This window comes from Brassica napus, chromosome A8 (genome assembly GCF_020379485.1).
Source record: "Brassica napus cultivar Da-Ae chromosome A8, Da-Ae, whole genome shotgun sequence".
NCBI lineage: Eukaryota > Viridiplantae > Streptophyta > Magnoliopsida > Brassicales > Brassicaceae > Brassica > Brassica napus.
This window is the reverse complement of record NC_063441.1, coordinates 4240940-4308406: the sequence shown is the minus strand read 5'-3', so window position 1 is coordinate 4308406 and position 67467 is coordinate 4240940. Positions and strand designations below refer to the sequence as shown.

Here is a 67467-nt window from a genome sequence, read left to right as displayed (position 1 = left end):
ATCAACAAGAAAGCTTTCTACAAGGCTGTACCCACCAGATCTTCCTCATCACACGCCTCTCGCATCTCAGTGTTTGATGTAGAAAAGCTGAAGGTTGTTCCAGAGAAGGAGCATGGTGATAAGGGTGAGAGCAGGCTGTTATCTGATGAAGATCCATGCACTGATCTTACTAAAATCAGAGGGAATTCAAGGGTGAAACAGAAAGTCCAGAAGAAAAGGGTCAAGGGAGATCCTACAATGACTTTGACACCTCTCAAGTGTGATGAGAACTCCATTGAGTATGAGGTAAAGTGCAAGGGTACCTCCAAACCGTTCTCTAAAGTCAGAGCTATTCTCACACATGAGCTGAAGGAGAAAGGGGATGCTGCTGTGAAAGGGTTGCTGAGCAGAGTTTTGAAGCTGAACATGTCTGATTGTGGAGCTTGTTTTGGAACAAGCCCTCCTGCTCAACCCGACTGATCCCAGTCACCAAGTCAAGCTAGAGACTTAAACCAAGCGCTTGGTGGGAGGCAACCCACTGGTGAGTGTCATTAACATTAGGATTTTCTTTTTACTTATTTTTGTTTTTAGTTTGTTGAGTCTCAGGTCATAAATCAGAAAATCCGAGACCCTTGACTGGAGCAAGCAGTTGGCTGCTCTCATTCCAGAGCATCCTTTACCGGAGCAACCGCGTCTTGCTCTGTCAGGCTGCTCCGCGCCAGGTAAGTATCTCGAAAAAAAAAAAAAAAAAAATTATTCTTGTTTTCTCCTTCTCTCTGATTTATTTTCACACCAGGGACGTTGTGAAGTAAGTCTGGGGGAGGGTTTTCGTCGTTTACTAACTCGTTTCTTTCTTTTGTTTTTCTTTTGGGTCAATTTGAGTCAGTTTTTATTGAGTCAGTCAAAACTTTGTGGGAATTAGGACCTTATTTTGTGTTGATCACTGACCACCTCGTGCTTTAGTTATCTTATTCAGTGACCTTAGCAGTGGCGAAAGACACACATGTGGACCTGGAACACCCTGACATATCTCACTTGATTCTCCAGAAGTTCTCAGCCGATCAGGTTACACTGGGTAGACTTAACTCCACCTTACTTGAACCTAATCTTGACTGAAATTCTTCTTGTTATGGGCATTAGATCAGGGAAACGAGAACACACTCAGGACTTCTTATCCTTTTTATCCATCTTGCTGATCCTGAGTGGCTAGCTCATCTTTAGCTAGTTCCCACCCTGCACCTTAACCTTTATTCCTCCTTCATGCATTTGTTTTTCAGTGTCATATGTGCAGATATGTGCAAAAAGGTCGGAGAGGAAAGGATCAACGCAGCCTCCTACTCGTTACTGCTGCAGAAATTATGTCAGAAAGGAGAACAAGCAGATTAATGGAGCAACCGCTCCATAACAAATGAACTGCGCAAGAGCAGGGGTGGAGAACCAGAATGGTCGCGAAATCAGAACCACCAGTGGCACTCAGAACGATCATGTATTACCTCCTTCTTCGTCACATCACCATATCAGTCTTCAAAAAAAAAAAAAAAAAAAAAAAAAAAAACGAGAATAATGTGATGGAGAAGGGGAAGAAAGAAAAGAAACATGGAGCCACTGGAAAGGTCGAGCAAGAAGTTGGTACCAAGTATTGAAGAGTGTGTAGAGGAAAGTGGAAAGCAGAACAATCAGTTGCCTGTTCCGTCATCAGAACAGTCGCACCAGATAGAGCAAAAACGAGTAGAGGCTGTGGACATCAATGGATCTATCCTCTCTTGCCATTTTGTGTGATATCCTGCATCCTCTTCAATGAAATGGTAGCCCCTAAACACTCTTAACTCCACCATTAAATAGCCTGTTCCACACCTAGACCGTCTACCCTGAATGATGCCTGTGATGAGAAGCTCACGCTACTCTTAAATGAATGTAGGGAGTTCTGTCTCGATAGTGTTGCTTTTTCAGGTTTGAGATGAAGAGTATGGAGCCGATTTTTGAACAGCAGTCAGTGGGGTTCCGGTAAGGGTGTGTTGTCCTAGTTTTACTGCTTGTATGGTTCAGAGATTCGTGGTTAAAGTATGGTTGCTGAGAATAGGAGAGTTCCCACACTTTCAAACCTTTCTCCCTGTTCTTGATACTTGACATTGTTTGAGGACAAACAAGGATCTAAGTCTGGGGGAATTGATATATGGTATTTTATACATCTTGTATATATGCTATTAAATTGGTTTTCAAGTCTTTATCGAGTCTTCCTAGTCCTTTTCGAGTCATTACAGGTCTGGAGTTGCATTGGATGGGAGATGAACCAGCTGGAACAAAAGAGGCAGAAAACAGTGCAATTTGGTGATTTTCACGCAGAACAGTCTTGATGACTGTTCTGGATAGCGGAGCAACCCGAGTGACTGTTCCGAGGGAGTGTTCCAGCGGCAGAGATTTTTAAGGAAACAACAACCTATTTCGGGATTTGCCCTAATCTCTCTATTTTCTCTCCCAGCCGCCTGTGGTTTGGATATATCTTCTTTTTCTATTTTTCCTTATCATACTACGCTATTCTAGACAGAAAAAAAACCATTGGAGACTTGTGTGCTTTTGGATTGTAAAGGGAGAAGGCTCCATCTCTCTCACCATAGAGAAGATTATCCTGAACCCTCTTTCTATCTCTTTTATTTACATGAAGTATTATTCAGAATTGATTTCTGTGTTCTCTCTTGTTATGACTGAGTAGTCGATCTAGCTAGCCTAGGGTGTTAGGGTGTTAGATCGTGAGCTAAACATAGATAAGTATCCATTGATTGTCTTCATTCATAACTGCTCTTATTGCTTGCATTAAACTGGCCAGTTATTGTTAGATCCTAGGTTTAACCTATTCATTAACCGTGTAATAGGTTGCTAGATCTGTTATGAATGAGCATAGCATCCCTAATCAGCGAAAGTAGATATTAGGGTGTTTTGTGAACCGATTGGACTTGATCTTAATGTTCATCATCACGCCTTGATCCAAACGAGAGCTTAGGTATTGAGGATGATCGTTGAAAGGTGAAACACCACGACAGTGGGTTGATCTAGTGTTGTGTTCCTAGTTCTAGACTAGTCCATTAATCAAACTTGAATAATTGTTTGGCTCATGATTGTAAGCGCCCGTTAAACCCTAGGTTAGTTTCTCATTAATCTGAAACTTAAAACCAATCTGTTACTTGCTTTTTACGTTACCACAAACTTTAAAACCCCCATATTGTTTTAGCTTGATTCTGATCCCATAAAGATAAAGTGTAAGATTTGGTCTCTGTGGATTCGATCCTAAAGTGCTACATCGACATACCATTCGATTGTGGTAGTGTGCACATTAGGTTATTTGGTGTGCGTATACACGTAATATCAGGGATCAATGTAAATATTACTAAACAATTTTTTGTTCCTTCCTTTCCAAATGTACCATAATATCCATGTAAATTGATGATCGTCCATGTTTAGGAGAACTCTCCAAAAAAGATGATCCATCTTTGTGAAGATAGAACTGGTGGGAAAATTACCCGGGTTTGATGGTATCTTTGAGAGCATCCAAACTTGACGCGCTGGAGAACATTCAAAAAACACATGATTTGTTGACTCCTCTGAATCTCTGCATCTATCACAAGATATGCCCCCTTGTATCCCTCGCGCTTTCAGGTTTCTTTTAACATCTATACACCCTGAAACCATTTTCCATAAGAAATGTTTTATTTTCGGTGGACACCGCACCAATGTTCACGTCCTGGGAATCCACCAAATCCCGAATCGCATGCAAGTTCCATGTTCGCGAGGCTGAATTAATAAGAGAATCCACTGTAAGGTCCGGGGTAATTGTTTTGTTGGTTTTTGTTTTCTGGTCTCGGGCGAGTGGTTGGAAGCCAGGGGTCTTTCCATACGGATATAGATGAACCTGTTCCCACTCTTTTAATTAGTCATTTGCTAACCACAGATCTAGCAGGTCCAATACTCCTCCAACCACATTACGGGGAATATGAACGGCTCGGTTCCAGGGGTGAAGCATTCATGTAGTACCGTCCTTTGAAAACTCGAGAAAATAAGGTATTTGGCTTCTCTATCAGGCGCCATATTTTTTTTTCAAGCATAGCCGTATTAAAATCCGGAAGATCTTTAAAGCCCAGACCTCTTTCATCTTTGTTTATACATAATTTGTCCCACGATTTCTAGTGCATGCCTTTTGTGCTTTCCCCTGGGCTCCACCAAAATTGAGCTACTGCATTCGTCAATGATCACATCATTCCCTCCTTTAGTGAAAAACTTAAAAGTTGCCTTTGGTAATACATAAAATGATTTGGTAAAGCTATAACCACTGACTTAGACCATCTCCAATGGCTTACTCTATTTTTTACTCTAAAATAGGGTAACTCTATAATAGAGTTTGAATTTGCTCCAATGGTACTCTATTTTAGAGTAAAAAATAGAGTGATGAATAAAAAAAAAACAAATTACTCTATATTTGGAGTAAACTTATTTTTCACTCTATTATAGAGTGAGAAATATAGTACCATTGGAGCATTTTTTACTCTAAACTCTATTTTACAGTGAAAAATAGAGTGGAGTTGGAGATGCTCTTAATGATCACATCATTCCCTCCTTTAGTGAAAAACTTAAAAGTCCAAACGTTAATCATGTTATTGAAAAGATCCTATACAAAACCAAAAACTTGTATCTTGGATCCACCCAGACTCTCAGGTAGTCCCAGATAGGATCTCATTCCTCCTAAATTTTGTATTCCCAGAATATCCCTCAACTCTTGTCTACTAGCTTCCTCGATCTTATATCCAAATTGTATTGAAGATTTTTGAAAATTTATTAGTTGACCCCGATACCGCCTCATGTTCCTTTAATATCCTAAGAATGGCTTGACACTTTTCTTTTTATACCTTACAAAAGAAGAGGATGTCATCTACAAAGAGTAGATGAGAAATTGATGGGCAAGCTCTGACTACCTTCATTCCCGTCAATTGTTTCCCTCTCTCAGCCTTTTTAATATTTGCTATCAAAGCCTCAATGCACATAATAAATAAATAAGGAGATAAAAGATCCCCTTGATGTAAACCCCTCTGTGGAATTATGAGACTTTGTGGTTGACCATTTAGCAGAACCTGATATTGAACTGATGATATGCACTCCATCATTAATTTGATCCAGTGAGTATTGAACCCCATCCTATGTAGGAGAGCCTGAATAAAGACCCATTCAACTCTGTTGTAAGCTTTTCTCATGTCTGTTTTGATTGCCATATACTTGTCTTGACAAGACTTATTAGTTATCAAGCCATGAAATATTTACTGAGCTATAAGAATATTATCCGATATCAGCCTTCCCGCCATAAAAGCCGATTGTGTTTCCGAAATAAGTTTTGGAAGGCAGCTTTTTAATCTCTCGCATAAGACTTTCGAAATAATCTTGTACCCCAAATTACATAGAATTATCGGTCGTAATTCTGTCATCCTTGTAGGTCTTTCCATTTTTGGAATCATACAAATATTGGTAATGTTAACCTTGAGTCCATATCTCCTGTAACAAGAAAATTATTAACCATCTCAACCAAATCTTTTTTAATAATATGCCAAGAGTGTTAAAAGAAAAGAGTTGTCTTCTGGAGCTTTTTCTGGATGCATCATCAACAAAGCTTGTTGTATCTCCTCCTCCATTGTTATCCTTAACAATCGTTGATTTGTCTGGAAGGTAATAGATGGTTTACCTCAGCCAGAAAAATACCAAATTCTGATGGGGAGGTGATGCTAAATAAATCCTCGAGATAGGCCTTCGACACATTTTTCTTCTATTATTCAATTACCAACTTCATCATGAAGCCCCACAATCCTATTACGAACCTGTCGTTGCCTGTTTAAGGCATGATAAAATTTGGTATTAAGATCTCCAGATGAATACCACATATTTATATTTTTCTGATGCCAGTAATACTCTTCATCCTTATATGCATCATGTAGTTTCCTAGAAACCTCCATAATTTCCTCTTGAGACCTATTGTTATCCATTTGTACCTCTTCAAGAGCTCGTTGAAGATCATTATTTTTTTCCTTTCCGTATGGTGGATTGTTACTAAAACGACTATAAATGACTATAAATTACTAAAACTATTAAAAGTCTCACATTCAAATGTTTTTTAGAATAAAGCTTTGAACAAATATTGACATCTTAATTTTTTAATAATTTAAAATTATTAAAGCTATTAATTCCACAATGAAAATTTTGTTATGAGTAATTTAATTTCTTTTGCTATAAAAATATAAATGATCAAAAACCTATATGAATAGAAAACATCATTTAATAGACACTAATATTAAAAATTTACTATATATGTATAAATTAATATTATTTGAATTCAATGATATATCTTATCAGATAGAAAAAATATTATTTGGATTAATAAAATTTATTTATAAGTTTTCACATTAGATACTGACTTTTTAATTATTCAATATATATTGATTAATATATTGTTTATAATGTACCTTAACCTAGTTATGTTGTAAAAGTAAAAATATGTAGCAATTTTTATTAGAGATGTGAAATAGGTAAACCCGCTTCATTTAAACCCGTCTCATTTAAAACTCACGTCTATACACACTCTGTTCCCATTTAAATTCATTTAATTCTAAGATTTAGTATGGTTTTCCTTTTAGACCCATACCCTATTTATTGTATGCATAATATCCATACTACAGGATGGAACGCACACACACTTTGGAGAAAGTTGACTGTGAAAAACAAAATGAAAATTTTGAAAGAAGTGCATGTACCGAAATAAAACACACAAAACTCTTTTTAACTCAACTGGTTAATTCTCCACCAAATAAATAAGTCAAAATGTTATATTCCAAGTCCCTGGACTATTAGAAAATATACAATATAATCAGCCTGTTTTTTGTTTCACGTTAATTAGGCAAACACAAAGAACTCGAGGTAGGTACGCTCGTTTAGGTTACACTGTAAATGGATTCCATTTGATATATTTTTAGCACGTGAAAAGCAACGAGAGATTTGAATTAGTAACCACAAGGACTTAATAAATAACTAAAAATTACGATACCAATTATTACAAGCACTATAAATACGTAGCCTTGCATGACTCACAAATCAACAAACATCACTTATTTCTTCTTCTTCTTCGGCATATTCTGGTCTTTTCATATAGTGATAATGTCCCAAACCGATATGAAATTCTGTAGTAGCTATTTTCTGGTCGATCCTACCAAAGCAAGTGTTCTTGATCTCCTTCTCCTTTTGTTTTTCCCCAACCTGACCAACACAGGATTCATAGATTCTCCACCGGACACGCTCAAAAGCGTCCGGAGAACTTTCGCAACTCGATGGATCATTGTGTTAGCCGTTTTGATTCAAAAGATATTAATGCTCTTAAGAAAACCCTTTGCATCCATAGGTCGTTTTCTCACCTATTGGCCTAATCTTCTTACGGCAAATGGAGGCTTCTTCAAGTTGATACTTCATGTTTTGACAGGTAACAAATCTAACAATAACATACTTCTATTAACTATCTCCACTTGTCACTACAAACAAATTCTTGAACTTGGAGAAGGTTTTAGTTGTTTCCTTCCTTTACATAATCACATAAGTATCCCGAAAATTTTAACATCTCAAGGTGTATATATCATGTAGTCCTATATTTTAACACTCCCCTTGGACTTTTGGACTTAGACCAACGACACTTATCATACCTTAAAACGGACTTGTAACAGAACGAGCATTACTGTACATGCAAGACACACATATTAAAATAAAGTAATGAATGATATATTGCATCAAGAGTTCTGAACTGTTTAATAAGATAAAATGAATTCAACGAGTAATTTATGAAGAACATTATAGAATTTTTAATTAGGACAAATTGTCCACCTATTCTTGTGGATGATGTAGGTAAATACTTTTACCGGAATAACCAAAAACTTTTGTTACAGGAAAGTTGGTAAAGCCTGAGGAATCGTCGGCGACATATGTGTCATTTGTAGGATGCACAGATCGAAGAGTAGAGATTGACAAGAACATAAGTGTTGGTACCATCGAGTACAAGTCGATGTTGTCAATAATGGCTTCTAAGGTCTCTTATGAGAACAAATCTTTCATCACTTCCGTAGTAGAGAACACTTGGAAGGTCAAATTCAGCTTCTTCTCTTTTTTCTTTTTTTTTTCTTTTTTTTTTGGCAAAGACACGCCTCACTAACTTCATCTTCTTCTTTCTTCTTTTGATCGTTTCCTCTCTCGATTAATTATATCGTATGAGTCTAATGATACAAACAATTCTGTTTATTGCTTGTAAGAATCAGAAGTTAAATGATCTAATTAATTAACCCTTTAATTGATAACTATTTTGTCTTGTATATCTTTGGCGCGTTCCAAATTGCCAATAATAATTATAATAATAGATATATTAGATGACTAGATCTCCATAAGTAGTAATACTGATTTTGTGACTTTTTATATATATATAAAATAATTTTTTTAATTCTCACACTCTCAGTCTGACTATATCTATCCTGTGATGCAGATGGACTTCGTGAGTTACTACGACTTTTACAACGGTAAATTAAACTATACGCTTTGTTCTTTCGGGAATGTTTTTATTTGCCCACTTTAAAGTTTAGAGCATAAAGGATTCGAAAGATCAAAATACAGAGACTCATAAATAGATCCCCAAAAGTCATAAAAGCATTTAAAAGAGGAATATATAAAACATAACGTGGAAATTATATAGATGTGTATACGATGGACGTAAAGCATACAGTTGATAGTAAGAAAAAAGTGGGAAAGTTTTCGCAATAAGTTAAATTATTTCAGTTCCTTCATTTTAGACTACAAAAACGGGTATGCGAGTGAGCTCATGATGATATAGAGAAACTCGGTCTTTGACTAAAACAAGGGAACCTACTGATTTACTTAAAGGAGTCGTCTGCGAATCTATTATTGAAGCGTATTTTCATGCATGTAAAAGTAGAAAATTTTCAAGTATGTATACGGTCTTATATGTTAATGATCGAACTTTAAATTTCAATCTAAATTTGGCAATATATTCCAGAAAGTTTAGCATTTAAACTTAAAAACCATAAATATAATTTTATGCAAATAGGACTAAACATCACTTTTGTAATTCATTCAAAGTTTAGGCATAAAATATTACTAGATTAGAGAGTTTATGTGGATGGCTTTTTCCAAAACTTATGAAATATTTCAGTTTTTAGCTCAGATAATTAACCTTTAGTAAAACTTAAATGTTAATTATATATATGTACATTTTATCGAAACAAGAACGGAATATGACACTCGTATACGAATACAAATTATTATATTATATTCATGCTCAGTGAGATATTACAATGCAGGATACTTTTGTTATACAATAAGTTGATATATGTTTTGTAAATTTTATGACTGCATAGAATACAAGTAGAAGGTTACACATTATTTAAAATTATGTACTGATTACAATGTTCGGTGCATCTGTAATTCTGTATGCTTATTTCCCAACTAAATTTATGGTTTTTGCACTTTTTGATCAACAGTTTTAATCATATATTATATATATTTATGACCACAAATATGATGAGAAGAAGATATAGATTTTATATATGTTTTGATTAAATATATTTTATATATGTTAGAAGCAGAGATTCGTGAAACAGAAAGTGCATGATGGTATTAGTAGATTGATATATTGAAAAATAGTATATCATGTCTACGTACTAAACCAAAAATATTTACTTAACCAACGAAACATCATTAAAAACAATGGAGACCTTTTTTTAACTAGATGGAGATCTTATTTTAACGTTCTTGCATTCCAAAGTTCTTGTTTAAGAAACACCACAAGAGTTTAACTCCCGACATGGTTGTAGTCTAGTGGTTGAATTACATCGGCTGAATGATCTTGTTTTGTGGATCAAGATTCGTAATTAGCTTGGCGTTTGATACATAAAAACACCTTCATTGAAGTATGTCAGAAAGTTGTCAAAATATGAAAAACTAACAAAAATTATAATTATTGTAGTGGGTATTTCAAAATCATGAATTTTTTTACCAAAAATACTTTAACAAAAGAATCTCACAAATTTTGAGATCATAAATAAAATATTATTGTTTTATATATCCATGCTTAACTTTTTATTAAGAAGTTCATAACTTCCTATTGGAAGTGCTCTAATCAATTTCGGTTACAAGAAAAACTATAACATCAATTATTATTCTTAATTACAACATCAAATTTTTATCTTCAAAAATTCTTAAGAGAAAATTGGATTTATTTTTCGTGTTGCAGTAAAAATATTCTTTACATAATAATTTATATATTTGAACCTTTATATAATTTGAAACACATCGAAATAAAATATGAATTTGCTAATTTTTTTATTTTTTATTTATGTGACAGCGTTCCAAAATAGAAACCTGACGCAAGCCTTCGTGTTCAAGGCATCGAGTACAAATCCAAATCTTATCGTCGTTAGCTTCAGAGGAACCGAGCCTTTCGACGTTGATGATTGGTGCACTGATCTAGACATCTCTTGGTACGTATATATGTTCTATATATACCTGCATTTCTATATCAATATAATTACTCGATATATCAGTGTTTTACAAATTTTTATTATTAATTAGGTACGAGTTGAAAAACGTTGGCAAAGTTCATGCAGGGTTCTCTAAAGCTCTAGGCCTCCAAAAAAACGGATGGCCCAAAGAAATTATACCTCTAGGACACCAATATGCGTACTACACAATTAGACAGAAGCTTAGGGACATGTTTGCAAAAAACAAGAACCTTAAGTTTATTCTAACGGGTCACAGCCTTGGTGGGGCACTAGCCGCTCTTTTTCCGGCAGTACTGGCGATTCACGGTGAGGATGAGTTGCTAGATAAACTAGAGGGAGTCTACACATTTGGACAGCCACGCATAGGGGATGAGGTGTTTGGGGAGTTTATGAAGGAAGTGGTGAGAAAGCATGGAATAGAGTATGAGAGGTTTGTTTATAACAACGATATTGTGCCTAGAATACCCTTTGATGACAAGGTTTTATTCTCGTTCAAGCACTACGGATCTTGCAATTACTTCAATAGTCTCTACAAAGGAAAGGTAAAATAAAGCATCACGTGTCCAATTATTTGTTGTCTTTCTAATTTTTTTAAAAGATGACAAAGAACAATAAAGAGAGGGAGTTTTGTTGGAAGTATGAAAGAATGACCTTTAATTTGGGCATTAAAGATGATTATCATTTTTTCACGTGAAATTGACATGATAGATGATAACCTGTATGGTGACCCATAAAGGGTATATAATCTATATTTTCAATTTATTTGCTATTTTTAATCTTGACCCATAAGCATTTCTAAACCCTAAATATAAATTATAGTATTTCCTTACTTTTAAACGAGTTAGCAAAGTTCTTTAGTTTACTGTTTAAAGCATTTTTATCGTCTTAAAGGTAAGGGAAGATGCACCAAATGAAAATTACTTCAACTTGTTGTGGCTAATACCGAAGCTGTTAAATGGTGCGTGGGAGTTCATAAGGAGTTTCATAATACGGTTTTGGAAAGGCAAAGACTACAAAGAGAATTGGATTATGAGGTCTATTAGGGTTTTCGGAATAATATTCCCTGGTGCCTCTAATCATCTGCCGTATGATTACGTCAACTCCACGCGCTTGGGAGGCTTGTCTCGATCATTTGCTGCTACTACTCCAGAGGATATACTTGCCCTTATTGCTTAAAAGTTAAAACTCAAAGCCACTTTAAATTTTTAGTAATCGTATCTACTTTATGCGCTCTTGTTGGGTTGAATAAATTATACTGGAGCATTTATTTTCTGTTATATGAAATAATCGTATCTCTACTTTATGTGCTCAATAAATTGTACTGGAGCATTTATTTTCTGTATATGTTTTGTGTATGTGTGAGTCTGTGACTTTTATCGTGTTATAGTAATGTTGGTAAAATTAATTCCACACAAATGGTTGTCTTACTTCTTTTTTTTGGATAAAATGTGAATCCGAGTTTACTTTAAAAGTGCTTAAAAGCAGAAAATAATATTTGACTAAAAAATTGAAAAACCAAGATGGAACAAAGTTTGGTAGACTATTAGCAGGGTTATGCATAGGTAAACCACTGGAAGAGAAAACCTTGACACCGGCTATGGGGTAGCTAACCAAGCAAGAAGATATCCCGAGTAGTCTATCGAGCTTCTTGAAGAGAATAAGTGGCGGACTCGAGGAGCCGTTATGGAGCCAGTTATTCTTTTCAGTCCAAATTATGAAGAGGACGGTTTGAGCAGCGGGCGAGCCAAGAGTTAATGAGAGGCCATGTTCAGGAGTAATCATCCAGTGAACTAGCTGATCGCAATCCAGTAGAGAAGTCCTTGTTTGTCCAAGTCGGAGAAAGGGCATGCCCTAGAGCTGAGCAGAGATGGCACAATGCCAGAACATGTGATCTAGTCTCAAGAGTATTAGAAACAAAGACATCAAGAAGAGTCAATATATAGCCAAGTTTCAGTGGGCAAGCCTACTCCTAATTGGTAGAAGATCCAGATGAGAAACCCATAAATGAAAAGCATGCTTCAGAACGACATACCTCAACCAATAGGCCTTCTTACAACTAACTATAGGTGAAACAGGCATGAGGTACTTCCAAATCTTCTTACACTAAGAAAACAGCAGATGCCCACAGACGTACACGTCGAGGATCTGTCGAGAATGACAATTATCAAAGGACTCTCGACAAAAAACGTATGGTCGCCTTCATTTTATTAGGAAAATATATTGTCAGTGGAAATTTGATGGATTTATGATGACAGTTTTTCGGACGAATTTTCTACTATATTGTTAACATTCATCTCTTATAAATTCTTATCTCCGCTAGTGAAGAAACCCTCAAGCTCCCCGTTAACTTTCACCAAAAACGAGGCTGTGGAGATACATCTTTGAATCCAGAAAATAAAGATGTAGGGAATGCCCATGGCTTTCAAGGTGACAATGAGGAAGTGCCATCTGACTGTATCAAATGTTTTGGTGATATCAATTTTTAGCGCACTTTAAGGAGCAATTGTATATTTGTGATAGTCTTTTACTAATTTTGTTGCCAACAGAACGTTTTCCAAAAGTAATCGGTCCTTGATGAAGGCGCTTTGGTTAGGCAGCATAGCTTCGGTAAGAATCGTTTTCACTCTGTTCACAAGAATTTTTGAGATAACCTTATAGATTGTGCTGCAACACGAAATGGGTCTATAATCCTTTATCTCTTGAGGGTCATCTTTTTTCGGGATCAAGGTTAGAACTATACCATTCACTCCAGTCAGCATGAAACCATTTTGAAAGAAGGATTGAACCGCGTTGACAAAATCGAGACCTACTACTGACCAAGATGCAATGAAGAACTCTTTAGTGTACCTGTGAGGACCCGGAGTCTTACCCGATGGTATTGAGAGGAGAATCTTGTGAATGTCCTCGGCTGAGACCAGACTTGTCAAGGTTTCAGCCATGGGAATTGAGCATCTATAGGAGATAATGTTTTCAAGATCAGACTGAGACAACCTATGTCCCTACTGCTCCACCTGCAGAAACTTGGTGAAGTAAGCCACTGCCTCTTTCTTTATTTCTATAGGATCAGATTTCTCAACCCCATTCGGATATCTAATTTTCCTCATAGTGTTTCTTTTTTCTCTTTTAATTTGTACTGTTCGATGGAAAAAGGCTGTGTTATGATCCCCGTATTTGAACCAAGTGATTCATGATTTTTGCCGATAGAACTGCTCCTCCATTTCTACATAGTGCTGCCACTGAGTGTTAGCGTTAGCTTCAGCCAAAAACGTGTCAGGGCAAGGATCCAGTAAAGCATGTCCCTGCCTGTCACATAGGACCTTGATAGACTATGGATTTGACCCGTTTTCATCCATAGTTTATAGGTGTTTTTACTAATAACTATTATATTATAGAGTCTATTTATTATATTTATAAGATCAGGAGTATTTTGGAGATAAGTGCTGATTTTGGAACATTTTGGAGATATTTGGAGCAAGCATCCAAGATGACCATCGGTCGACATTGGAGAGAAATAATCGATCAATACTCACATCTGTGTATCGATCGACAGTGAAGAACGCAGAAAGCCCGTTCGGTCACAGCTGACTTGAAGCCCAAGTCTTCACATTTTTACAAGATTGCCCCTGACGAGTTTTACCCTAATTATATAAGCTTTGCCGCCATGTTAGAGGCAAAGTGTGCTTTTCTAATTTTACTATTTTCATAGCAAAGGTTTTTAGGATTTTGATAGATTGGAGAGAAGATCCAAAGTTATAATTTGTGATTGGAACTCCATTGATATCTATTTACTATTCTAATGAAGTTTTTATACTTAACTGTTGTTATGAATTGCTTAGCCATGTCTAACTAGTTCCATTGTTAGATTTTAGGGTTTAAATAGGTTAGGAGGGATTAGCCCCAACTATAGATTGCTGAGTTGTGATAATCATCTTTAGGATTGTTCATTAATGCATGTGTCTAGATTAGCTACCTAGAACCTACCCTTGGATTGATTGATAAAAGCGAGAGCTTTATTCTCATCATGAAAACATTCTAATAGAACTATGTTTCTTGCTATGAGCAAGGCGAGAGCTGATCTAGTGAGCTTAGTAAGCTGTTATTCAACCCGTGCATAAAGCTTGACTAGAGCGCATCGATCGATATCACACTTAAATAATTGATCTCGATCGGCGGAGCAAAAGGTGTATCGATCGATATCCCTATAGGATTATTGATCGACACTTTCTATTGACAAAATACGACAATTGAGATCAATAGATCTAGTTAATAGACAAGTCCAAACATTGCGAACGCTGATGGACTTGTAGACTAAGTAGTTGAGCTTTACATTATCATGCATGCAATTCATTAGGCATCTGTAGGATTATAATCCAAAGTTTCCTGAATAAAAACACTAAGTCTAACTATTTCCTTTTTAAGCATCAAAACCTCAAACCAGCTATTGAACAAATACTTGTTCAATATAAAAACTGCAATTTATATTTAAAAACTCTAAAACCAATCTTGCTTAACAAATCATATTAGATTTCCTAGGTTCCCTAGCTCCCTGTGAATTCGATCCTTAAGTACTACAACTCGACCTCTTATTTGAGAGAGTATAAATCACTCTTTAGGGTAATTTGAGTGGTATCAGACCTCATATGCAACTTTGGTTTGTCTGGTAATGTATCTGTATTTCCTTTCGTTCAGAGCACGAAGAAGCGGAGTTTAATCTTCATGTGGAAAACGCAAAGACCTGATCAAGAATGATAAACCGGTTCCGTTGTATTCCAATACTATTCAGCCACCTTACGGAATTCTGGATGCTGAGTGAGATAATTAAACAACTGAAAGTGCAGATTCTTTCTCTTTGTGCTCCTGTCAATCCTTACTGTGCATCTAGTATGATCAGTGATGTGCTCAAATTACCCCAAGAGCAATCTCTCAAATAAAAGGTCGATTGCAGTACTTAAGGATCATATCAACATAGACTCGACATCTCACACAATATACTTGAGTTTCAGATCAAGCTAGGTTAAGTAATAGAAAGCAATAAATAAAGAAAGTGAATAATAGAGAGTTTGTTTGTGATGGAAGGAGGGTACTGCAATCGATCTTTTATTTGAGAGATTGCTCTAGAAACAAGCAATGAGAAAAATCATGTGAATGATACAATAAATAACCTTGAAATTCTATATTTTAGATATTCATTCAAAACCCTAAAAAATCTCTAACCTAAACATGAAATCTATTTAGACATTATAGTTGTCACAAATATCATAGATGAATAAATATAAAGCAGAATTCAGTAAAAGAACCAAAGGAGTTCCTAGAGGACTCCGAAATAGTTCCTCTTTTCTCTCATAACCTAAGAGACAGCCTAAAAAAATAAAATAGTTAAACAATGGCTTAGAAAATACATAAATATGATTTTAAGTCGGCTAGGGACATTCTGGTAATTTGCTGCGACTTCTGAGCCTATGTCGGTCTTGAAATAGTCTCGGCCCGTTATGGCATCAGTGTCGATCGACACTAGTCTTGAAGGATTGACTAGTGTCTAAAAGTAGTAAAATCCATATATCAACTCCCCAGACTTATCATTTTGCTTGTTCTCAAGCAAAACATAAAATAGTTTGTGAAAGAGGTTTGAAAACAGCAGGGACTCACACAATTTTTTTAATCTACTACCTTCACCACTGCAATGTTGCAAGCCACAACGAATTAGTACCAACTTCAAGGGAACTTCCATGTACGACACCTTTGCTTAGCAACCAAACCATCCAACCCACTGCTCAACTGATACAGCCTGACATACCTCTCTACTGACCTCATTTCTTCATATAAAAAATTATGTAAGTAAACTAAAAATAAAAACCTAGACAAAATCCTACACCTAGTCTAATGATGATCATAGTCCCCGACAACAACACCAAATTTTATATTCCCAAATTACCCCAAAGCAACTTTCTCAAATAAGAGATCGATTGCAGTACTTGGATCGTATCCACAGAGACTCGATATCTCACACAATAGGCTTGAGTTTCAGATCAAGCTAGGTTAAGTAATAGAAACCAATAAACAACAAGAAAGTACATAATAGAGGGTTTGTTTGTGATGTAAGGAGGGTGCTAGACCTAGGATTTCATTTAGCCTATCAGAACTACAATCTATAGATGCTAAGGGTTGATCCTAGAACTCAAATTAATATAAGCAAGTAAAACAGCTCTTGCATGCACTTACTAATCAGAGGCCTAGAATTATGTGATTCCAGTTCTCGCATGTGAATTTATGAATGAGTGTCGATCGATTATCGATCAATAATCCTTCCGAACAATCATGATGAACCAATTCTATTTGCTCACTAAGTTATCTAAACCATATTTCACGTGCGTCTAACAACCTAGCTCAGAAGGATTAGATTCACGTAAAGACCATGCTGTCGCATGCACCTAAATATCATATGATCATGTTTCTATATAATTACTCTAGAAACAAGCAATAAGAACAATCATGTGAAGGATACAATAAATCACCCTAGCAATTCTATATTTCAGAAGTTCATTCAAAACCCTAGAAAATCCCTAAACGTAACAGGGAATCTATTTAGACATGATAGTTATCACATAAATATTAGATGGATAAATATCAAATAGAAATCAATAGAAAAAACAAATGAGTTCCAAGATGACTCTGAAACAGTCTTCTCTTCTCTCCTAACCTAAGAGAAAACCTAAAATAATAGAATATAAAACACATCCTAAACAATAGCTTAGATACACACATAAATAGGGTTTTAGGTCGGTCATGGGCATTCTAGTAATTTGTGGTGAATTCTGGCCTAAGTCGGTCTTGAAATAGACTCAGCCCATTCTGGCATTAGTATCGAGCGACACCAAGGGATCAGTGTCGATCGACACTCCTTCATATCTTAGAATGCTTCCTCTCGCGAGGCAGACATACCAACATTGAGCAAACGAGCATATCTTTGTATCTTCACATGTACCACTCTTCCTCTGTGCAGTTTTGCACCCCAAAAGGCTTCAGAATCACCTAAATTCTCCAGAACGTACCTGAACCTGAAAATACTCTAAAACAGACTCCAAACACATATATAATAGACTCTACCATGGTCTAAAAGTGGTAAAATCCATATATCAACTTCTCTAGACTTATCCTTTTGTTTTTCGTCAAGCAAAACTTAAAATAATATGTGAAAGAGGTCTGAAAACAGCATGGTCTCACATAATTTTTTTAATCTACTACCTTTACCTCTGCAATGTTGCAAGCCACATTGAATTAGTACCAATTTCAAGGGAACTTCCATGTACTAGACCTTATCTTAGCAACCAAACCATCCAGCACATTGCTCAGCTGATGCAGCCTGACATACCCCTCTACTGACCTCATTTCTGCATATAAATATATAGGCTAACTCTTGGGATTATCGATCAAATGACACATGGAGTCTTACCCCAGTAGGTTTCTGAGTAAAAAAGTAGTCTTATTCTGGGTTCTTTTATCCATATATCTCCCTTCTCTTAACCCTTTTATTTTCTTATTTTCTTTTTCTCGATTTTTTTTTGGCAAAGTGTAGGCAATTAGTGGGCTCATCAGTAATGTACCTACCCCTCGCTTCCAACGATGTGTGACCATTCCTTTCAATTAAAATAGTGGGGTCATCAGTAATGTACATACCTTTCTGCATCTCAGGACATCATCTCAATATTTTCCTATTCTTTCTTTTTGGATGCCGAAGAGAGGAGATAAGGAAACACAAAAACATATAGACTTTAACCTTTTAGAGCTTAAAGAGGAATCTTATCCAATGTATAACAAGCTCCAAAACAAGCAAGTTGAATTGATTAAGGTTGGAAGTCAGTTTCGGTTCCTTTAGACTTTTTCAGCTAGCATGGATTTTATTGGCAGGTGATCCACTTTAACATTTTCATTGAGTACACCATGCAGTCAATAACTTCAAAGAATGGTGCTAGAGAGCGATCACATAATGAGTAAAATTGAAAAAAGTTCATCATCCCATTCGTGACTCTATAAAACTCAACAAATACACGTAAAAAAATCAAAACAAAACACAATATCAGTAATACCTACTCCAGACTTAAACAACACTGTCTGAGTGTTATACAGTCTAAGATTGGTGGGAAAATAAATCATAAGAAAAAAATTAACAAGGAAAATCGGTATACATGCTCATTGGATGTGAGTGTCGATCGACACAGTTAAGTGACGATCGATCGATTCTCATGATGGTTCATCGTTCGACATTGATCAGGTGTCGTTCGATGCTGAGTGCAGGTTTGTCTTCCTCGGTTCTTTGTTTCCGATGAACAGTATCGATCAGCGCTGCTACAATGTTGTCACTGTTCATCATCTTGTTTCTTACTTGAAATAAATAAACATGAAAATAAATATAAAATAAAAATCAAATCAAATTTAAAACTTACCTAATAGTCGGTTGCCTCCCACTTCACGCTTATTTTTAGTTAGCTTGGATTTTTGAGATCTGATTTAGTCCATATGAGAATGAGAAAACTTGCTCCAAAACAAGGCTCAATGTGTACTTTCTTAAGCTTCGCCACACTGTGTGAAAGCCTCCATAGATTTTTTTTCTTTTGTCTATTGTGCACTTTGTATTTGACACCATCCGAAAAGTGAGGAATCAATGACAACTGAGGACCGCCTTTGGTCCTTTTTCTCTTCTTCCAAATTTTCCTCTTCTTTCCCCCAAACTTGTCTGATTTCGCATTGGTGCCTCCATGAAAAATATTTTAACACACTCCAAACTCCACGTGCTCTGATACGCGATGGGTGTCGATCGATGATATCTGGTTGGTGTCGTTTGATACTGTAACTGATGGGCCTTGTTCGGTGTTGCTTTTAAATCTCAACCCTCTCTGAAAAGCTACTTCATATATATGATCATCAAATACCCAATTGTAGGAACCCAAATGCACACTTCTATATGGTGGGTTAGGAAATTCAACTTCAAAAACAGCGCAGGGAACCACAAACTTCACAGGGCCATGTATCATTTTCACTCTTTTGTGAAAACCAGAAGCCTCTTCTACGGAGATAAGTGGTTGTAGATGTTATGGGACATAAATGTGTGAGGTCTTGGATTCGTACATTCTCTCCACAATCGGTTCTGTTTCAATCATGTACTCTGGCGGTTCGTCTAGCCATGGGTGTCGATTGATATCATCATGTGGTGTTTGATAGATATCAGATGGGTGTCGATCGATGTTAGCCTTTGGTGAAGTCTCCAGATCGTCATCAAGCTTCATCTCCAAGTCATGATCCCAATTTTCAAGTTGTTCTTCATCCTCTGGCTCCAAGAAGTCTTCCATGGTGATATCTTTGTCTACATCTAGGGCAATTCATCTACTTGATATATTTGTGCTCTTCATTGTCGAGTCTACAATGTCCCAAGGACAACTCGATCTTTCAGAGATTTCAAAAGGTATCGACCGACAATAGGGGTCTTTGTCTATCGATGCTGAGGTCGGATCACTAATATCACCTTCGTATGCTCCACTCAGCTCTCCAGATCCATATTGTTCATCACTCTTTGGCACAATGTACTCGACCAACTGTCTCGTAATCATATCTTCCCTATTTATCTGCCAACCTTCAATGAACATGTCCTACTCATCATTTATCTCATTTTCTCGATCTGTTGCAGCATCATCAAGAAATTTGTAGAGGAAGACTATTTCAATGTCCTCCCAGCAGGTTAGAGATCATGGTTGTAGTTAGCCGAACCAGCTAAATGCATCCTAGAGAGAGAATAGGGGAAGATCTTGCAGAGCATGTGGTATTCATACACTTTGTGTTGCTCGCTCTCTGAGACTAGATCCTCAAGTTCCTTGATGTGGTTTATGGGATCTTGGTGAGGAAGACCCTGAAAGGGGTCCAGACTTACCTAATCATACCATTCACGGCCCAGCTCAAAGTCATTCATCTCAAAAACAACAATTACATCAGAGATTACGGCACCCTGTGCATTTATCAATTGTCCTACACTGTTGTGAGTGCGACCTTCTTCATCTCTTAGGATCTCGTTCTCATAGAAACTTAGTATGAGTACTTAGACCTTCTCTGTCTTCTCGCAAGTAGTGTCAATCAACAACGAGGTATTGGTGTCGATCGACAATGAAGTGTTGGTGTCGAATGACAACGAGTTGTTGGTGTTGGTGATACATGATTCTCATCGCTATCGAATGTTGCTTGGAGGGTGTCGACTGACCTCTTAGACTTATGGATCTTGCATGAATCAGAAGGCTCCTGCTTTGAAAGAACCAAAAAGCATGTTTTCATTGTTGTTCCTGGTATCAGATGTATGTATCTGAAATACAAGGAAAAAAATTACGTAAGTAAACTAAAAATAAAAACCTAGACAAAATTCAACACCTAGTCTGATGGTGATCAGAGTCCCCGACAACGGCGCCAAATTTGATGTGCTCAAATTACCCCAAGAGCAACACTCTGAAATAAGTGATCGATTGCAGTAATTAGAGATCATATCCACATAGACTCGATATCTCACACAATAGGCTTGAGTTTCAAATCAAGATAGGTTAAGTAATAGAAAGCAATAAATAATAAGAAAGTAAATAATAGAGAGTTTGTTTGTAAATAATCAGGTTATCAGAACTACAATCTATAGATGCGAAGGGTTGATCCTAGAACTCGAATTCATATAAGCAAGTAAACCAGCTCTCGCATTCGCTTACTAATCAGATTCCTATAATTATGTGATTCTAGCTCTTGTATGCGAACTCATGAATGAGTGTCGATCGATTATCGATCAATACTCGTTCCAGACAAGCGTTAAGAACCAATTCTATTTTTTCACTAAGTTATCTAAACCGGAGTTCGTGTGCGTTTAACAACCTAGCTTAGCAGGATTAGATTCAGGTAATAAACCATGTTGTCGCATGCACCTAACTATCCTATGATCATGTTTCTAGTTAAATTACTCTAGAAACAAGCAAAAAGAACAATCATGTGAAGGATACAATAAATCACCCTTGCAATTCTATATTTTAGAAGTTCATTCAAAACCCTAAAAAATCCCTAAACCTAACATGGGATCTAATCATACATGATAGTTTTTATAGAAATCATAGATAAATAAATATAAAATTGAAATCAATAAAAGAACCAAAGGAGTTCCAAGATGACTCCGAAAGAGTCTTCTCTTCTCTCCTACCATAGAGAAAACCTAAAATAATAGAATAGAAAGCATATCCTAAACAATAGCTTAGAAACACACATGAATAGGGTTTTCGGTCCGCTAGAGGTATTTTAGTAATTTGTGGTGACTTCTGGGCCTAAGTCGGTCTTGAAATAGAATCGGCCAGTCTTCTGGCATCATTGTCGAGCGAAACCAAGGGCTCAGCATCGATCGACACTCCTTCATACTTTCAATAGCTTCCTCTCACGAGATAAGCGTACCACTCCTCAGTAAAACGAAATAACTTTATATCTTCAGAACGTTCCACTCTTTATGTGTAGTTGTATACCTCAAAATTCTCCAGAATCACCCAAGTTCTCCAGAATGTATCTGAATCTGAAAAACTCTAAACCAGACTCCAAACACATATAATAATAGACTCTAAATTGGTCATATACCATGGTCTAAAAATATTAAAATCTATAGTATATCAATCAGATATTCTATTCGACTCAAAAGATGCAAATGAGTTCGTAGAGGTATATATTATTCCAGGCCTCATTCGCCAGCACATGATCTAACTTTTTCCGATGGGTCCATCATTTCGGTAATTCCACCAGGTAAATTTAGGGTATGTGTAGCTCAGATCTGTAAACCCACGGTCTGCTACCATCTCCTGGAAATCCAGCATACCATGCTGATCACCCAGACCATACATCACCCGCGAGTGCTCCTCTGACAATAAGGTGACATTATAGTCTCCTATCAACATCCATGGCGTTGAATTTTCAAAAAGCTCTTTATTGTGACGAATCTTGTCCCACAAAGTTGTCTATCATTTCGGAAATTTAAATACACTTGTTAAAGTGTTCAAAAAAAAAAAACACTTGTTACATCTCAACGACCCAACAATGATCTCAACGACCTTCTCGACACTTGTTTTTCTGGAAATTTAAATACACTTGTCACATTTCACTCCTATTGATGTCAGAATCCCTACGACCTCAATGACCTTGTAATATATACTTTTGGGCAATGCTCTCTTAGTGTTTTCTTTATCTTCGTCCGGCTGATTAACGGCAGTGAATTTTGATCTTATATTGAGCTATTTGACAAAAGTCTACCTATATATTTTTGGCATGAGAAAAATTCACCCGAAGCCACGGTGAATCCTACATACATATCCATTTTCACAATTTCTGGTAGTTGTGGAATTCATTTCAAAATCAGAGGCGTGCTGATTTAGCTTCGCATCTCACTAGGATAAACAAAAACTTTGATGATTTTGCTTCAACCATTGTATTGCACAACAGCGTGGATTGTCTTACCACTATCAAGGAGGAAACTGTGTTTCCGGTTGTCTGCACCAGAAAAAACTAGGGCAGCCCAAACGATAAGCCATCCTTTTTTTTGAACACTGTTATAAAATAATTTATGATTTTATAGTATCGAGAAATTTAAATAAAGGACCGAGGACCGACACGTGGCAACACGTGACTAGTCTGGATCAGTTCTGTGGACCAGGATACCTCTGTATAATTAAAAAAAAAAAAGAAATTTAAATAAAGGCGAAATTTTATACCCGCAGAAAGGAAATAACACTGTTATATGATAAATATACGATAGATAGAGTTTATTATAAAGGGAGAAGAGAAGTGTGAGGGACAAGTTATAAATGATCAAAATCGGTCGTTTATATAGAAGTAAAAAGTAGAAGTTACTGTGTAAATAGTGACAATGGGCTCCACTCAATTTTCTTTCACACGATCATTTCAATGACGGTCCAGCTTTGGTTGACATCTTCTTTTTTACGTTTACAACAAACACTGAATATTATAAATGATGAAAACCAATCAAACTAGTTGGTGGGGGCAGAGTACAGAACTGATTTCGCGAGGGCATCAGCCACACAGTTCAAGTTTCTGGAAATAAAAACATAGGAGACACAATCAAAGGAAAGAGATAGATGCTCGATGTTCCGAGTGATTCCGTGGAGATCCGCCGGGTGCTGATTCGAGGAGATAATAGCAACGATAAGCTATCCAAACCATCGCTTAGGGCATATAATACGAGAGGTCATAATATATTTTTTTAAAAAAATTCTATAAACAATATTAATATTTTTACGATATTAATATTATCAAATAGATATAAATAATGTTTGCATTTAAATTTTAGTTAAATTATATAAAAATATAAGTAAATTTGTATAATAATATAAGTAACATAGTATAAAAATAGGGTTTTTTGCAAAATTGACTCAAAACTCAAAGTCAAACCTGAAACTAACCCATGTTTTTTTGGATTTTTTTTTGTCCTATTCATCCCACAAGTTCATATTATTCACGAAAATGCCATTAGTTTTTTTTCCTTTCCAAAATGGCATTTTTACTCTCTCAACCTCATCATCTTCAAGTATTTAAAAGATTGCTATTGTCATCAATACACCAACCTCCATAAACAACCAATTTGAAGCTCTTAATGCACCTCAAATCGATTTACACTCATTCTTTCTCAATTTTATGAACTAAAAACAACATCTCTTTCACTTTCTCTCCATATTCATCCAAAAATACCCAAGATTTCGATTCCAAAATTTGTATGGTTCATAGAGCCATTGAAGCTTACGATTCTTGGTGTTTATGATTATGGGTGCTTGGAGAAGACTTTTATGTGCTAAACAAGTTATCTCACTGGTTGAAACTATGCAATTAGTTTTTTTCCAGATTTGTTCGTCCAGATGACTTTTGGCTAAGTCGTCTGGCTGTAGACGACTTACATGGAAGTCTTCTAATCAATGCAGAGGTTAGTTTTGAATTGACTTTTAAATTTTTTTTTTCTTTTTTTCTAGACGACTTACATGGAAGTCGTCCATCTTTGGTTGTTAAAAAAAAATTTGAGAAGACATCCATGTAACTCGTCTAAGGTAAACGGCTTAGTTTTGCATTTGACCGGATTGTGTCAGAAATTTGTCTTTTCCTGGATGACTTATGTGAAAGTCGTTTAGGAAAAGTCAAATTTCTGATACAATCTAGTAAAATGCAAAACTAACCCGTTTTCCCTAGACAACTTACATGGAAGTCGTCTCGAATTGTTTTTTAACAAAAAAAGATGGACGACTTCCATGTAAGTCGTCTAGGTTAAAAATCAATTGCAAAACTAACATAAATGGACGACTTCCTAGAAGTCTACCAGACGACCTCCGTGGAAGTCGTCTGCGTCAATGTTTAATAAACTTTCATTTTTTTCTAAAACTATAAAGACTCTTTTTTTTAATTCATGTATATTAGTCAATATTGGGGCTACTGAATGGAATTTATAACTTAATTGGTGATATTTATGAGGTTATCAACATTCATGCTTAGTAAAGTTTCTAGCTAATTGAAAAGACTTCCGTGAAAGTCTTCTACGTTAGTTTTTGTAAATTTGTTAAGTGACTTTAAGATATGTTTATTTAATTTTCAAAAGTATTAAGTAACTTCAAGAATATCAAGTAACATGGTTTAATGTGTCTTCTTAGATCATAAGATATACTTTTTACTTATGTATCTAATGAAAGTGTTCTATCTTTGAACTTATGTAATGTTTTATCTTTTGTGAATTTGACTAAGTTTTCTTGAGAATTCTTCTCCCTTAGTTGTAATAAATTTGATTATTTTTTGTGTTATTGTGTTTTGCTATTGAAGTTGTATCAATAACTTCAATTATGTCAAGTAATTTTGGCAAGATAATATTGTGGAAAATGAACATATTTACCAAATATTTTCATTAATATCTCTTCAAATTTACAAAAACAAAAGTCACAACTAAAAGAGTACACATGCAAATCACAAAACAGACCACAAACAAAACTATTATAGATCATTCTTCTACAAAGACAAGCTTAGACTCCACTTGATATCGAAGAAGACTCCGTTAGAATTCTGGCATCTGGAAGACTTCTTTGTAGTCGTCTAGAAGATTTCCTGGAAATCTTTTAGCGCATTATATTTTAGAAGACTTCTGAGAAGACTTTCCATAAGTCTTCCAAAGTCTGATCCAGATCTAAGAAACATGTATATCAAACTCAGATCTCAAAAACATGCATAGCATATCAAAAAAACGTTCAAATGACTTAAAAACAGGAAAAATGAGTGAAAAATTATATAGATATACTTTTATAGAACACACAAAGTACATATCCAAGTAGAAGATGTGAACCATCTGATTAAAAACCTGCAAACAAAATATAGATTAATGAGAAAGACATGAGATAAAAATGAAAAAAATCATATAAAGTTTAATGTTTTCAAGTGGGTTTGGAGAGTTTTAGTTTGGAAAAAATGTATGAACTTTATGAAACAGAAGGTTACCAAATGAAGAAAAATCAGACATAAAAATTTACCAAAATGCTCAGATCTGTTATGAAAGGGAGACATGGGAGAAGACTCTGTCAGAAGACTTCCTGGAAGTCGTCTGGAAGACTTACTGGAAGTCGTCTAGAAGACTTCCTGAAAGTCGTCTGGAAGACTTCCTGTAAGTCATCTGGAAGACTTCCTGTAAGTCGTCTGGAAGACTTTTTGTAAGTCGTCCGGAAGACTTCCTGGAAGTCGTCTGGAAGTCTTCTAGCCTATAAGTCTTTCATATCTGAAAAACCTGTCTATCAAAAAACCTTGAAATGACGTAAATGCAGAGAAAGTGAGTGGAAGATTAGATAGATCTACCTTTATAGAAAACACAAAAATAAATATATAAAATTAATTGATTTACCTTTAAATGAGTGGAAGATGAGAACCATGTGATGAAAAACATGCAAAAACAAGATAAATTAGTGAGAAAGACATGAGACAAAAAACAATAAATTGATATAAAGTTTGATGTTTATAAGTTCAAAGAGATTAGAGAGATGTTGGAAAGTTTTAGAATGAGGAACATTACATTTTTGTTGCAGCCATTTGAGAGGAAGAGAGAGAATGTGGAAATTTTTCTTTATATAGGAAGATAAAAAAATCAATTAGGTTAAACATTTTCGATTCAGAAGACTTTCAAGTAAGTCTTCTAATAGAAGACTTCTTGGACAACTTACTTGTAAGTCGTCCAGAAGACTTCAATTTTTTTAGCGGGAAACTAAAATATTTTTAGCGGGAAACTAAAATAGAAGACTTCCTAGACGATTTACATGTTAGTCATCTAGACCCTAAACATAACTTCTAAACTAAATTAACTAACTAAACACTTCATAAAATCAAATTAAACTTAAAAAGTGTTTACTATATATATAAATAAACACATATAGGTAAAAAACTTAATTTTTCAAAAAACATTTAAGCTTTTCAAAATCTAACTCTAACAATACTTACAGTACTACAACATATGTTGTCAAACCTTGAACCAAAGAATATCATGATTAATTACTTTCACTTATCTATGTTGAAAACTATTCAATTTTATTATATCTTGATTTACATCATTTAAAACTGTTTATAATTACAAGATTTTAATTTTTCTCTTGTCAAAATATTATTTAAACAATTTATAAATTATTTTAAGAACAACAACACCAGAAGACTTACCTGGAAGTCGTAAAAATGAGTTCTGGATTTTTGTTTGGTCACAAAGGGTTGAATGTATTTTCACAAGGTTTTTAGGTTAGTTTTGCATTTGATTCAAGTTTAGGTATAAGTTTGCATTTCAAATCAAGTTTTGACTCATATTTGGCAAATTTCCCATAAAAATATATGAAAATTATATAAAATATAAGTAAATGTATTAAGAATTAAATTTAGTAAATTATGATTAATTATAGTCAAAATGTTGGTGATAATATTAACAAATATTACTATACACTTAACGTCATAAAATTATCTTTAATAATTATTAATAGAATTTAATTATTTTATAAGAAATTGTGTGATATTTAATATTATATATTTTGTATTTATATGATATTAGAACAAATATTCAAATATATTGTAAGAGTGTTGAACCGGCACCCATTAAACCCCATTGCTTCTTGAGCCTCTGAAGATATGTTGTTCAAGATGTGCTGTACTTTATTCCCGATGATATCAAACGACAATCTAAACACACAGTCAATGTTTCTGTTTGATTCAAAACCAACACAGTAGGGGCTCAGAGAAAGTAAGAATCGAAAACCATATCCGCCTCTGTCTGAGTAAAAGCTGTATTGAAAATTTGAAAGCTGAGGAATGAACCAACACCAACTGAACTACACAGTCTCGCGGGCTTATAGTAAAATGCTTCTCCAACAAGGTCTTCTCTACTATCGGTTAATACAAGCACTCCATTCTTCGTGCTCTCTTTCCGACCCATGATAACATGTTCCAGTAAATGGGAACTCCAACATTCTACAATCGCTTAGCATCTGCTTTAAAAGTAGAATCGAGCTGTCAGAACATTGTCTTTCTTCTTCTTTTTCATTATGACTAGTGATTTCATTAAAAATCTCCTATCATAAACCAATGTCATGATTTTGTTGTTGAGAAACGCATAAGACCTTCTAACACAGTGTCTCCATAAAAAAATGTTATAAAAAAATTTATTTCATCAATGACTGTTTCATTCTCCATCATTTTGTTATTCGAAAATAAAACACTAACTTGAAATTCAACCACAGAAAAAGAGCTAATCTTCTGCTGAGACCAAGTGGCTCAACGGTAAACAAGTGATCAAATCCTAAAGTCAACCTGAATGTTTTGCAACAGAAACTTCATGTTCTTCGTTTCAGAAAAGAACACAAGTCCTGGTGATACTTCTGACACACTCGTGATGGACGTGTTTCATGGGGAGTTTATGTACATGTTTCCTATAAGTTTCTTGGCGTTTCCAGCGAGTTTCTAATAATTTTGTTTTCCCCTATGAATGTTTGTATTTCAGGAAAGTTTCCCTTTATTTCCAGATACTCATAACTAAATGTTTAATTTGTCGTAGTTGATTATATATTTCCATTGAATATCCTCTATATATTATTTGAGAAGCATTACAACATTTTATCTATAACATGTATCATCACTAGAATGCTTCTCAAAATCTCTAGAAAAATATGTTGATCCATCAAAACATATATTATACTTCTCATTAGACTAATCATAATTAATTAATAGTGCACAATTAATATTTTTATTCTTTCCTTCAAAAAGTTTACAGAATTACCTAATATAAATAATATATATATATATATATATCTATGAAAATTAATAATTTTAGTAATAATGATTTGATAATAATTTGTATATCCTCTATCTTTTTTGTTTACATTTTATATTATTAAAATAAAATTTAAATTTGTAAATAATCACATTAACATTTTTTCTTTTATTTTTTTTGACAGCAAACATTCACAAACTCATGTAGACTCTATAAACCAAAGCGGCAACTCGGCATCCATGTATACGATGAAAGACGGCTGATTCCGAGCACTGCGTGCCAAACGATCTGCCTTTATGTTTTTCGTCCTAGGTACATGAACGATATCTGAGTTGGTGAAGCTTTTTCTCAAAAGCATAATGTCTTCAAGGTAGCTTTCAAATGCTGGCCATTCGTCTGGTTCTGAAACCATCTTCACCAATTGAGAACAATCAGTTGCAAACGTCACCTGAAACTGTCTTAAATTCTCATACATTCCATTGCCCAAATTAATGCCTCCATCTCCGCATGAAGAGGGGAGATACATGCCCTTATGTTCCTTGCCCCTAACAACCCGTCAAAACCAAACACTTGTTCATTTGATCTTCCTAAACTCTCTGGCAATCCTAGATAAGAACCCATTCCGCCTAGGTTTTGAATTCCCAAAATATCTTGAAGCTCTTGACGGCCAGATTCATCAATCTTATGTCCAAATTGGATTGAGGATTTCTGAAAATTAATTTGTTGCCCTGAAACAGCCTTGTATTCCTTAAGTATCCTTAGAATAGTTTGACACTCTTCTTTGTTTGCCTTGCTCACATTAAAAATTTTATGATCAATGGTTTAAATCGTTTTATTTAACAAGATATTGATCATAAAACCATATGAGTAAAAAGTCTCATTTAATAGATAATTAGAATAAGATATATATATATATATATATTAAACTATATACCATATAAAATACATAAATATTTCAATTTCAAAATTTGCATTAAAAATTGAGAACATAATATTTTAATCTCAAACTTTATAGTGAGTTTTTAAGAACGATTGTAAATTTAAAAAATATTAAAAGTTCCAAATTGAAAATTTTGTTATCAATGATTTAAAATTTTTATTATAAAGATATACAAATGATCATAAAACCATATGATTAGAAAATCTCACTTAATCGATAGTCATATTAAAATATACTATATATTTATGTTATATCATTTAAATTTAATTTTATACCATAAGAATATATAAAAATAATTAGTTAGATTGAATTTCCATAAGATAATTTTAAATAAATAAACAAGAGTGATTGGTTTGCATATGCATTACGTGGACCATATAATATGGCATACAGGCTTCACTAATTACAAAGATATTGGTTCAAGAACCCGAAAACTATAAAATCTTACAAACATTTTTTTTTTTGGTTTGAAAGAAAGTTAAATTATTCATCTTAACACTTGTACAATGTATGTAACATTTGTTTGGTTTGATATTCAACCTACTTATACATGAAAATCAGAAAACAGAGTATGTTTTTATGCTCTTGTTCCAAACCATGTCACCATTGCTTTGTCAAAATATTACAACATTAACATGAACAAACGAAGATGCATACTGGATTTGTTTTTTTTTTCAAGGGATCAGTTCACCTCTAACAACCAAAGAGTCACAAAGATGGAAAGGGGTAGACTCATCCCTCAGACTTCCTCAACTTTAACTACATATGCATCAAAATCACCAGCACCTACAACGATCAAAGTATTACAAGCAAGAATACAAAAACCATATGTTACGTACGTACGCATGAGTCGTTTTACCGTCATACTAAAAAGCATGGCAGGTGAAACAACCACTAAGGGAAGAAATCTTCGTCTTCCCACTTCTTCTGAAAGATAAAGCCTTGCCACGTGATGCGCTTGGTGCTTGATTGTCTAACACTGACCTCCTCATCTCCTCTGCTTTCTTTTCTGCTGACTTCACTTTTCTCATTATTCTCGCCATGGACGATGATCTTTTCTTTTCCAACTTCACCTGAGAATAAATATTTATTTAAAAACGGTAACTTTCTATGAGTGATACACTCAAGCAGGCCGGTCCTAGGCAAAGCCAAACGAAACACTCCCTCTAATCTCCATAATTTTTAAATAAAATTACATAGAAATAAGCCCCTAAATTTGTAAAAAAATAATTTTATTGAAATCTTTACTAAACTGTCTACGGTTTCCAGAATCTCAAGATCGGCCATGCACTCAAGCAATTACTACACCATGTTGAAAGTGTTTTTATGGTTGAAGACCTAGCGCTTCAGGTAAAAAAAGTGAAACAAGATGAAAGAAAAAAACCTCAAGCTTTCTTATTTCTGCCTCCGCCTTAGCTTTCTGCAAATTTTGCCAAGATATGATTCTGGCTTCCTCGTTCTTTACCCTACAAAAGTATAAACCTTTCAATACCAACTCCAAATTCTAAGTCATGTGCATTTGAAGGAAAACTTATAAGACTTTGACTACTTAGAACATACCATGTCAAGCCTTGAGGATCCCTGTCTTGTCCATGCAAGTGGTCTCGCATGTTTGAGCTATCTCCATGGTGCAAACTTCTATGCCTCTTTGACCACCGAGTTACAGTCACCTTCTCATCAACCTGTAAATCCTTGGCTTCTGCTCTGTTGACACGAGCATTCAGTAGTTTCACAATTGATCTTGCTGTCGGAGAGGAGGATGATAACGAACACTCTCTCTCAGGAGATAAACGGATGCTTCCCTCTGGACTCATCTGTGTCGCCATATCCCTTCTTGAGACAGCTCGAGCATCACCAGCCGCATCCTTAATACTTTCATGTATGTCATCTGTACACAGGTTTCGATTACATTCAATACTCGAAAGCAGTTCATTTACATAGATTCTCTGTCTAATACCTTGTGGCGCAAGAGTTTGAGAGCAGCCATGGATGCTAACAGACCTAGCCATACAATGCTCGGTTTTTTGAGGAAATGCTGTAGAGCCGTTTTGCGGCAACACACGAGCTGAAAACGGAGAGGCTGATGTTAAACAGCCTCTGTTCCCACCGTGAACCATAGGTACAGCAGGAGAATACAAGGAGTAATACGCAAGTCCTGGAGGCCCTAATGGACCGCTCTTTGATTTAGGGCGCCGTGACGCTGTAAACGAAGTGCGTGCAGCTTCTTCTCTAGCGAGAGGACTAAGTATCCATCTCTCAGCATCTTCCCACTTGGAAGGAACTGTTCTACCACTGTACAAAGGTAAAAACGCAGCGTTTGGTGGACTTCTCCCTAAGGCCACGCGCTCTGAGCTCCAACCCTTTTGCATAGTGTAAGTGGGAGTTCCGGGACTAGGAAACACGCTTGATTTATTAGTCGAAACCGAAGTTTTCTTACTGAGATCCAGTGAAGTAGTAGTTCTTTGGTTGTCTAGCATTTTCGCCACAGCCTCAGATCTTGATTTTCTTTCCTGGCATTCTATAAATGAGTTGAGTTAGTAAAAATAAAACAATGTCTGGTAAGTAACAAGAAAGAGACTCTCACCTCTAAGAGCTACAGAGAAAGAGCTTCTTGCTGAATCAAGGTTCTGGATTTCATCTTCTTTGTTCACCACACACTCTTGTTTCCAAGCTTAGATTTAAAAAAAAAGTAAATAGGGAAAAAAGTTGTTTTTTTTTTTGAAAAAAATTTCCAAAAGCATAATTGAATCTATTTAAGACTATTATTGTCACTTGTCTTGATTTCCTCAGACAAGTTTTGAATTATTACCTTTAACTTTAATTGATTTTCTAGAGTTGCGACTGTTCTTCTTACACCCTGTTCCACGCTTGTCTGGATCTACCCGTTGATCTCGCTCCTGTCACCTCAAATCATGTGAGCATAAAAATTACAAATTATTTATTTTTGCAAGATCTAAAAGTAACGTTTGTTTCAGTAATGAACAGTGAGCGAAATTAAGGAACCACTTTTGCATGATTTTAAACGCGTATTCATAAATGTCGTTAGTAAAAAATAACGAACTCAGATTTACAGTTGATGAAGAGAGTAATGCGGAAGTACCAGGGAGGGAGCGGAGACGAGAGAGTCGCGGTCGTGAGCGTCGGAGGTTAAAGAGCAGCGATCGACGCTGACGGAGGCGGAGGAAAAGAGGCTGAGATTTGATTCCGGTGTGAAGTTCAAAGAGTCCGGGCTGGAGTCTCGCCGAGATCCTCCGGACGCCGTCGATCTTGCCGGCCGCTTTGTCTCAGACGGCATTTGAATCTGATGAGTTAACTGAGCTCTAGCTATGTAGAGAGAGAGAGAGAGAGGAGAGAGAAGAGAGGAATGCTCGTGGGAATCTGGTTTCGTGACTCGTATGGAACAAAGGGAAAAAATATGATAATGATGTGTCTTTGACTTGAGAGAAAGACTGTCGAGAAAGAGAGGAAAAATACGGACCTTTTACACTATTCTTTTTACTCATTTTTTATCTGTCTTTTGGAGCGTGGTAGATTCGATTTTAATCAACTGTAACTGTTGTGCGCTTTTTCTTCCTATGATTTTTGAAAATTTTACACTCACAAATATTTTTTACTTCTTCCATATCACTTAAGTCTTAAACATACTCTCTAGTCTCTACATGTCCGGTACTTTATTAGGCTCAAATGACTTAATCCTTTTTACACTACTTTTATTTTTTTATTTTTACCTCACCCAATTTCATCCCCTCTTTCGTTTTTTACAAACCCTAGATGTCGTTGAATTCTCTCCCTCCGCCGCAGTTATAGATTCACGGCGTTTCCGTCGCCGAGATTCTCCTAAATCTCTGATGCTTCAACACAATTTCATCCGTTATTTATCTCAAATCTCTAATTCCTCAACACAATCTCCGAACCCTACATATCGTTGATTTTTCTAAACGCGACGCAGCTCTAGAATCACGCCGTGTTGTTCGTCGCGATACTCTACAATCACTTTCATCCTCCAAGAGAGTCACCGCCTCAACGTTAGCCTCTTCTCTGCCCCTCAATGACTAGTATGTCTTTCCTTCTCTGATATCTCGATTCTTTTTTCCATAACCTTATTTCTAACTAGTTCTGTTTACCTCTTCATGCAGACAATGGTGTGTGTTCCCGGCCAGATCGTCGTCCTTCGCGGTTCCGATGAGTTTGAGGTCATAAGGAACTCTTGCTTTGGTCGTCTCTTCGATATCCCTGCTCGCCAGTCCCCTGTCTTGCACAAGCTTCTCCACAGCCTTCTGTGCAGACAGATTTTGCCTCTTCAGAAGTATACACTGTGGCCAGTTGTTGGTGGATCTCCCTTCCGGTTCTCTCTTGCTGAATTTCACACTGTCACAGGTCTCCCTTGTGGTCCTTTCCCTGATAGCTACGAGACACCTTCTTTCAACATCAGGAACCCTGCTAAGGACCCTCTATGGCATAAACTACTTGGCCATGATTCACACAAAACTATAGCTGACATTGGGCACATGCTTGAGACTGACCATACCATTCCCTCAGACAAGAGGCTTTGACTCGCCCTCATCATGATTGTCGACGGAGTGTTCATCGCTCACAAACAAGTTGCCAAACCTACTCTACACTATGTTCGTATGGTCGACAACCTTGAAGACTATCTAAATTTTCTATGGGTCGTGAGTCTTTTCTCAAAACTATTACCTGCATGAAACCGCCCACTGATGCTGCAAGTTGTTAACTTTCTAAACTTTCCTTGGGGCCGTGAATCTTTTCTCAAATACTCGTACATGTCTTGCCCACAAGTTATTGCACCTGTGAAACAGAGGGTAGACAACATTTGAGAACAACTGCATACATTGAAAAACCAAAGAGGGATCCATCTGAATCTAGGTCTCAAAAAAACCTTACCCACAGATTTGGTCGCCGGAGTTTTTGTTGCCTTCAGAGAAGAAAAAAGATAAGAACAAGCAATTAATAAACCTACGTTACCACTTCAAGCATCGTTGTACTGCTTTTAACGAGAGCCATCTGATTGCTTCCAAAAATAGATACATCTAACGACTCACAATAATCCCACTGTTTCATGTACCTACCAATTTCTCACCAATTTATTGCAACCATCCCATCTAACGAGAATCTCAAAGGTAGACGCTTGGTCACTTTTGACTTAACCACAGTTAGAAATCTTGTCCACCAGAAAGGCTTTTTGGAGAGAGAAATAGTTAAAGTAAGGGAATATGTACACCTCAAACACAAGGTATGTGAACATGCAAGAAACAATAGAAAAGTAACCTGAGACGTAAACAGCTCATGATTTTTTTTCATAAAAATTAGAGTCATGTAGCTAGATATACCCAAACATGTTCAATTTTAAAAAAATATACATGATTGGATACAAGGATAAATTACTGTAACTTTTTGGTCTTATCTTTTCCAAATTACCCCTACTATTGTCTCTTTCTCTCCTTTTGTATTTTTATCACCGATCTCTTTCTCTCTTTTCTACTTCTTTTTTTTAATCATGTCTTCATCTGATTGTTTCCAGCAAACCTTTTATACAATTCTCTCCAAAATTAAATCAGATTGATAGTGACTCAGATTTTCACAGTATCCCTCCAGTGATTATCACTTTTATTTTCTCTGATGGTCTCCACTAACTATGTTTCTGCCCCCAATCCTCTATCGAACTCTTCCTCTTCAACTCGTCTTCGCCGCCGCTGCAACAATTTCTTCGACACTGAATGTGCCATGCATAGCTGGGAATTCATGGTCTCCAATAAAGTCATTTTTCTGATTGGATCTTCCTTTTAATCTTGTTTCAACCCTGTTATAACAGAAGATAATGGTTTATTAATATACTAAAAAGATAACTCAAGTGTTAACGGTTAATAATCATATTATATGAATATAAAATAAATAATGATTCTCTAAAAAATAATGTAACTTAAGTGTTATTGGTTAATAAGCATGTTACACTTAGAAGATAACTCAAATGTTATGTTAAAAACAATCATGTATCGACTAATAATAAATTACCGACTAACAAGCTACGTACATCTAGTTTCTAATATCTTGTAACATCAACACAACCATGTATTGATTCACTACAAACGTTTGTGCCATGTTATAATTATATGTAGAGTGTTAATAAAACCAATAATATACACATCTATAAAATACTCATTCTTTGGTGGCAAGTAACATATCGGCTAATAAGTTATTTGTCATGTAACAAATAACATATCAGCTAACGAAACAATGTACCAAATAATAACTTAATTAACAACCATGTATTGAACAATATATCAGCTTATAAATAGTGTATCAGCTAACGACAATTATTTACAGTGTGGTTCAGGCTTCATCTCATATTTTTCGTCATATTGAGGATAGAGGATGAATCCTCTAACAATTCGTAATCGAATTTGTAGCAGTTAACAAAACCAGATATCAACCAAGGCAACTATTTGTCACATATTTTTTAGAAGTTAACAAAATTTGTATCATCAAACGACAATTATATCATCACATCTTGCCAGCTATCATTTGTGGCAACCTATTTTGTAACATCTAACCAAAAATATATTCCATGCAGCTATTCCCGACCATAAACACCAAAATGGAGGATCTGAAACTCCCTGGTCATGACTCACAATCTCGTCCGAGACAGTTATTCACTATAACATGTCAGATTAAGACTTCAACGCGGAATTGCTAGTGAAAGTGGTAAGATGAGTGATTAGATCTGGAGTCATGCCATTCTCACAGAAATCACCGCCTTCGATGGAATTGTATCCCAAATTGAGGAGCTCAACATAGCATTGGCGTTGAAGTCGTAGAACCCATACAATGATTTTTAGAGATCAATGGAGAAGATGATGAAACTCATGGTGATAAGGAAGTATAAGCTTGAAGAAAGCTTTAGAGAGAAGATGAACTTTACTGGATATTATTCAACTTAACGTTTCCAGATTTACATTGTCATGCTCTTATACACAATGAGCTAGCTTTGGATAAGACAAACACGTCAGCATACTAGAGAATCAAATCTGTTAAATAGCTGTATGTGGTGAGCTGTGTTGACCGTAGTACGACATGAACGTTGCGTTGCTTTATCATTGGCGACTGGTTTCAGAACACTCTGTTTGTCCTTTTGCTCTAAGCCCATCTCACTACCTTGTGTCTTCTGTTGGGCTATGATACTGAGCAAAGCCTCTGTCTTTGGCTCGTTATCGCTTACACACCCCCTCAAACTGGTGGCAGGAGGTTCTGAGACACCAAGTTTGGACCGGAGATTGAGAAAAGGACGTTGTGGTAGTGACTTCGTAAAGATATCTGCGAGCTGATGTGATGCCGGTATCTGTTGTACCACGAGAGCTCCAAGCGCAACACGTTCACGCACATAGTGAAAGTCAGTATCAAAATGCTTTGAGCGGTTGTGAAGGGCCGGGTTGGCTTTGAGGTAGACCGCAGACAGATTGTCACAGTAGAGTCTTGGAGTGACAGATATAAACACTCCCATTTCGCCAAGAAGAGCTGCTAGCCATTTCATTTCACATGCAGTAGTGGAGAGTGTGCGGTACTCGGCTTCGGTTGAGGAACGTGACACGGTTGGGTGTCTTTTGGCAGACCATGATATCACATTTGATCCAAGCAAAGTACAGAAACCTCCAGTGGATCTTCTTGTTTCTTTGCACCCAGCCCAGTCGCTATCACTGAAGGCTTGGAGAGTGATATCCGTGTTGGCACTGAGATTGATCCCAAAAGTATGTGTTCCTTTTAGATACCTCAGTACACGTTTCAGGTTTGTGAAGTCCGCAACCGTCGGAGCATGCATCTTTCTACACACATAATTCACAGCATATTGTATATCAGGTCTTGTCAGTGTAAGGTATTGGAGTTTACCGGCAAGACTTCTGAAATAGGTAGGCTGAGGAAAGAGCTCTGTTTGTCCTGGTACTCTATCCAATTGCAGTGGCAATGGTGTAAGAACAGGAGCACACTCGTCCATCCCAGCGTTGATTAACAGGTCGATTGTGTACTTCTCTTGACTGAGAAACAAACCATCTTCGTGAGCATGAACCTGAAGGCCAAGGAAGTAATGAACTGGACCCATATCCTTCATTCTGAACGTCGTGTTGAGAGAGTAAAGCAACTTCTCAATCAGCTTATCATTTTAAGTGTTGCTAGTCCTTCCTGTAAGCGATAACGAGCCAAAGACAGAGGCTTTGCTCAGTATCATAGCCCAACAGAAGACACAAGGTAGTGAGATGGGCTATGATACTGAGCAAAGCCTCTGTCTTTGGCTCGTTATCGCTTACAGGAAGGACTAGCAACACTTAAAATGATGCTTTTGTGGTATATGAGAATGAATGGGAAGAGGAATCACATCAAAATTGGTAGCTGAATAGAACTTTGAACAAAAATCAGAATTAAAAAAAAAAGAATGAATTTGGTATAACACAGAGAAAAGAGGAAAGAGGGCTTTGAGAAGAAAGAGATCTACGGGAAGAAAGAGAAACAAGAGAGTAAAGAGGAAAGAGGGCTTTGAGAAGAAAGAGATCCACAGGAAGAAAGTAGGGACATTTCTGTAATATTTTAAAAATAATAATAATAATAGGGTAGAAGCTTTATTACGGATGGTTATAGGTGTATTGGCGCTAATTACTCTAAAAATTATAATAGATGGTAAAAGAATTTTTTTGTCAGGCCCGTCTTAAAGAAATTATGGACCCTGAGCTTCCAAAAGTATAGTTATATTTCTGTAAATTTATGAATTAGGATCCTAATCTATATGTTGTAAAAAATTAGGACTCTAGTTTTTTAAGATTTTTTTTCAAAAAGAAGATCTTGTGCATTTGCAAGTTGGGGCACTCCCCAAAAATAGGTATCGTTTTTTTTTAAATACTAAAGAATCACAAATTAAAAAAATCATTTAATTATTAGAAAAATTCCACAAAAATCTTCCAAACACTTCCACTTTAAACCTCTAAATTTTATATTTCCATAATAAACAATAAAATTTAAATCATTCTTCTGCAGATGCTGGTGATGGATTTTACAGGCTTCAATCGTTGATGGTTCTTCATTTAATGGTGATAAAGTTCTTGTTGCAAACTATGATTTACTTCAAAATACATGAAATTCTATAGTACATTAATCTTTTTGACTATGTTATTATCAATAGAGCAATATGAAGAGTTGTATTGTCTCGATGACTCCTACTAGATTATTAAAAAAAGTGGCAGTCGTTCTCAATTCAGTCTGAAGCGTGGTATTTTTGGATTAATACGAAGATTATCTCCCTTGCGATTCAACTATTGTATAAACAAATATGGAGATTTTATATGAATAATCTTTAGTCATCCATACGCAAAATAGATATGTGTTATTTTGCTTTGCATCCCTATTAGTGTATCATTTTTTTTTACATTTGTTTTGGTAGTTCTCATTGTTTATAATTCCTTGGCATAAAAAGCTTAATAATACAATCAAGTGTAAAAAAAACCTTAAAGCATTCTTGACAAAAACTATGAAAGTGCTCACATGTTTCGTATAATATTAGGATGGACAGATTTGTAAATCTCTGTTAACTTCGTAAGTAACTCCATCTCCTTTGATAAAACATGTGCCCTTATCGTAATTACTTATATTTTTTTTTAATTGAGCCAACGTAAATGTTGTAAAAGAAAAGAATAAAAAATCTCCAACATATGATACAATTTTACTGGTTCAAACGCAGCGGTTGCAGTTGCGGTTGCGAGAGTTTGTGGATGCGGGCAGTTGCGGTTTCTAGCGGTTTTAAGAGATTTGTACGACTGGTACTGCGGTTAAAAATTGGTGCGTTTGCGGGTGACTTATGACTGGTTAACTACCTAATGTGGTAACAGTGAAATAATAAATTAACAATATTTACATTTAATGAAATTATAAAAATATCAAAAATCATAAAATTATAATAAATATAAAATTTATATTTAGAAAGTTATAATTTTTATTTTTGAAAATTTATTGAAATTGTTTTTATTATAAAATTTTATAATATTAATTAAAATATAATAGATATTTTTAATATTTTCATAATTTCAAATTTAATTTTTTTATTAAATATTTTTACTTTTGTATATATATTGTTTTTATAAAAAAAGAAAAAAAAATTTCCCTCCCGCAACCGCCCGTAACCGCAAACGCTAGCTGGAGCCAGCTTTTGAATTTATGAGATTCAGAGCGGTTTGAATCGGTTTAGAGCGATTTGAGTGATTGTTGCAAACCGCCGACAACCGCTACCAACCGCAAAAGCTGCGTTTGCGGGTGGTAGCGGGAGCACTAAATATTTTTGGATCTCCAACCAAAACACCAAATATTACACTAAAAAGAATATTCTTCATTATTATAATTAAACAAGATTCTCTTAGTTTTTAATAGTTTACTAAAATATTTATTATTGATGACTAAAAGATATTAACTAATATTAAAGTTTTAATTAAAATAATATTTCTAATTAAATTTAAAAAAAAAATATTTCTAATTTAAACATAAAATATATTACATGAAAAAAAAATATTAAACATTATTATTAAAAGAAACTCTTAGATTAAACAATTAAAAACACATAACAAAGCGAAATTACATCATACTACATTTAAGAATTAAAATATTCAGACCACAAATGTTCAATCAGTGTATTTCGAAGTTCGAAATGAGCATCTCGATCTTTGATTTGCTTATGACGAGCTAAAAATTCATGAAATTGAGCAACATCAGCACTTGTCATCTCCACTTTTGCATTCGAAACTTCATAATATCACTCAAATTACCCTATGAGCAGTTGTACTCTCTCAAATAAGATGTCCAGCTGTAGTACTTAGAGACCAAATCCATAGGGAGCGTGTGCAGACAATAGACTCAACAATATCACGATTAAGCTAGACAAATAGGTGTAAAGTAGTAAATTATGTAAAGCAGTAAATCAACTGATTTGTTGTGAGAATATAAAAGAAAATAGCTAGATTTAGAGTTTTATGCAATCATGATTATAATTAATATTGAAGCTAAGGGTATGTGAATGACAATTCTATAAATCGAGTTCTAATGCAAAGATATCTAGCTCTTGTTGCGAGTCTAATCAGATGACTAAGTCCAGTGCTCCAGCTCTCGCATGTAAACATGGATCGAGTGTTGATCGATACTATTGACTAGGTATTGATTGATACTTCCTTAAGAAAGCTTTATCGTAATAATCAATATGTTCACTAGTTTCCTAGACCAGCTATCGCATGTATTTAACAACTTAGCTCAATATAATTAATTCAGGATATAATCCTACTTTCGTTATTCTCAACAATCTTAAAATCAGAGTTCTAGTTAGTTACTCTTGAAAACACAAGCAGTAAGAACAATTCTGATGAACAAAATCTATAAATTCACCCTAGCAGTTCTATAGTTTTGGCTAATCCATCAAAACCATAATGAACCATAAATCTTAAAGAGTAAACTACTCAGACATAGCAAGACAAATCATAGCAATAGTCTTATAGAATGCATAATATAAATAGGTAGAAAATAATGGAATTACAATACAAATCTCTAAAAGAGTCTTGGATCTTCTCTACGATCTAAAAAAAAAATCTGAAATAGTTTCCTGTGTAAAAAGAAGGAAAAGATTGTGTGTTGTCCAAATAATGGCAAAACACATAAATACTAGGTAAAAATCGTCATATGTTATCTTGTAAATATGTGGATCTTTGGGCTTCAAGTCGGTCACGAAAAAGTCAGTGCGTCTACTTGCAACGGTGTCGAGAAACACCAAGGGGTCGGTGTCGATCGACACTCTGTCTGAATCTCGACTCTGGCTGGTTTCTTGAACAGCTATGAGTCTCTTCAATCTTTAGCTCTAAAATGCTCCATAATCTCCAGAATCTCCACATTGGATCGGTGGAGATCATGAAGTGTATTAATGTTTATCAGGTTAAACTTCCTAAACGGGTACACGTCTTCAACGTCAAACATCTATCGCATTGTCTTCATGGTGACAATGCCCCATCCGAGTGATTAGGCTAACTACATTTCTTTTTTCTCCGAAAGAGAAAAAATTCAAAGGCGTTCCTCTCCTTTTAGTCGAGTAGTAGGAGTTCCCCAATCAAGATACTAAGACTTGATGCAAAGGGCTTGCATAAGAGACAAAGGACAAACTGAAAGTGTAAACAAATACCAAGTTATCCAAAGAAACCAACTTTCAGAAGAAACATAATACATACCATAATATAGTCTATTCCACATCCGATCTTCTTCTCAACTTCAGGGTGATAAGGAAGCAGCATCTCGACTCTGGCTGGTTTCTTGAACAGCTACGAGTCTCGTCAATCTTTAGCTTTAAAATGCTCCATAATCTCTATAATCTCCACATTGCCCCCCCCCCCCCACCCCACCCCACCCCCCAAACACACACACACATAGACTTGGAAAGACTCTAAAATAGACTCCAAAAACATATAATAGATTCTTAAAAAGTTATATACCATGGCTGAAACTGGTAAAATTCATAGTATATCAATTCTTCCAGATTTATCCATTGGGTGTACTTAACAAAGGGAGCGTTTACCATTTCAGATGTACAACAAGCTCAACTAAAAAAAATTGGATCAGTGGAGATCATGGAGTGTATTAGTGCTTATCAGGTTAAACTTCCTAAACGGGTACACACATCAGACGTCTTTAAAATTCATAATATAATCTCCACACACTACAAGAAAACGTAACTTTAACGAGGAAGTTTAACGAGGAAAAATAATCCTCGTAAAAAAACGTTGATTTTGCGAGGAAAGTACGTAGAGAAAGAAAAGCATCGTTATTTCGTCGTAAGGTAACGACAAAACATATTCGTCGTAAAGACGATGTAAATTGACGTGGCTTTTACGAGGAAATAGTTTTTCTCGTAAAAGCCACGTAAATTTCGCGAGTGCTTTACGACGAAATATTTTACGTGTACTTAACGAGGAAATTTTGAATCCACCAACTTGGTAGGTGGCTCACGTTTTTTTTTGGCCATACAATTAATTTTCGTCGTAATTTCATAGTAAAATTACAACTACCAGATTCGAAATTTTCTATAAATATGGATGTTGGAACATCATTTTAAACACACCAACAACAAAAAACGTGAAAGAAAAAAAAATGGCTGGCTCTGGGACTATTTACGAGTTGCGGAATTGGATGTATATGCATAGAGATGCTAACGGGAGAGTGACGAAAGAATACCTTGCGGGGCTGGAGACATTTATGCACCAAGCAGATTCAACACCGCTCGCCCAAGAAAGTGGTAAGATGTTCTGTCCTTGTCGGAAATGCAACAATTCGAAATTGGCAAACCGTGAAAATGTTTGGAAGCATTTAATAAATAGAGGTTTCACGCCAAATTACTATATCTGGTTTCAACATGGGGAAGGTTATAATTATGATCAGAATGAAGCTAGTAGTAGTAATAGCAATTTTCAGGAAGAACCGGTTAATCATCATTTGCATAATGAACATAGTTACCATCAGGAGGAGATGGTAGATTATGATAGGGTTCATTATATGGTAGCTGATGCATTCGTAGCTCATGATGAAGATGATGAACCTAATATAGATGCAAAAAAGTTTTACGGAATGTTAAACGCGGCGAATCAACCACTTTACAGTGGTTGTAGAGAAGGTCTCTCTAAATTGTCGTTGGCTGCTAGAATGATGAATATTAAAACTGATCACAATCTACCTGAAAGTTGCATGAACGAATGGGCGGACTTGTTTAAAGAGTATTTGCCGGAAGACAATGTGTCTGCTGATTCTTATTATAGTTTATAGTCTTGGGTTGCCTTCGGAGATGATAGATGTCTGCATCGACAACTGCATGATCTATTGGGGAGATGATGAGAAGCTAGAAGTATGTCGATTCTGCAAGAAGCCACGATTCAAGCCGCAAGGACGGGGACGTAATAGGGTACCGTACCAAAGGATGTGGTACCTACCAATTACAGACATATTGAAAATATTGTATCAATCAGAGCAGACTGCTGCAAAGATGAGATGGCATGCCGAGCATACTCAGACGGATGGTGAGATGACTCATCCATCAGATGCAAGAGCCTGGAAACATTTCAACAAAGTACATCCGGATTTTGCTAGCAATAGCCGGAATGTGTATCTCGGATTATGCACAGATGGATTTAGTCCGTTCGGAATGTCAGGGAGACAATATTCATTGTGGCCAGTCTTTCTTACGCCATACAACCTGCCACCGGAGATGTGCATGCAACGGGAGTTGCTATTCTTGACGATATTGATACCTGGTCCGAACCATCCAAAAAGGTCCCTGGATGTTTTCCTACAACCACTGATAAAAGAGTTGAAGGATTTGTGGTCAACAGGGGTGAGGACGTATGACTGTTCAACGAAGACGAATTTTACGATGCGAGCTATGCTTTTGTGGACCATAAGTGACTTTCCTGCATATGGGATGTTGTCTGGATGGACTACACATGGGAGATTAGCTTGTCCATATTGTAATGGAACGACAGATGCGTTTCAACTGAAGAATGGTAGGAAGACAAGTTGGTTTGATTGTCATCGTCGATTTCTTCCCATTGGCCATCCTTACCGAAGAAACAAGAATTTGTTTAGGCACAAAAGGGTTGTGAGAGACACTCCTCCACCATATCTAACTGGAGAACAAATTGAAGCACAAATCGACTACTACGGAGCTAACGAAACAGTTCGTTGGGGTGGTAATTGGCATGTCCCTCGTAATATGCCTGATTCTTACGGTGTTCATCACAACTGGCACAAGAAGAGTATATTTTGGGAGTTGCCATATTGGAAGGATCTTCTTCTGCGCCACAACCTCGATGTGATGCATATAGAGAAGAATTTCTTTGAGAACATCATGAATACAATATTGAATGTCCCAGGGAAGACAAAAGACAACATAAAATCGAGGTTGGACTTGCCGGATATTTGCTCAAGAAGCGAGTTACATATTAAAAGCAATGGACAAGTTCCCGTTCCGATATTCAGACTGTCTTCAGAAAAAAAGTCGGTGTTGTTCAACTGGGTGGCATCAGAAGTGAAGTTCCCCGATGGGTATGTTTCAAATCTCTCTAGATGTGTTGAAAAGGGTCAAAAGTTCTCTGGGATGAAGAGTCATGATTGTCATGTCTTTATGCAACGACTACTGCCCTTTGCATTTGCGGAGCTACTTCCAACAAACGTACATGAAGCACTTGCAGGTTCGTAGTGTTTTATATCACAATAATTTTATAACGGTCTAGTTTGCAAAATAATATACGACTAACAATGTGTTTAATTGTTTTTGGAATATAAAAGGCATTGGAGCATTTTTCAGGGATCTGAGCACACGCACTCTTAAAGAAGAAGTTGTAGAACAGCTTCAGGAGAACATTCCCATCTTATTGTGCAACTTGGAGAAGATATTTCCTCCTGGATTTTTTGACGTCATGGAGCATCTAGCTGTCCACCTCCCATATGAAGCATTGCTTCGTGGACCTGTACATTACGGATGGATGTATCAGTATGAGCGAGCCATGAAATATTTGAAGGGAAAAGCAAAGAACCTCGCCAAAGTTGAAGGTTCTATAATTGCTGGAAGTTTGACGGAAGAAGTTTCTCACTTCACATCGTACTACTTTGCGTCAAAAGTACGTACCCGTAGAAGAGCTCCAAGAAGATATGATGATGGTGGAGTTGCGCCAACATATGCAGTTGCTGGTGTTCCAGACATCTTTAGCCAGATTGGACGACTCGGTGGGAAGTCTAAAGAGGTTTGGTGGTCGAGTGAACAAGACGCTCATAGTGCACACACCTATATTCTACTCAATTGCGAGGATCCATTGATGCGTTATTTTGAAAGGTAACATATATGGACACTTCAAAACACATATAATTAATTATATAATTGCAAGAGATTCATTCCTATGAAATGTGATTAATTTTACAGCCTATTTGTTTCTCAAGTCGAAGAAACATTTCCTGGTATATCCACAAGTGACGTAGACAAAAGGAAAGATCAGCACTTCATTAAGTGGTTGCGGAATCAGGTATTATAACTCAAACTATTTTTTCATACATGATTTGTATTTTAATGTTCTCTTTATTTTTGCAGGTTGATTATGACGACGATGCAGATTATCCTAAGTGGTTACACGAAGTAATTCAATCTCCACTTGTAAAGGTCACCACATCACAGATGTATTTCACACGAGGCTACACTTTTCACACATATGAGTATGGTAGACAGCGGGCGACCAGTAACTATGGAATATGTGTGAAAGGGGAAACAGATTTCTACGGGATCTTGACGGAGATTATTGAAGTCGAATTTCCAGGGATACTGAAGCTGAAATGCGTCATCTTCAAATGTGAATGGTTCGACCCCGTCGTCAACAGAGGTGTTCGGTCTAACAAATTTGGTGTAGTTGATGTCAACGGTGGACGTCGGTACAACAAATTCGAGCCTTTCATCTTAGCTTCACAAGCAGACCAAGTTAGCTTCCTTCCATACCCTCGGATGAGAGATTCGGGTATAAATTGGTTAGCAGTGATCAAAGTTACACCTCGAGGACGAATCATCAGTGGAGAAGAACCACCATTGCAAGAAGAACAGATAAATGAAGTCGAGGAACCTGAACAAGAAGTTGATGACATCCTTCTCATTGATCCGCATAATCACGAATACGAAGATCTTACCGATGATGCCACAGACGAAGCTGTAGAAGACGAGTTTAATGAAAATGATGATATTTCTAGTGATGACGAGAATGTCGATGTATCCGATTGATGTATTTGATTTTGTGTAGTTTGTTTTATGAATAAGGTAATGTGAGAGTTTGTTTTATGAATAAGGTAATGTGGGAGTTTGTTTTATGAATAAGAAATTGTGGGAGTTTGTTTTATAAATAAGTAAATGTGGGAATTGTGGTTTGGAATGGAAATAAAGATGGGGTTTGGAATATATGAAGTAGAAGATAAGGAATATGGGGTTTTGGGGTTTGGGGTTTCGGATTTTAGGGATTTAAACGTACTGCTCGTTAATTCCTCGTAATTTGACGTCGAATGTACGACGTAATCCTCGTTTATTCCACGTAGGACAGAATCGTCGTAAAGAACTCGTTAGCTTACGTGGAAATAACGACGAAAGTAAAAAAAAAAAAGAAAGCGAAACCCGTTAATTCCACGTAGGACGGAATCGTCGTAAAGACCTCGTAAGGTAAATTGACGTAAATACCACGTAAAGTAAATGACGAAGGAGGCACTCTTTAATTCCACGTAGGATGATTTCGTCGTAAACACCTCGTAACAGAAATCGTCGTAAAAACCTCGTAGACTTAAAAACTAGAAAAAAAGGAAAAGAAGAGAGACACCAGATTTACATGTGGCAAGACTTCCAGCAATTATAATACTTAAGTCTCGCCCACATAAATTCTAATATCTTCTTCTCTTTCTTTTTTTCCAAATATTTCTAATTTGGTGAAAAGCGGGACTAGCTACTTCCTCATAGTATAAAAACTAGAAAAAAGAAAAAAAGAAAGATACTGGAATTATATGTGGCGAGACTTAAGTCTCACCCACATAAATTCTAATATCTTCTTTTTTTCTTTTTTTTTTCAAATATTTCTAATTTGAAAAGTATTTTGGTGAGGAGTGTGATTTGAGATAGGGTGTGTTTTGTGAGTTTGTGTGTGTGGTTTGAGAAGGAAAGTTGTGGGTATTTATAGAAAATAAAGGCTCGCTAATTCCTCGTAACTGGTTAACTCGTTAATTCCACGTAACCCTTTTCGTCGTAAAAACGTCGTTAACGAAAACGCGGGCCTTTGTATTTCGTCGCTATTTCGTCGTAAATGAAAACGCGGGCCTCTGTAATTCCTCGTAAGTTTACGAGGAAATTACGAGGACAAGTAATCTTATATATATCCCGAGCGAGCTCGCTCCGTCTTTCCTCTCCACTTCCTCTCCACTTCCTCCCTAATTCGTAGCAATGGTAAGTCTCTCTAATTCCTCTCTAGTTTGATTAGTTTAGGATAGATTAGGTGGTTAGTATAGGGAATTTAGATAGGTTTACGGATCTTATGTTATTTAGTGTTGATTAGGTGGATAATGTTGGGAAGTATATTGTTCACGAAAATTTAAAAAATTAAATTTTTTTCTCAGGTTCGAAAAGGTAGACTTACTGCCCATTACAGAGAGATGTTCGGTGAGCCGGGTAGTCGTTTAGACCCGTCGTCTTCTTCAGCTCCCGGTTCTTCGGGTCAGGAGACTGTCCCCGAGACTCAGTACACTCAGAGAGTCATTGGATCTCCTTCTTCTAGTGCACCATCGGTTCCTCACGTGCCTCCCCAGATGGCTCCTCCTCCTGTGCCTCCTACGATGCCGGCACCTCCGATGCCCGCGGCCGAGATTCATCCCGATTTGATGGTGCCTCCGAGTGCTCCTTACTCGCAGTACACCGTAGAGGACATTCTCCGTCTGCCAGGCAGAGAAGGTTTACCAGTCATCGACCCCGACCGACCGGACGGAACTTTATGGTATGTTTCATTATTTTTTTATTCTTTTTAAATTCTTTTATAACTTTAAAAAATAATTTATATTTTAAATTTGTATTTTTCAGGTGGGGGATTGACGGATGTCTTGCATCGGACGTAACCGACACGATAAAAGGTTACTTCTCCATGCCACATCCGAACTGGAAAACGACGCCCCACTACGTCAGAAAGACGTGGTTCAAAATTTACGCTGTAAGTTCTATTAATTAAATATATATCTTTAAATTTTTTTATTATTTATATATATTTTTTTTCTGAAAAACTAATTATAAATTATTTTTTCCAACAGCAAAAATATAATTGGGCCTTGGGGATCACTGAGAGGGTGAGGAAGAAGTTTGTCGCGAAGGCGAAAGTTCGCTTGTTGGACACGGTCTCCAACTGGAAGGGTGACTGGATCGTGAAGGGGTATGAGCGTGGCAAACCCGCTGAGCTCACCACGGATGTCTGGGATGGCCTCATCCGATATTGGCGTCTTCCTGATTCCATTAGAATCGCCCAGTCTTGCTCTAACTCCCGTAACACAGTCGATGAGCACGGGAACGGGCCGATGCTTCACACTACGGGCCAAAAACCCCACGCCGGTGTCCGTTTGGAAATGGTAATTAAAAATTTAATTATATTAAATTTTTAGTATATTTTTATATATATTCTAATTAACAACTTTCTTAAATGTTTTTTTAGGCCAAAGAGACGGGAGAATTCCCGTCTCTTATGCAACTTTACGAGAGGACCCACAAGAACAAGGCGGGCCGATTTATAGATGGCAAGTCCGAGCAAATCTACAACGATTTGGCTGCTCGGGTTGAAGAACGCCAGACCCAGCTGACCCAACAGTCCACCGATGGATTACCCGTCACCTTATCCACACCTGAAGTGGATAAGCTTTACGAGGAGGTAAATTTTCTAAAATTTTAATTTTCTTAAATATTCATTTAATTTAACTTTAAATTTTTACTAACAAAATTTATTTTTTGTTTTTAAGGTTGTCCCTAAAAAAAAGGGACGGACGTTGGGGATTGGTTCCGTCAACGATGTTCCGAGAGCGACATCGTCTTATGTTCAGCGACGGGATGATGAAGTCTCTCAGCTGCGTAGGGAGTCCGAAGAGCTGCGTAGAGAGTCTACTCAGCTGCGTAGAGAGTCTACTCAGCTGCGATCTCGTATGGGTGGACTCGAGGGCTTCTTGGACGTTGTAGCGGCCACAAATCCGGAATGGACGACTTTGTTGAGGAACATGCGACAACAAAATCCTATCCCAGGCCAGTCACCGACCGACGACTCACATGCCGAGGCGGATGTTCAGGCGAGGAGTGATGAATTCTACGAGGCGATTAACGACCACCCTTAGTTCTTTTTAATTTCGGTTCTTGTATTATGAATTCAAAACTTATTTATATATAAAATATTTTGGTTTTGATTTTTTTAGAATTTTAATTTTATTAATAATTTAAATTATATTTATAATTATAATTTTTTATATTTCTATAAAATAATGAAACGAAGTAAATTCGTAGCTAATTTTGCGGCTTCTTTACGTGGAAGCTTAACGTGGTTTTTACGAGGAAACATTTACAAGGAAATAACGTGGAAATCTATCAAGGTTTTTACGTTTTCTTTACGTGGAAAGCTGTCAAGGTATTTACGTTTATTTTACGAGTATTTATTTACGTGGGTTTTACGAGGAAAGTTTTTCGTGGTATTTATGAGGAAACTTAGCGACGTCCTTACGTGGAATCTTTACGTGGTCTTTACGACGAAATATCCTCCTTCGCTTTTACGACGAAATTATTTCCTCGCTACTTTACGACAAATTAGCGAGGATATATGCGTTACGACAAACGTATACCGATGAAACGGGTTTCCTCAATAATTCGTCGTAACACTGCTTTTACGACGAAGTAACGAGAAAAACTGCCCTCGTAAAACTTAGCGACGTCCTTACGTGGAATCTTTACGTGGTCTTTACGACGAAATATCCTCCTTCGCTTTTACGACGAAATTATTTCCTCGCTACTTTACGACAAATTAGCGAGGATATATGCGTTACGACAAACGTATAACGATGAAACGGGTTTCCTCAATAATTCGTCGTAACACTGCTTTTACGACGAAGTAACGAGAAAAACTGCCCTCGTAAAACTTGTGTTATCTTGTAGTGACATTGCCCCCCCCCCCCCCCCCCCCCCAAGACTCTAAAATAGACTCCAAAAACATATAATAGATTCTTAAAAAGTTATATATTTTTTTTTTTTTTTTTTTTTGACAGCAAACGGCTCTTCTATTACTCAAGCTTGAGGTGGTCTGGGAAGCCAGACCGGAATAGAACAATCAATAAAACATAATGATCTATAAAAAGAACGTGCATTTCTAGCTAGCGCATCCGCAATCTCATTCTGCGTCCTTGGAATATATATAATCTTGAAGTCTGAAAAACACAACCGAAGAGTTTGAATGTTTTCCAGCTCAGTTGAGAAGTTGGGCCAATCTTGTGGCTGCTCCATCATTGCTATCAAATCCTTGCAGTCTGTCCCAAACTTTTGACAAGTCGAGTGTTGTATCATGCTCTCCATTGCCCACTTTAAAGCTTCCAGTTCCGAGTGTAGCGATGTCTCCCTCCTCCGTAAGTTCCTTGACCCCATGAGTTGTATCTTTCCTATTGCATCCTTCCAGACCCATCCTATTCCACTAAATTGAGCTGTGGAAGTCCATGAACCATCCACCATGCAGATATTACCCAAGCTTAAGACTTGGGATTCTTCAATAGTCTGTACATTTGGCATAACCGGTACAGAGTCTCTTGCATTGTACCAAGCTTGGCACTCACTCTCTGCATATCTGACTAGCTCCAATGGATCTCTGTCTATGCCTCTGAACAACTTATCATTCCTAGCTTTCCAGATATACCAAATTATCCAAGGATAAGGATCTCTATCCTCTTCTGGTTCCAGAATATCATTCTTTCTCCAAAAAAGAAAGTCCATATTAGCGTAAATACTCGATACAGGAAAGATTTCAGAGCTCGATGGTGTTGATGATAACTCCCATGCTTGTAAGGCCGGTGGACACTCGAAGATAGCATGAGTAACGGTCTCTTCTGGCGCTCCACATCTTGGGCAATAATTATCACATCTCATGTTGCGGCGTACCAAATTTCTTGTTACGGCTATCTGTCCAGATATTAGTTGCCATATAAGATGGCAAAGGCTTGAAGTTTTATGATGCTAGGCTGTAAAACTTGTAGCTCCTCTTCGTCTCTCATCAAGTTTGTTGCAACCCAATATCCCGATTTGACAGTATATTGTCCAGTCTTTGTGTAACTCCAGCTAAATGTATCACGTCGATGAGTAGGACTAATGGTGAGACTCAGAATCATCGGGATATCTTCTTGAGCTACATATTGTTCCAATAGTCGAGTATCCCACTCTTTGGTAACAGGATTAATAAGGCTGCTGAGAAGCATCTTAGGATTCACCGCTGGAGCTCGGGCATGAGCCGGCCTAGCTGGCATCGTAGGGATCCAAGGATCTTCCCACACATTAATTTTGTACCCTGAGTGCACCTTACTTCTAATTCCCAGAAGTAATAACTTCCTCGCGGCAGTTATACTTGTCCATACATAAGATGGAGAATCCACAGTGCCTATTCGCAACGGCGAACTGAGACGGTAATATCTTCCTCGGAGAACTCTCGCTACTAGTGAATCCGGAAATTGCACAAGTCGCCACAGCTGCTTAGCTAGAAGAGCTAGGTTAAATTCATGGATCATACGGAAACCAATTCCTCCCTCTTCTCTAGGAGCACACATCTTTTCCCATTTTGCCCAGTGAACTCCTCTTTTCGGAGGATTCGAGCTCCACCAGAACTGTGCAATGGCACTTGCTAAGTTCTCACATATCTCCAAAGGAAGCAGGAAGCTGGACATAACATAGGTCGGGAGAGCTAGCAATATCGATTTAATCAAAACCTCCTTCCCACCCTTCGATAACCATCTACCAGTCCAGCCATTCACTCTATGTAGGAGCTTCTCCTTTAGGAAGGCAAATAATTTGCACTTTGAACCACTAATATCCTCTGGGATTCCTAGATATGAGCCCATCCCACCTTCATTTTGTATACCAAGAGTGTCCTTGATCTGCTGTCTAACGTTCGCTGGAACCCTTTTACCAAAGAGTAATGAGGATTTGTCAAAGTTAATGCGTTGACCTGATGCTTTCTCATATTTCCTTACTACTTTCATAACTTCTTCACATTCACGGGGCTCCGCCTTACAGAAGAAAAGGCTATCATCAGCAAAGAGGAGGTGGGATACCGAGGGACAAGCACGAGCGGCTCGCATCCCCGTTATCTTCCCTTGATTCTCTGCTTGATTAAGAAGGCTAACGAGCGCTTCCGTGCATAGAATAAATATGAAAGGAGACAAAGGATCTCCTTGTCGTAAACCTCTCCCTGGGACTATGTTTCCCCTTGGTTCACCATTCATGAGGACTTTATACTTGACCGAAGTAATGCATCGCATAATCCAGTCAATCCACATTTCGGAGAAGCCCATCTTTCGCATGACTGCTTCAATGAATGACCATTCCATCCTATCATATGCTTTACTCATATCAGTCTTAATGGCCATCCGTTTAACTCTTCCTCCCGGCTTAGTTCTCAAAGCATGGAACATCTCCTGAGCTATCATGATATTATCCGTGATTTGTCTCCCAGCAACGAAGGCTGACTGGGTCTCTGATATTCTCTGTGGGAGAACCTTCTTCAATCTTTGGCATAAGACCTTAGATATTATCTTGTAGCTGACATTACATAGACTGATAGGTCTAAATTTAGTCATCTCATTCGGTTTTGTCGTCTTAGGGATTAAACAAATATTCGTATCATTAAGGCCCTGTGCCATTGTTCCTTCAAAAAGGAATTGATTAACCATACGAGTTAAATCATCTTTGACAATATCCCAGAACTTTTGATAAAAGAGAGCTGTCATTCCATCTGGTCCTGGGGCTTTTTCCGGATGCATAGCAAATAATGCTAATTTTACCTCCCATTCAGTTACAGGGGCTGTGAGATCTGCGTTTATTGCCCCTGTGATCGTTGTTGGAACCTCTGATAGTGCCTCAGCTATATCCTCTGGGTCAGAGGATTCAAATATTTGCCTAAAATAACTAGTAGCAATGGCTACTAGTCCCTCCTCATCCTCCACTATATTTCCATTCTCATCCAGGAGTTGCGTTATCCTATTCCTTGCTCTTCTTTGCTTCACCAACGCATGAAAATATTTTGAATTCCTATCGCCCTCCCTTAACCAAAGAACCCTACTTTTCTGTCTCCAAAACATCTCTTCTGCCTTAAGAGCAGTAGATAATTCCTTCAGAGCTGCCGATATTTCCTCTGTAGTAGCATCATCATCCAAATACAGTCCCTCCACCTTCTCCTTTAGCTCCTCGACTTGCTTTGCCGAATTCACATTGTTTTGTATCCTCCATTGACTCAGTGCTTTCCGACAGCTAGCAATATGCTCCATTATATTCGCATCTGGAGGCAAGTCCTCTGACTTCCAACCTTCGAGAATGACATTCCTTAATTCCTCATTATCCAGCCACCGCTTATCAAATTTAAATTTTTTCTTTCTCCTGACTGGCTTTGTGAGAATATCCGCAAGGATCGGACGATGATCCGATCCCCACAGCCTAAGGTACTTTGTCACGGTGTGGGGGAACTTTTCATGCCAATCCTCATTACCCACTGCTCTATCCAATCTGCATCTAACAGTTATTCCCCTTGATCTTTTCCCCACCCATGAAAGCTTATTCCCAGTAAATGGAAATTCCAGCATTCCACAGTGACTTAACATCTGCTTGAAAGGTAAGAAGGAGCTATCAGATCGCTTTCTCCCTCCCTCTTTCTCGCTGTGGTCCGTTATTTCGTTAAAATCACCTATCATGAACCAAGGTCCATTTCGTGTTGTCGAGAAACGCGTAAGACGTTCCCATACTTGGTCCCTACGTTCTAATACAGGGTCTCCATAAACAAACGTCATGAAAACTTTTATTCCATCAATGACTGCCACAATGTCAATCATTCTGTTATTTGAAAATAAAACATTAACTTGGAGTTCATCCATAAATAAAATAGCTAAACCTCCGCTAAGGCCAAGTGGCTCAACGGTAAATAAATGATCAAAGCCTAAGTCGGTCTGAATGTTTTGCAACAACAGCCTCCTATTCTTTGTCTCAGAAAGAAACACAAGTCCTGGGCGATGCTTCTGGCACATCTCCGTAAGGCGTCGAACTGTGAGGTCGTTTCCAATCCCTCTACAGTTCCAACTGAGTGTCTTCATTGATATCTGTGTGATGAGTTTTTGGAACTCATCGATCCATCACGTTTGGATCCTCCACATCTAGTACTGTTTGATTCCTTCTTTGAACCTGACCGGTATCGTCTCGACTTGTCAGCTTTCTCTGAGACAAGTGACTCAGAACGAGCCGTGCGTTTGCTTGGAGAACCCCGCCGGAGGATCTCGAACTTCCGGCTTGAGCTGCCCAACGGGACACCTCGCCTGACGCCAAGCTTCTTGTGCTTTACCGTCCTTTTCACATCATTCGAACCCTTCGCCTTCGTGACATCGTCAATAACACGATCAGCTTTCCATGAATCATCACCTTCCATTTCCATGAGTTCAACACCCAAGAGATCATCATCATTAACATCAGTTATATACCATGGCTGAAACTGGTAAAATTCATAGTATATCAATGCTTCCAGATTTATCCATTGGGTGTACTTAACAAAGGGAGTGTTTACCATTTCAGGAGTACAACAAGCTCAACTAAAAAAAATTGGATCAGTGGAGATCATGGAGTGTATTAGTGCTTATCAGGTTAAACTTCCTAAACGGGTACACACATCGGACGTCTTCAACGTCAAACATCTATCGCATTGTCTTCATGGTGACAATGCCCCATCAGATTGGTGGACTATTCCTCCATCACTTGGAGAAACCTAATGCAGCGCATCATAAACATGACTGACATTATTATGAGTTTTATGTGTACTTGTGCTTTAAGTTATTTGTTTTCCTTTTCTTATTACTATTAGATAATTATAAATATCCTTTACGGATTAGGAATAGGGCTTTTCAGAGTAGTATAAATAACAAGCTTTACTTAACGTAATCGATACCTTATTCATATTTTATAAATTTGCAATTGCAATCAAGAGCTTTATAGCCTTAGAAGAGTACTCTTAACTCTATTTTGACTTGTTGAGAGTATCACCAAGATCAAAAGACCTTCTTGCTCGAGTCGAGAATATTGACAGCTCAAAGATTAATCATTTTCATTACAGTTTCTTGTTACTAAGCTTCTGCTCTCTGCCTCATGAACGAGAAAGAGCATTGTTTACATTGGAGAAGATTCATGCTATCATATCACTAAAATGTGGGCTCGGGGAACGCCTACTACTCGACTAAAAGGAGAGGAACGCCTTTGATTTTTTTCTCTTTCGGAGAAAAAAAAATGTAGTTAGCCTAATCACTCGGATGATGATTGGATTAGCAGATGGTAGGCTGGTTTTGTCAACTCATTTGCCGTCCGAAATTGATTCTAAAAGAATGTATTTGTGTAATTTTTTTTTCTTTTTTAGAATAGCTCCAGTGGCAAAAGAAAAAGAAGCAAACTCCATCAGAATATTCAAACCCTGCACACAAAGTGTACCGTGACTCTACTTCTACACATAAGTTCAATGTAAAAATTTCATATCATATAAATGCTAAGGACTGTAAACAGTGAAAATGGTAAATATTCTGATGGCGTAATTCCTCCTCTCCTGCAAAGACCATATCTTCTAGAAAGTTCCGTCCATAATTCCAACTCAAACGAGAAAAATGATTGTGAACGGACCTTGTGTGTCTGAGTTTTAACTTCAAAACCTTGTAGGATGTATCCAAGAACGTTGTTGAGTTTGAGAATCTACAATAAAGCTTTTCTTCACCTGTTCTGCCTACGTTTGCGAAAATGTCTGAGGATGAAACTGTCTGCATAGAGAGGATACTTCTTCTTTATTAGACCTTTGATGCATTTCCAATACGAAAAGTCAACAACTTCTCCATCTTTTCGAACTATGAACAAACATCGAGATCTCTCAAACTCTGGGTGATGCCCAACCTGCAATGAGAAAACCAAAAGCAATCAAGATACTAAGACTTGATGCAAAGGACTTGCATAAGAGACAAAGAACAAACTGAAAGTGTAAACAAATACCAAGTTATCCAAAGAAACCAACTTTCAGAAGAAGCATAATACATACCATGATAAAGTCTATTCCGCATCCGATCTTCTTGTCAACTTCAGGGTGATAAGGAAGCAGCATCTCGACGATTGTTCTTTCGTGCTCAGGGCTTAGCCTATCCTGGTTTGCGTATCTGTAATTTAAAACGCCAAGCAGAGATTCATATGCAGACATGGAGCAAATGTATCTTCTGTATAGATCCAATACTCTTAACATCATTCTACTCTTTGGTTTCAAAACCTAATCAAACAAATGAATATATAAGCAGCAGTAACAACACCACAACATTCACATATTTCTTTTTGCAATTTAACATCCAAATCTATAACGAATAACAAGAAATGCTTCAAGATTACGAGGATTCAAGTTAATAGAGAGAATCTCGAGTTCAACCAATTAAAAAACAAAGTAATATATGATAATGCCTCCTCAATGAAAAGAGGAGCCTGGACGTACTTTCCGGAGTGAAGAAGCATCCTGACGAAGCCAACGAGAGGAACCGTAACCTCCAGAATTTTATCTTCCCAATCCACGAACTCATCATCTCCTTCCTCGGAGCTTCCCTCTTCCTCAGACGAATTGAGCGGCCGACGAAGCAATTCCGAGCCGTACGACTCCGTGTCACCGATCCTAGCGCCGTCCGATTCCGTCCGCAGGGAGCGAACTCGAGGCCATGCTGAGTCACGCGGGAAATAGAGAGAGAGAGGCGAAGGAGAGAAGGAGAAGATGAAAGCTCGTCGGCAACGGAAACAAGTTGAAGCCACTGGCGGCGTCGAGGAAACGGAAGCTAAGTTCATTCCGGGAGAGAGTTATGGAGTAGAGAAAGAAAGAAAGTAAGAGAGAGAGCTAAACGGTTACATTATCCATTCGCAGACGTGTACCGTGGAAAGCTTGCGACCAGAGGATTAGCAGTGACGAAGTTCGCGGATTGATTCTGTTTGGGCTTAATGGGCCTCATAGTTGTTTTCTTTCTTTTATGTTTTGATTAGTAGTATATTTATTTGTACATGTATTCTATTTAGTTTTTAGGGTAACTACTTTTCCCGGGGTATTCGTATAAGTTTTTTGCTATCATCCTAAGATAATTAATTTATAGGCAGATCACATTTGATATGTATCATTCATAATAAGAGAAGACAGAGACAATTACCAATCTTCCTGAAATGATTATTGGATTAGATGTCTCTGAATCTTTTAAGAGCTTCATTTGGGGCAGCTGCTATACGCCTATATCACTTGCTTGAGTGGAGAATTTCTTCAGCTCTTGATAGAAATAACAACAACGGCAATTAGGTTTGAAACGGAAAGTAAATATTAGGTAGCAGCTAGACATGAGTAAATAACTGGAATCTTAAAACTTTAGCAAGGGGAAGAGAAGATAATACCTACATCTACATGTGGAGAATCAGCAGTGATCCTGAAGCTGCTCAAAACGTTCTGAAATGGTAACAGATTGACTAGGATTCCATAAGAGAGAAATGCAATCAGAAACTCTTAAGATTCAATTCTGGAACATACAAACAATTTGGAATCAAAGAAACATTGGAGGACCCTCATCTATGAGTTCACTACTCTAAAATACTTGTGCAAGGAACAAAAAAAGAAAGATGATATACCATAGTTGGAGACAAAGAGTCATATCCTCAAGGTACATTGTCTTGGACTGAAAATCAATCCCAATAGTTGCCTGCAAAACGAAGACCGGTCAACAAATTTTAAAGAGGTCTACTAACCAAATCTATTGGCCAAATTCTGAATAGCATTATCTGTTCTAAATTTTTCTTAATAACTTATTATCGCAAATATGTTTGTTTCTTCTTCTTTTTACATGGGCTAGCTGAACATAATCATCAGACTCAAGATGGAGAAGTAACTGCAACAACACAAATGAGCATCTTGTAAGCATCCATACTTCTTTGCTTCTTTGGTAAAACAAAAAAAAAATCTACTGACCAAGAATTCAAACATGTTTCTTAGTAAATAAAGGAAGAAATCCAAATATAGGAGATGCCGAGTTGAGAGCCTGTAGAAATCTTATAAGGAGTTACATCCTGCATAAGGAGTACGTAAATTTCCTGCATCTCCAAATTCAGAGTAGACATGAGATATAAGACTAAAAACAACATCCATATTGAGAAAGAAGAAAAGAGCTACAAAATGATAAATACATATGTTTTTCTTAACACATTAAATACATACGTTTACAATATCAAATCATCACCTTTGACAATGAGTAGACTTCAGGAACACTTTCTATAATCCTAGGGGTAGGCAAGTGGGGCACACGCCCAGGATCCACCTTTAAAACAAATAAATTTAATGATAAAAAAAACCCAAATTTTTGTTGTATTTTTGTAATAAGGGCCCAAAATATTATATATAATCAATTATATTGCATATAAATAAAATTTATCCAAGGACCCAATATGAGGTTGAGCCGGGCCTGAGTCACCGCCCCGATATCTTCATAGGGCTAGGTTTCTCTAAGTCACATCTCTCTCTCTCTCTCTCTCTCTCTCTCTCTCTCTCTCTCTCTCTCTCTCTCTCTCTCTCTCTCTCTCTCTCTCTCTCTCTCTCTCTATCTCTCTCTCTCTCTAGCACCAAATAAAACGAGCATGTTTTCAGATTCTATACTTATTGAACTAAACTTCGAGATCTTGTTGAGGTTACCACCAAAGTTAATAGCTAGGTTTCGCAGCGTGTCCAAGCTATGTGGGGGCATCAATACTTGATAGTCCATATTTGAGGGAACTGCATATGAAACTCGGGAGTTACTACAAGAGGTGATGAAGGCTTCTCGTGTGGAGTCAGATGCTGAGGTAAAGAGAAGATGACCGACAATTCTCATGTGGCTATGCCTCAGGTTTGATCTATTTCTATGGTATGTGGACGGACGAAGAAAGAGTGCCCGTGATATGTAACCCTAAAACGGGACGGTATGAGACTTTACCTTATATTTCAAGGTACAGAAGGTCGTCTAGCATCTTGGGGTTAGATCCGATTGACAAACAATTCAAAGTATTGTTCATGGCTCATCCATGTTGTTGTGATGATCACAGAATTAGGACACTGGGAACTAGAGGAATGAGGTGGAGAAAGATCGGATGTTCCTTAAGAGTTGAGATCGAGTGTGAAGGGGTATGCACTAATGGAGTTTTGTATTACTTAGTTACATGTGGGAGGAAATGTCTGAGGCTACATCTAGTTATGTGATAGTTTGCTTTGATGTTAGGTCTGAGAAATTCAAATTTATATATCCAAAAAGCTTATGTGAACTGATAAACTATAAGGGTAAGTTAGGTGTGATTAACAATGACGATTTCGCTGATGATTCCATTGAGTTGCGTGTGTGGGTTCTAGAGGATGTGGAGAAACAGGAATGGTCTAAGTATGCACCAGGAATTAGGGCTGGACATAATATCCGTAACCCGAAATCTGAACCGAAAAACTCGATCCGTACCTGATCGGAAATGTAAAAAAATACTTCAATGGATCTTGTAGGATGTTACAAAACATATCTGAACCCAAAGTATTATTAACCGAACCCGAACGGATAGTCCGAAAACCCGGAAAACCCGAAAACTCGAAAAAATATCCGAAGAAACTGATCCGAATGTACAAATTAATAAACAATATAAATATTTGAAACATAAATATGTACTTCAAATATTCAATTTCATATTTATTTTGATATGATATCTAACAATAAGTATTTAAAATTTAAATAAATACCTTAAATACTCCAATATATACAAAGAAGTATATATTTCTTATGTTTTATTTTTAAATTTTAGATTTTACTTTGGATATATCCGAACCGAACCGATATAACTTGAATCCAAATGATATATGGTTACTTCGGATATATCTGAACCGATCTGAAACCGAAGTGTTATATCCGAATCCGATCCGTACTTGTAAATTTACTAGAATGAGACTTAGAAGATGTTACAAAATAGAACCAAAATCCGAAAACTCGATCCGAACCCTAACGCTCAGGCCTGCCAGGAACTTTTTGTAGGCAATGCTGGCTTAAACGTTATGTAAGGCCCGGGGCAAAATTTTAAAATAGACCCCCTAAACCATGAAATTTGTTTTATTCCAACAAAATATAGTGCCATTTGTTAAAATAAACGAAAAGCAAATGCCTAATATATTATCGTTTTCTCTGTAATAAATAATGTATAACAAAAAAAAACTAATGTTATCATCGCCTGAAAAGAATGATTTATGCTATCAAATTTTGAATTTTCATTGCCACTTAAGCATGTCACAAATTTACTTAAAACACTCTTTCATAATTAATAAATAATTCAGGTAAAAAAAAAGAGAAAAATTAATACATGGATTTTGGAATATGAATTTAAATGATCATAAAATATGATTTAAAACAGTTGAATTGTGTTATAATCACCAAAGTTATATACCACGAACTTTGTTTTTGGTGTGCTTTTCGTTAGAGCTTTCTATTGTTTGAGGTTTGAGGTTTGTTTTTTCATGTCAACTTGAGCTAAATGAAGACGAGAAAGCTTAATTTTTTACAAACAAAATTTTGTTTTTATTTAATCGGTAAATTAAAAGTTTTTAGTTATTAAACCTCTCAACTATTTTTAAATAGGAAAAAAAAAATCCTCAACTAATAAATAGTTTAATGTTCTAAATCATCAAACTACAAACCATATATGTCATCTTCAGCCTATAATTTGATCTATTTTGGACGGAAAGAGGTTATAGTCGAGAAGTTTTACATTAAAAACTTGTAAAATAATTTACGTCAACTGTAATTCCCTAAATATTTTATGTCCAAAATAGACGGAATATTGATTGAGTGTGACATATGTTAACGGTACGTAAGGATTTAAGATACTCTTTTCGTTCTTTAAAAATACATATTCTAGAGAGAAAAAATTATTTCAAAAATATATATATTTATATTTTTAATGCATGTTTTATTAACAAATTACAAACTTTAAAAAACTTAATTGTAATAGTTAAATTTTTATTGGGTTAAAATTATGAAAAAAAATAAACATAAAAAATTATGTAAATTTAATATGTATTATTAAAATGCGTGAAAAATCTAGAATATATAACTTAAAGAAAAGAGGAGTATTTCAAAAAATAATTAAGAATATAATATCCAACGATTCACCATCTTCCAAAATTTTCTCTACAGAATTTTTTTAAAAAGTATTATTTTCTGTGGACAATGTACTAAAGCTTCTTCACCTTCTATTGCAGATAACAGTGTCAGAGCCGAAACAAACGTAGCAAAAAGAAGAAAAAACAGAGAAAATGTCTGTCTTCTTACGCGGAGGAATCGCCGGAGGATTTCATCTCCGTAGTCGTGACTCCTCAGCCGTCATCACAAAACGACGAATCTCAGCCGTTGGAGCCGTAACAGGACGAAGCGTCAATCCAGCAGCAGCCATTGAACAACGTGCCACATGGCTACCTGGTCTCGAACCTCCTCCTTACCTCGACGGAAAGTGAGTTTCTGTTCCTGTCTTTTCTTTAACAGACAAAAGCTTTTTGACCAAATCTTTTGTTTTTTTTTTGTTTTAAATAAAAAGGTTAGCTGGAGATTACGGGTTTGACCCGCTCGGTTTAGGAGAGGATCCGAAAAGTTTGAAATGGTATGTTCAAGCAGAGCTTGTCCACGCTCGTTTCGCCATGCTCGGTGTTGCCGGAATACTCTTAACCGACGTAATCTTCAAAGTTCAAACATTGCCTTAGTTTTGAAATGTTGAAACCTCACCAAGAAAAATGACTAACCAAGAGCTTTGTTTTGGTTGCATATAGCTACTTCGTACCACAGGGATTAGCAACTTACCTGTTTGGTACGAAGCTGGAGCAACGAAATTTGATTTTGCCAGCACAAAGACTCTCATTGTTGTACAGTTTCTACTCATGGGGTAATATATAAGAAAACTATAGCACTGTCTGTATATAATCTTCGACTGTTTAAACCAGAAATCAGAAAAAATTATATTTTGGTTCACAGGTTTGCTGAGACCAAAAGGTATATGGACTTCGTCTCACCAGGATCTCAAGCCGCAGAAGGAACATTCTTTGGACTTGAAGCAGCACTCGAAGGGCTCGAGCCCGGGTAATGTTTCTTCCATGATTCAACTCTTTACTATGTTTATACACCCTTAGATATTAAGTTAATTTTGGCTTTAGTTATCCTGGAGGGCCGCTCTTGAATCCGCTAGGCCTTGCTAAGGATATCAAGAACGCTAATGACTGGAAGCTTAAGGAGATCAAGAATGGTAATAAATTTCACTAATCATTTGGTTATTTTTCATTTTGGATTGCTTCATACTACTGTGTGACATTTTAACAGGTCGTCTAGCGATGATGGCAATCCTAGGGTTCTTCGTTCAAGCCTCGGTGACTCATACTGGTCCTATCGATAACCTCGTCGAGCATCTCTCTAATCCATGGCATAAGACCATCATTCAAACCCTCTTCACCTCTGCTTCTTAGTTTTACATTTCATATAGCAAATTCAATATACTGCTGGAGAAGTGTATCAATTACCTTTGTGTCATTTAATAAAGAGTACAACAAATCTAACCAACAAACTTAAATGTTCACTTCTGCCTCCCAATACTCTTTTAAAGTTTATCATAACAAAATAAAAATCGAATTTGAAACCTACCTGTAATAAACTGGAGTTTGGTTCACTTGTTTGATTTCTTTCTTGACAAGAACATGAAGACTTTTGGCAGCAAAGAAAACTTCTTCTTTTTCTTCTTTGTTTCAGGTGTCACATTATTACTATCTCCAACATTGCTGCTTCCTTGTTCACCAAATGCAAATGATGTTGCTGAATGTAAAGCCGATTTCGACTTGCCTAAGTCATGATTCTCCTTTTCCCCACCCTCTGGACTAGTCTTTGGGCTCTTCTCTGAACTCCATTTTCGCAACTCGTGGTCCATACCAACTTTCCCATCTCTAGCCTTCTCTACTTTCCCCATTGCTTCTTTTAGTTTTTCTTTTTGAAGAGCTGTTTCTCTGCTCACTTCCTCTAGCTTTTCCAAGACTCTTGATTCCTCTTCTTTAGCCGCCTCGATCTGAGAGACAATCTCTGATAGTTTTCTGTTTGCTGCTTCCTCTACCTCATGTGCCTTCTTGCTTAGCTCATAATACTCCTCCACTGATATTATTATGCTTCTTGGTGAGCTACTAACGTCTTCAATTTTCTTACCACATTCAGTCTCCTGCAATGCTTTTATCGCAGCTAAGGCCAACTTCTCAGAAGCTTTAGCAGCTTCCATTTCCCTTTTTGCCTCAGCTAACTGACTTTCTATTGCAGTGACTTCTGTTCTCGCTTCGTCTGACTCTTCCTTCGCCTTTCTCAGTGCCTCTCGAGCAGCTAAGGCAAGTGAATTTGCCTCATCTGTTTCTTTTTTAGCTTCTTGCAACATACTGGCTATTTCTTTGCATCCCTCCTCTCTCATCTCTTCGCCGTCTCTTTGAACTGAAAGAGCTTCTCTATGTTTGGTTTCCGAGAGATCTTTCTTCTCTCTTTCAAGTTCAGACTGTAATGATCCAACAATTATCTTCAACGTTTTCACCTCGGAATTCGCTTTCTCGATGTTGGATTTAACTTCCTCAAGCTCCTTCCTCGCGGAATCAACCGCTGCTTGAATGTCACTGTTGTTTCTCTTATCGTTTGAGTCTTTGTAAGCAGGTATCTCCGCCCTCAGGTCTTGCTGAAGTACAGAGGCAGTCTCTAGTTTGATTTTCACATCGTCTGCCGCGTGAATCTCTTGTCTAAGCCTCTCGATCTCCTCTTCCACCATTCTCAACTCCTTTTCGCGGTTATAAAGGTCCTGGTCCCGAGCCATGGCTGCATCGAATTTCTTCTCTTCAGCTTCGAGATGAGCCGCTTGAGCTGACTCCAATAACTGCTTAGTGGCAATCACCTCTATTGTCAAATCTGTCATCTGCTTCTCTACATCTTTAGCTTCCAAAACAGAGTCCTCTGCATTCTTCTCTGCCAATTGTTTTTCTTTCAATAAAGATTCATACTCATTACTGACCATTTTTATCTCCTCTCTCAAGTTTCTTAGCTCAGAAACCGCTGACGAATGCCTCTCTTTAGCCACCTGGATCTGCGCTTTTGCTGCTACGCTCGAGTCATCAGCTATCCCTTGCTCCATTTCCTCCACACGCAGCTTCGCAAGATCAGAGTCTTGTTGCGCTTGTTGCTCCTCTTTCTCAGCCTTTTCTAGCTCCAGTTTTAGCTTTTCGACGATGCTCCTTGTCCTCTCGAGCTCCATCACCACCTGCTCCTTCGCCTCTTCCGCTACAACAGCCTGTTTCTTGTACTCAGGCATATCCTCTTGTATCTTCTCAAGATCTTGATCCACCGTCTTTCGTCTCTGGAAACAATCCAAGACTTTTAAGTAGAATGAACCAAAAAGTAAAGAAACCAAAAGCAGTTTAATACCTCTATTGTCTGAATTTTATGTGCTTTCCAATCTGTGATCCCACCAAACTTGGAAACTGCATCCTTAACGGATTCGAACGGTGCAGTTGTATCGATCAAAACAGGACTCGTGGGTGACCCAAAACGTGGGGATCCAGAAGTTCTCGGATGCACAAACGCTCTTGGTGAGCCAGGAACTCGAAGACGAGAGAGACCCACATCTTGGCTTCCTCTAGGTGAATCCGGCAAACTAATAATCCTTGCATCTTCTATGCTGTCGATTCTAGAGTCTAGAGAAAACGAGTCCTCGTGGTTTACCATGACTCTTGGCGCAATGTAAACCTTTGGAGACTCTGCTTCAGCAAAAATATGTTGATCTTCTTGAGGTGGAGCATGCAGAGACTCAAGAAATGGATTGTGGTCTGGAAAGAGATTTGGTGTCTCTCGTCCATCTTCCATGGTTAGGAGATCAAGAATGGATGAATCGAATTCGAGACTGTTATTGAAAGGGGTCGAGGAATCATCATTGAGATCAGGAAGTAAAGAAAAGTCGTTGGAAACTTTATCATCATCCACCATCGTCACGAAACTGCAAATTAATTACCAAGATTTCACAGTTACAAAAATCAATTCATGATACGAATCTTGTTCATTGTATTTGTTTATCAAAATAATAAATGTGGTACCTCTTCATAAAACATGCAACAAAGTGCGAGAAGAATCTTCTGGGTAATAAGCGAGAATTAATTTAACTTTTGAAGAGAGATTAACGAAGCCCTAATCTTTAGATTATCTGAAAATGAAAAGAGACAGAAGAAGAGAAAATCATCATCAGAAAAAAATTTCAAAACAGAAAAACAAAACACACCAATAAGGCGTGGAAGGCACGCCTCTCATTCTCATCTGTTGGTCTTTAAAATCTCTTTGTTTGGTTTATTTTGGTCAACAAAATATATCTAAGTTTATTTTGGTGAACAAAGTATATTGAAGTTGTGCGTTAATAACTTAATATGGTTGTTGAATTGATACTTAAGCAGTTATCATATTCTTCAGTCAAAACTTAAAAGACTCAATTTACCATACATACCAATAGATTCAAAGTTAATTAAAGACAGTACTTAAACTGAAGAGAAATTACTCTTCATATATATATATATATATATATATATATATATTCATATATACAAATATCTTAAGGGAAAATCACTTTTATGAGTTTTTAATTTAAAAATTATACTATTATTTAAGTTTTTTTTTAAATACACTTCTGTATATCTGAATTTGCTAAATTATCCATACTGAATATAATTATCAATTTTTATCATCATAAATTATTTAATATTAAATTACAGTTTTAACAAAAATAAGATTGTTTTGAAATTTTTTTTTTAATAATATCTACACAATATCTAAAATATTATTTTTGGGAAAAAAAAAGAGAAAACAAGTGAGTTGGGGGTGATTGGTTGGGCTGTAACTATAAAAAAATTATTTTAGAATTTAGTCAGTAGAATTTTTTTTATTTAGCTTTAATGAATGTAGCTTTAAAATTTTCTATAGCTAAAAAGATAAGAGTTTAGATAATAAGTTTTTTACAACTATTTTTAGTGTGTTTTTACCTTTAGTTTATTGGTTGTACCTTTAAAAACATTGGTAGTATTTAAGGTTGTAGATGAAATTAAAGCTAAAGTCACTTACTACAACACAACCAATCACCCCCATTATCTCTTCTTCTTCCCGTGATCTTTTTTTCTAATCTGTTTTTGCAAACCACTTTTTCTCTAGTTTAATAGTTTATTATTCCTCTCATTCAGAGGTTTGTCAATTTTGATCAGTTGGGGAAGCCAATGATTTGATAAGAAGAGAAAAAGGATTCATAATTGCATGGCTTTCACAAACTCTGTTATCTCGTCATTACTAAAGAGCATCATAATACCGTCGTACACTTCAATGCTCCGGGGAAAAATAGATATAGCCAAAGAAATCTAATGGACATTTAATATATAGCAACACCAACACATACGCTGCACATCAATCTCTTTTGTGTTCTCTCTCACATTTAGGTAGAACATACTTGTCATAGAATGACTTGTACCCAAAAAAAAAAAACAAAAAACATAATTTTATAATATCCTTGTTATTTAAAATTTAAATAGTAAAATTATATATTTATTTCAAACAAAACTTTATCTTAAATCGAAATTATTATAGTAATATTATTATTATTTTTGAATTTATGTTTTAATTACTTAAATATCTAATTTGAATAAAAATATCTATTCACATTTAACACAGTGTAGGTTTCAAAAAATACAAAAGAAGGTGTATTTTCA

General features: G+C 36.7%; 6 protein-coding genes across 7 annotated transcripts; 2 read left to right on the top strand and 4 right to left on the bottom strand.

Moving 5' to 3' along the window:
• The first annotated feature begins 7071 nt into the window (after positions 1 to 7071).
• LOC106371877 (triacylglycerol lipase OBL1) lies at positions 7072 to 11898 on the top strand. The gene is made up of 6 exons (XM_013811978.3): positions 7072 to 7480; positions 7938 to 8131; positions 8525 to 8558; positions 10400 to 10535; positions 10627 to 11098; positions 11448 to 11898. The coding sequence occupies exons 1-6, from the start codon at positions 7087 to 7089 to the stop codon at positions 11730 to 11732; spliced, it is 1515 nt and encodes a 504-aa protein (XP_013667432.3). The 5' UTR covers positions 7072 to 7086; the 3' UTR covers positions 11733 to 11898.
• An 18474-nt stretch (positions 11899 to 30372) lies between these two features.
• On the bottom strand, positions 30373 to 33289 carry LOC106371876. Of its 2 annotated transcripts, XM_048737636.1 has the most exons (8): positions 32916 to 33229; positions 32625 to 32712; positions 32400 to 32486; positions 31773 to 32333; positions 31376 to 31703; positions 31200 to 31281; positions 30675 to 30888; positions 30373 to 30601 (listed from the first exon to the last, which is right to left on the bottom strand). In XM_048737636.1, exons 1-7 carry the CDS (start codon positions 33108 to 33110, stop codon positions 30682 to 30684), a joined length of 1548 nt encoding a protein of 515 aa, XP_048593593.1. In that variant the 5' UTR covers positions 33111 to 33229; the 3' UTR covers positions 30373 to 30601; positions 30675 to 30681. The 2 variants fall into 2 exon arrangements, with proteins under 2 accessions (XP_048593593.1, XP_048593592.1); XM_048737635.1 differs by having other exon boundaries at positions 30373 to 30888; positions 32916 to 33289.
• Positions 33290 to 50871: 17582 nt separating this feature from the next.
• LOC125576879 lies at positions 50872 to 55212 on the bottom strand. Its single transcript, XM_048737387.1, has 5 exons — positions 54834 to 55212; positions 52902 to 54468; positions 51644 to 52565; positions 51143 to 51575; positions 50872 to 51071 (listed from the first exon to the last, which is right to left on the bottom strand). The coding sequence occupies exons 1-5, from the start codon at positions 55210 to 55212 to the stop codon at positions 50872 to 50874; spliced, it is 3501 nt and encodes a 1166-aa protein (XP_048593344.1).
• Positions 55213 to 56060: 848 nt separating this feature from the next.
• Positions 56061 to 57635, bottom strand: LOC106371875 (protein DCL homolog, chloroplastic-like). Its single transcript, XM_013811976.3, has 3 exons — positions 57151 to 57635; positions 56713 to 56827; positions 56061 to 56570 (listed from the first exon to the last, which is right to left on the bottom strand). The coding sequence occupies exons 1-3, from the start codon at positions 57489 to 57491 to the stop codon at positions 56394 to 56396; spliced, it is 633 nt and encodes a 210-aa protein (XP_013667430.2). The 5' UTR covers positions 57492 to 57635; the 3' UTR covers positions 56061 to 56393.
• Positions 57636 to 61818: 4183 nt separating this feature from the next.
• Positions 61819 to 63281, top strand: LOC106371873 (photosystem I chlorophyll a/b-binding protein 5, chloroplastic). The gene is made up of 6 exons (XM_013811974.3): positions 61819 to 62183; positions 62268 to 62400; positions 62497 to 62609; positions 62699 to 62803; positions 62878 to 62966; positions 63041 to 63281. The coding sequence occupies exons 1-6, from the start codon at positions 61990 to 61992 to the stop codon at positions 63181 to 63183; spliced, it is 777 nt and encodes a 258-aa protein (XP_013667428.2). The 5' UTR covers positions 61819 to 61989; the 3' UTR covers positions 63184 to 63281.
• Positions 63076 to 66248, bottom strand: LOC106371872 (protein WEAK CHLOROPLAST MOVEMENT UNDER BLUE LIGHT-like 2). The gene is made up of 3 exons (XM_048737633.1): positions 65821 to 66248; positions 65156 to 65723; positions 63076 to 65087 (listed from the first exon to the last, which is right to left on the bottom strand). Exons 1-3 carry the CDS (start codon positions 65826 to 65828, stop codon positions 63381 to 63383), a joined length of 2283 nt encoding a protein of 760 aa, XP_048593590.1. The 5' UTR covers positions 65829 to 66248; the 3' UTR covers positions 63076 to 63380.
• Between the last annotated feature and the right edge of the window lie 1219 nt (positions 66249 to 67467).

Bases quoted from the DNA above. Each gene is read 5' to 3' on its own strand.
- LOC106371877 (XM_013811978.3), top strand. From the start codon at position 7,087: ATGACTCACAAATCAACAAACATCACTTATTTCTTCTTCTTCTTCGGC. The intron at 8,559-10,399 runs GTAAATTAAACT...TTTATGTGACAG, and splicing joins TTACTACGACTTTTACAACG to CGTTCCAAAATAGAAACCTG. The intron at 10,536-10,626 runs GTACGTATATAT...ATTATTAATTAG, and splicing joins ACTGATCTAGACATCTCTTG to GTACGAGTTGAAAAACGTTG.
- LOC106371876 (XM_048737635.1), bottom strand. From the start codon at position 33,110: ATGCCGTCTGAGACAAAGCGGCCGGCAAGATCGACGGCGTCCGGAGGA. The intron at 32,487-32,624 runs GTAATAATTCAA...TTTAAATCTAAG, and splicing joins AAAATCAATTAAAGTTAAAG to CTTGGAAACAAGAGTGTGTG. The intron at 31,704-31,772 runs GTATTAGACAGA...ACCTGTGTACAG, and splicing joins TCAAACTCTTGCGCCACAAG to ATGACATACATGAAAGTATT.
- LOC125576879 (XM_048737387.1), bottom strand. From the start codon at position 55,212: ATGGTAAACACTCCCTTTGTTAAGTACACCCAATGGATAAATCTGGAA. The intron at 54,469-54,833 runs GTTCAAAGAAGG...ACATTGTGGCAG, and splicing joins GTCGAGACGATACCGGTCAG to TCATTGATGGAATAAAAGTT. The intron at 52,566-52,901 runs GTATAAAGTCCT...CTTTGGTAAAAG, and splicing joins CGATGCATTACTTCGGTCAA to GGTTCCAGCGAACGTTAGAC.
- LOC106371875 (XM_013811976.3), bottom strand. From the start codon at position 57,491: ATGAACTTAGCTTCCGTTTCCTCGACGCCGCCAGTGGCTTCAACTTGT. The intron at 56,828-57,150 runs GTACGTCCAGGC...TTTAAATTACAG, and splicing joins ATGCTTCTTCACTCCGGAAA to ATACGCAAACCAGGATAGGC. The intron at 56,571-56,712 runs GTATGTATTATG...TTCTCATTGCAG, and splicing joins GCGGAATAGACTTTATCATG to GTTGGGCATCACCCAGAGTT.
- LOC106371873 (XM_013811974.3), top strand. From the start codon at position 61,990: ATGTCTGTCTTCTTACGCGGAGGAATCGCCGGAGGATTTCATCTCCGT. The intron at 62,401-62,496 runs GTAATCTTCAAA...GGTTGCATATAG, and splicing joins CCGGAATACTCTTAACCGAC to CTACTTCGTACCACAGGGAT. The intron at 62,804-62,877 runs GTAATGTTTCTT...TTTTGGCTTTAG, and splicing joins CTCGAAGGGCTCGAGCCCGG to TTATCCTGGAGGGCCGCTCT.
- LOC106371872 (XM_048737633.1), bottom strand. The intron at 65,088-65,155 runs GTATTAAACTGC...GATTGTTTCCAG, and splicing joins ATAAAATTCAGACAATAGAG to AGACGAAAGACGGTGGATCA.